The following is a 72089-nucleotide window of genomic DNA, read 5'->3' as shown; positions in this document are numbered from 1 at the left end:
TGGCATCTAGTGTGTGATCGTACTAGACCTGAAACTGGATCAAGGTTCCTCTCACACCCTTGTGTGGGAGAAAGGGGATCTCTGCTAGCTTCCAAAAGGCTAGTCTGCAGCTGCCTAATGCCATTGTTTAACTGAATGTGCCAGATGTCAACCCAGAAATTTCAAGCGAAGCAGCTTCAACACAAGGAGCCACCTTACAGGCACCATTAAAGAGCCTGAATTTGCCATGTCATGATACGGCCTAAAATCTTATATACCAGTTTGAACATACCTACCAAAATGAGGAAGAGAAGCTATCCAATTACATGAGGCGCCTTGTCAAGATAATGTTTCAGATTTTGCTAAAGAAAGGCATAGATCCCAGATCAGTACATGAGGTCTGGGTGCAACTGGTTTTAAGGGGGGTTCAGCCCTTAGTTCCTATTGTAATCCAGTTAAAAGCTTAAGGATATAGTGGAAGCTTGAAGTACTCTGAACTTATCTGGATGGTGGGAGAGGAAGAAACCATATTGGAAAGTAAAAATAAAACCCTGAGATTAGTAAATCACGGGTGCAATGCCTGGATCCTTCAGACACTAAGCACACTACCTGCCTGTACCTCACCAGCATCCTTGAAGTTCATTAGGAACTACAAGCCATGGACCGCAGAGGCCAATTGTAGATGTAGTGCATTCATTCACAGAACTCTATGAATGAATGATGTGGCCATGTGGGCAAAGCTCCACATGGCCGCGTTGTTTTTAAATTCTCACAGAAGGTTTAAGCAGAAGATCCCCTACCTGCTATCACAGGGAGGGGGGTTGGGGAGAGAGGAGGCAGGAGCTGGAGCATGTTACATATGGATAGAACATGTAGCATGTTCCAAAGGTGAACTTATCCTTTGTGTAGAAGGCCCTTCTGGAAACAGGAACAACAGTGACATTGCTATACCGTGACAAACACCTCAAACACCTACCTCTACAGAAGTTGGAAGACCTAGAGATTTGGCAGATTGAGACCCAGAAGTTCTCTACGATTGGTACCTGACAATGAAGCTGACATTTGATTCTTCTGTAGTTGGGTAATTTAAGATGTTTGATACCCTAGCTGTCCTCCTGGGGTAAAATCAAACTGCTTGTTAGTGTAGACAAACACAGATATTTTGAGAAGACTACTCACCACCTTGCAGCAAGAAATTACTTAACAGCTGAAGGCATCCACTTCATGCTATGACAAGCATACAAGTGCATGGTATAGGAACATAACGTCTCAAAGAAAGGATTGGGGAAGTTGTAGTGACTAGACCCAAGGAAGTATATACTGTAGCAAGTGAAAGTGGCATGTCTACGAGCTCCAGTCAAGTTATTTCGGATCAACACGCCACTTTGGAAAGGACACAGGGGTGGGGCTGATTCCAGAAGTAGTGTTGATCAAGTCATGGGAAGTTTCCTGCTAGTGTTCACAACATTACTGATTCCCACCTAAACGCTCAAAGGACAAGTGAATCCAGATACTCCTGTCTCCTCATCTGATTTGGTGGGTGGAATCCAAGGCAAGATGCCAGTAGAGAGGTTCTACCCACCCTTTACTCTTTCCTGAATGGAAAGAAAGAGCCTAATCCCTTATGCCTTGTAAGACGGAAAATGTCAGATCGGACACTTGGAACTGCGTAAGGGCAATTTGTGCACTGCGCATGTGCAAGTAGCACTTGCGCACGTTCAAGTGCTTTGGTTCACTGTTCACAAAATCTTATTAAATGTCAAGCCATGTAGATGCATTCGCATAAGTTGAACAGGTGCACCTCTCAACTTGACAAGGATCGGAGGAAGAAGATGGAGGAAGAAGAAGATGCAGGAAGAAACCGAAGGATGAAGGACAGAAGAAGGAAGAAGACCTGAAGAAGATGGAAAGAAGAAGACTTTGATAAAGGAATTGTCAAAAACTGGCTCTTGTAATTTTTAACACTTTTGTCACTTTTTTGGTGAAATGGTAGGAGTACTTTTGTACCCTCTTACCATTTCACACAGGGGTGGAGGCCGGGATCTGGGGGTCCCCTTGTTAAAGGGGGCTTCCAGATTCCGATAAGCCCACTGCCGCAGACACAACCACCGGCCAGGGTTGTGGGGATGAGGCCCTTGTCCTCATCAACATGGGGACAAGGTGCTTTGGGGGGTACCCCAAAGTACCCTTCCAATGTTGAGGGCATGTGGCATGTGGCCTGATACGGTTCAGGAGGGGGCACGCTCTCTTGCCCCCCCTTTTCCTGCGGCCTATCAGTTTGCTTGTTCGGATAAGGGTCTGATATGGATTTTGAGGGGGACCCCACGCCATTTTTTTTCTTTGGTGTTGGGAACCCACAGCGTTTTTTTTTTTTAATGAAAGTCTCCTGGCCTGGGGGCAATTTAATGTTGTGTTGTAAGTCACCCCAAGTCGCACTGTGATTCATGCTCAAGTTGTGTCCAAGTTGCCTCCCAAAGTCACGCTGGAAGTTGTGTAGCCCCTGTGTGAATGGACTGTTAATGATACGGCGTGCGCTATTATCAATGGCATATTATTATCGAGTGCGCCGGCATATTATCTGTTGCACTTATGCATGTGCCGGTTCATACGCTCAATTAATAATTAATCTGGCACACAAATTAAGGTATGAACTGGCGCAGCGCATTCATCTTAGTAAATTACCCCCAGTGTGTCAACATGTGCTATCTCCAGTCAAGGGGGATCAATGTATGCGTATGTGGGTCCAACCCCTTCCTTGCTACTAAAGTGGCTGAGATGAAGGGGTTGCACCCCCAAAACACGTACATTGATCCCCCATGATGGGAGATAGCACATGTTGACATTAGGCATGGGATCAGAAGGAAAATGCCCAGTTTGATTCACAATTTGTTTGCATCTTCCAAATTTGGCTTTTACAGGGGTGACACTCCATGTGATGAAGGCAATATCAACACAGTTTTGACATACTAATGTCTGATATTGTCTTTACTTTTCAAAGTTGAACTTTGCAAGTTCCTTTGTTCTGTATGTTATGTTTTTTGATACAAGCCTGGGTCCACAAAACGGCAAGTTAATATAATGTTAATAAAAATAATGTTATATATACCAAATATGTTGGTTTGTTGTAAAACCCTTTTATAAACGCACATGTGAATGTGCTTTGAGTAAAAATTTTAATTATGAACAATGTGTGGCTTCCTTTTTCAATGCGCAAAAGCAGTATTTGTAGTAAAGTTGTTGTTTTCTGTGGCAATGGGTGTTATTTACTAAAGGCAAATCCACTTTGCACTCTAAGTGCAGTTTCAGGTGCACTTTTGCAGTGCACTTGTAGTGTATAGTGGATTTGTCTTTAGTAAATAACACCCACGGTGCTTTTTAATTTGCCCCAATCACGCTATTTTCATGACTCCACACATTTCTGTCTTGGTGCTGAAAATGAGTAATATTTTTGTCAGTAATGCACTACATACATTAACCCCCCTGACGGTATTCCCGAGTCTGACTCGGGGTGGATTTTTCATACCAAAAGCGGTATCCCCGAGTCAGACTCGGGACTGCATCGCTGGATCCAGGAGGAGGTTTACTTACCTTCTCCCTCGGATCCAGCGTTGTCTCCCCGCTGTACGAGCGAGCCGTGTCTCGCTCGATGCATTACATCGCCGATCTCCGTGCCCTGCGAGCGTTGCGACGCACGGGCACGGAGATCGGCGCCAAATTCAAAAAGTAAACAAACAGTAAACATACAGTATAATGTAATCTTACAGATTACATTGCTGTATGTAAATATTTCACATCCCCGTTGTCCCTAGTGGTCTGCCCAGTGTCCTGCATGCAGTTTTATATAATAAAAACTGTTCTTTATGCCTGGAAACTGGAGATTGCCCATAGCAACCAAAACTGTCACTGTACATCAAAAATGATTTTAGACCAGCTAGAAAACAGCGATAATAAATTAGAATCACTCGCAGAATTGAGCGATAGCGATTTGTGGGGAGATCCGTCATCAAATACTGAAAAGTAATGACAGTGACAATTCTGCAACTGAGCAAATTTCAGTGTTTTTGATTTGATACAATTATTGAATCATTTTTATTATTGTTATATTATTATTTGGTACAATTATTTATAGTTATTTATTATATTATAATTTATGATTTCATTTTTCAAACTTTATCATACCCGGGATGTCTGCTAGACTCTGGTTTGGACAGATTTAAGAGAGTTATTCCTAAGAATTACAGGACTACAATATAAAACGCCAAATTTTCATGCAAAATAATGGTACCGCTTTTAGCACCTAAAATCCGAAATAATCGTACCGCCAGGGAGGTTAACAACAAAAACAAGGTGTGTGTGTAGCAGACCCACGCCATAATAATAATATTATCTGAAGAAGAGACTGCCACCTCATCTCGCACAGAGACGCCAGTAGAACTCTGTCTGCGTGATCACTCCATCATCCAATGTCCGGCCATTTTTCCCCATGTCCACATACAGGAATTCGTATGTCGCTGACACCACCGCCAACATCACAATACTATTATACCCCTTGTAATTATAATAGTAGGACCCAAAGTTGGGGGGTGGGATGATGCGGACGTGTTTCCCATCAACTGCACCTCCCCAATTGGGAAAGTCCCAATGAGTGGCAAAATGGGAGGCCACAGTCTGCCATTCTTGTGGCGTTGAAGGAAATTGTGGACTCAAACAAGAAAAAAAAAAATTGTAATTTTGCACACCAACATTGCAAGCAGTTTAGACATAAACATTTTTGGCCAAGATCAGTATGACATTTTTGGAAATGAGTATTTAAAGCCAAAAGTATAAGGTCCCCTTATCAGATTTCTCACCCCATCTGATGGCCCATTGCAAAAATTAGGGGGGGGGGGTGAGTGTTTTGGACAGGTAACCCTCTCCACTTTATTGGGAGCTGAATGCATAAATAATGTGTGATACTTTGGCCAGCCCCTCCTTACTTACACTATTGGCAGCCCACTGGCCAGGTTATAAGTGTCTTAATACAAAAAAATAACTAAAACACTGAACAAGTGGAAGCACATTTTTACATTCTGCGTATGTAGGCAACACCAGTTCCAGACAAAATCCATTGGAAAAAATCTGACGGATTTTGTGATGGGAATGTCTGACCATGTGTACAAGGGCTAAGAGTGATTTTAATGTGGGGTGTGCAAAAAGTGCCTAGCACCATATTCACCTTCAGGAAGACAAGCCATTCAGGGAAAGAGGCCAAATGGATCCCACTGGCTGATCAAGAAGACCTCCATGAGCAACTGACTTGTATAGTGCTACCTATATGAACTGAATCGCCTCAGGATGCTTTCTTGCCACCAGAGTCAATCTGCGGCTTTTGCATGGTCCTTTACCCTGTAAGGTCCTGACACACTTACAAACACATACACATACACAAATTAAGGACAATTTTTTTTAGACAAGGTCTAATTAACCTACCAGCATGTCTTTTGAGTGTGAGAGGAAACCGGAGTACCCGGAGGAAACCCACACAGGCACAGGGAGAACATGTAAACTCCAGGCAGATGGTGTTGTGGTCAGGATTTGAACAAGCAACCCTATTGCTGCTAGGTGAAAGTGCAAACCACTACACCACTGTGCTGCCCACTACCTGGCAGATGTCAGGGGGCATCATTCAAGAATCGCAGATTCTTTATGTCTCCCCTATAAAGGTAGTTCAGAAGTAAAACAGTTCCCTGATGATGTGCATCACCTGCCGAAGGTTCAACAGGAGAACTATTACTGATCAGTACACTACTCCAAGAACACATAAACCTTACTGATCCTGTCAGGGTTGAAGTGGTTCAGCATGCTAAACCTAAATCGTGAGTACTAACAGATCCCTAAATCGTGGGTACTATCAGATCCTTTTCTCCTTAAGCACTTTGAACCAGGCTGTGAATATAATAGGTATGTTACCACAAATAAAGCAACAGTCTTGAAACATCTGTACACACCAGAATCAGTAATTGTATATGTACCAGTTTATTGTGCATACTATCAGATCCCTATGCACCCTGAAGATAGATAGAAGACAGTGTTTATCCCTCCACTGGGGTTCTTCAGATTCCACAGATGGAGAAGACAGTGGGGGGGGCATGAATCTGACTGAAGTAGTGGTGTATCAGGTCGATATCATTGTCTGTGGCAGAACCCTTGAAGAGCAGCTATTGAAGATCTTGAGAAGACTCCATGATGAGGGGTTGAAGCTCTCTCTAGAGAAGTTTCACTTATGCTAGCTTTCTGTCACCTATCTGGGGCATGTGGTTTCCACTGAGGGAGTGGCCCCCAACAACAAGAAGCTAGAAGCTGTCACCTCCTTGCCAAGACCTAGCAATGTGATTGAATTGAGGTCATTCCTAGGGTTCTACTCATACTATCAAATATTTTGTAGAGGTATTTGCTAAGATAGCCTTGCCCCTCACTAACTTGTTGAACAGTGAAGGTGAAGAAGATGCCATACTCTTACCAAAGCCAGTGTTGCCTTATGAGTTTATGTGAAATCTCCATTAATAGATATAAAATATTGTAATTATGAATATTTTTCATTTACCTTGTATCCATGTAGGGCGTGTAACATAGCTTCATAGCTGTGTATACAAACAATGGGACTCAAACCTCTACACATACTCACAAGGATCCAATGTTTAGATATGCAATGAGGGTCAACCATCATCAATACTTAACTTTCCTGAAGGTCGTGTACCTACAAGTTAAGTCTCCCACTCAAAATAGTCGGTGCCAAAGATTTGCATTAAAGGGGGCTGATTTATGCAAAGTTTAGGGATTGGAGATGTAGCCAATCCTGAACCAGGAATCGGGAAGCCCACCAATCAGAGCCACACCATGCCAACCAATGAGGTATCAGCCTGTAATGATATACACAGACTAGATGGGAGGGAAACACACACTATGGCAGAGCAGTCACGTGAATGGAATCTCTATGGGAATGGTAAATATGGGAAATCTCCCTTGTTCTTGTATCTAAATATGTTGGTCTTATGTATTTTCTGTCCTACTGTTTGTAGATTAATGTTTTAAGGAATATACTCTGTATTCCTTCATGTAATCCATGATTTTTAACCTTTTCCTGTACAATTAGATAGATTGTTGTGTATTAGTCTACATACCAATACATTTTTGTTATTGTGTTAAAGCTTTCACTCATGGTCAAAGAAGCCTCATTTAACCCAAACCATATCTGAGCGATATTAAATCTCAAATATATTATATGGGTAACACCAGCCAAACAACCTAAAGGGCCCAGGAATTCTTGAGAGTTCATTCAGGATTAATAGACTGATCACTGTGAGCAAGTTTTCTGCCAGATGAAGAGGAGCCTCACGAATGCCCCAGTACTGATCCAGCCAAGCCTTGTGAACCACATATTGATATTAACCAAGATGGGCAAGGTGGGGTGTTATACCAGGTGCATGAAGCACATCTATGACCTGTTGCCTATGTGAGCTGAAGCCTCACGCCTCCTGAGAAGAACTACCACCCCAAGCTTGAGTTCCTTACCTTTAAGTGGGTTGTAGTGAACAAGTTGAATGTCTACCTGTATGGTGAAGACTTTGTGGTCAAAATTGATAACAACTCATTCATATATATCCACACCACAGCCACAGCCAAGTTGGATGCAACAGGGCACAAATGGTTGGCCATTCTATCTGGCTTAAGGACTAGCTGAAAGACCTACTCTGCAGTCTGACTCTGAACACTTCAAAAGAATCACATTTGGTTCATAAAGAATGGAATCGGTTACAGCTACAGGATGTTGTGGCCTACTAAAGGGCATACCCTTAGGCAACCCCTAAAGCACTGATGAAGCTGCAGTGATGGGCAGTAATAGGCAGTAGGCTTGTGCAATTCGTTTCGTAACGAATCGAAATTCGGCCGAATTTTGCATCTTTCGGACATTCGGATGCATCCAAATGTCCGAATAAAAAAATAACAAATTACAATGAATACGAAAGAAATATAACGAATGAATTCGAATGAATTCGACATGATTCAACATTATTTCAACTGCATTCGAAATGATTTCAACATGATTCAACATTATTTCAACCGCATTCGAAAATATTTTGTGACCCGACTTTAGGGCCATGTATCTCAGGGTCACTTAGTGCTAGACACTTCAAATTTGGATATGTTGTAGTGCTAGTATTATTGTGTTTGCATACCAAATTTGGGGTTTCTAGCTATAAGTGACCCCGAGATATGTGGCCCCAAAATCGGGTCGCAAAATGTTATTAGTTATTAGAGCAGAGAATAACATTTTGGGACCCGATTTTGGGGCCACATATCTCGGGGTCACTTATAGCTAAAAAACCCAAATTTGGGATGCAAACACAATAGTACTAGCACTAAAACATATTCAAATTTGGAGTTTCTAGTACCAAGTGACCCCGAGATACAGGGCCCTAAAGTCGGGTCACAAAATATTTTCGAATGTGGTTGAAATAATGTTGAATCATGTTGAAATAATTTCGAATGCATTCGAAATTATTTCAACATGATTCGACATTATTTCAACTGCATTCGAAATGATTTCAACATGATTCAACATTATTTCAACCGCATTCGAAGATATTTTGTGACCCGACTTTAGGGCCATGTATCTCGGGGTCACTTGGTGCTAGACACTTATTGGATATGTTGTAGTGCTAGTATTATTGTGTTTGCATACCAAATTTGGGGTTTCTAGCTATAAGTGACCCCGAGATATGTGGCCCCAAAATTGGGTCGCAAAATATTATTCTCTGCTCTAATAACTAATAACATTTTGTGACCCGATTTTGGGGCCACATATCTCGGGGTCACTTATAGCTAGAAACCCCAAATTTGGAATGCAAACACAATAATACTAGCACTACAACATATCCAAATTTGGAGTTTCTAGCACCAAGTGACCCCGAGATACATGGCCCTAAAGTCGGGTCACAAAATATTTTCGAATGTGGTTGAAATAATGTCGAATCATGTTGAAATCATTTCGAATCCGGTAGAAATATTTTCGAATTTGGTTGAAATATTTTCGAATGTGGCCGATTTTTCGAATTCGGTAGAAAACTAAACGAAATCCGAAAACGAATTTAAGGAAGTTAACGAATATAACTAAACGAAATTAATGAATTAACGAATTAAAACGAAACGAAACTAAACACATTTTTTCCTTTTGCACATGTCTAATAGGCAGCACTGATAGCCTGCACTGATGGTCACTGATGAGGCAGCATTGATGGACACTAATGAGGCGACACTGATGAGGCTGCACTGATTTGAAGCACTGAATGGCACCGATAGACAGCACTGGTGGGCAGTAATAGGCAGCACTGAAGGGCACAGAGAGGCAGAACTGATGAGCGGCATTGATGGGCACTAATAGGCAGCACTGATGGGCATCAATAGGTGGCACTGATTGGCAGCACTGATCAGCACTGATTGGCACTGATAGGCAGCACTGATGGACACTGTTGAGGCTGTACTGATTATCAGGACACTGATGATCAGTACCCTGATCATCAGTATAGATGTCCGCTTTCACACTTGCTGGTTACTGAATCTCCTCTCCTCATGCTGTCACAGTGTGATGAAAGGAATACCAATAACCCGGCAAGTGTGTTTACACTGTGATCAGCTGTGATTGACCCTTTACCCTGTTCTGTGATCAGCTGTGTCCAAGGGACACAGCGATCACAGAACTCACCAGGTGTGCACCGCAGTGGGCTTGGTTCTGGATGACTGCGCTGTAGCAAAAACGCCACAGCAAACTTCATCACAAAGCTGTATCCTTTGTGCGGAGTCACACAATAATAATTGCTATATAAAAAAACCTTCTTTGAGTAAAATGTCTTAATATATTTCTAATCAAATTAAGTGTTTATATTTGTTTAGTCATTCACAGTGCTTGCAGAAGTGAATTTGATTAGGTTTGCCTATTAGATTTACAGCACCAGCTGATCAGAAGCTCAATACAGCTGTATGGAAAAGCAGTTGTAAATGGTCTTGTGTCCATTTGCCCCCTTTACCTCCAAGTGCATCCTTTTTAATTTTTCCAGATCTAAACGTGATGGATTGGAGACACTGGAGTCTGTTTACATGTAGCTGCACATAGAGCTACCTTGCACAAATACAGGAAATCGTGCCGGGACTTTAAATGAGGTGAATGCATTAAGCCAACAATTGACAGAGTAAATGCAGTCTCAAAATTTATTAAAATAGTCATGCAAACATAAACATGAATCATAGCCAAGCCACTGAAATGATACATACAGAAGAAAATGTCATTACACGTATAAAGGTATAAAGTGTAAATTGCAGAGTACACATGCATAAAAAGTATAAAAAAAAAAGTGCACAGAGTACACATGCATAAAAAGTATACATTTCATAAGAACGTGCTCGCTTCATCAGGGGTAGATGCGTGTGTGGTACATCTGTAGGGAGTATAATGAACCAAATAAGTATCAACACAGACATGCTATCATGACAATTAGTCAAGAGGGTCCGAAAAGGCATGGCCCTATACTCACCAAAGGCTGGATCAGACTACCAATTGCTTGATACCTAGAGGCGGTAGTAATGAGCGTGGATATTTAGGGGGAACCCCACGTCAATTTTTTTTTAAATTTGCCGCGGGGTTCCCCTTAATATCAATACCAGACCTGAAGGACCTGGTAATTGAATTTGAGGGAACCCCACGCTTTTTTTTTTAATCAATGACTTTCAATGAGTGTTCTCTGTATTACAGGAGCCGACAATTCATTATAGCCGCGAGTGATTTTAAATTACTTTTTTTCCTGCAGAAATGACACTTTGTGCAGGGAAAGTTCTAAGCATGGGAAACATGCGCCCCTTCACAGGCATACTGTAGACACCAAGTATATACAAGTATATGGCGCTAAGAAAAACACAACAATCTACCGCAATTTTCACAGTGAAAACCGATAAAAATACAGTGCTCCAAATGTGGACATACAAGCATAAAGATATGCTATTGACAAATTACATATACACATCAGAGAAAAATAAAAAAATAAAAATTAATCAATAAATAATAAATAAATGGCAATACTGTGAGTATAGCCAAAAACCACTTGGAAGCTGGACAACAGGGCAAAGAAAGGAAGGGGGGGACGGGGCGGGAAGGGGAAGAAAAAAAATTAAAATAATTTTTTTCTTCTTTAAACACTACACACAGTCCAAGCCCGGCAGCCGTCTGGTGGAAACTGAAACCAGGTTCCCGGTGGCACTGTAGAGGATAAAAAAGAGAGCATGAGGCACCTCTGGGTGTAGGCTGTATAAACTTTCTTTAACCACTTAAGGACCGCCGTATTGCCATTGTACGTCATCACAATGGCACAGGCAGGCACAAGCACGTACATGTACGTGCCTGCCTTCCAGCGGGTGGGGGGTCCTATCGGACCCCCTCCCGCTGGATTCGGCGGTCCGATTCGCTCCAGGAGCGATCTGTGATGAGGGGATGGCCGTTGGTTTCTGGCCACCCCCTCTGGATCGCTCCTGGCCAATGAGAAGCTTCCTCCCACTGTGTATTGTTTACACAGGAAGGAGGAAGTGATGTCATTCTCCTCGGGCGGTCTTTTTGACCGGACTACAAGGAGAAGACTAAAAGTAAGTGTGCACCAACACTACACTGACATGTAGGTACACACAGGCACACAAACCCCCCCTGATCCCGCCCGATCACCCCCCGATCCCCCCCGCCCCCCTCCCCCCCCCAGTCACAGTGTCACTGATTGCATTGATCATTTCTTTACTGATCACTGCATTCAGTGTCAGTTATAACAGTTAAAACTGTCAGGGCAGTTAGTGTTAGGTCCAGGGTAGCGCCCTATCACCCCCCAATAAAGATTTAACCCCCTGATTGCCCCTAGAGTTAACCCTTTCACCCCCTTTTGCCAGTGTCACTAAGCGATCATTTTTCTGATCGCTGCATTAGTGTCGCTACTGTCGCTAGGTAGCTAGTTATTTTTTTAGGTTCACCGCCTGGTTTTTATAGCGCTAGGTACCCCGATATACTACCCAATAATGGTTTTAACCCCCTGATTGCCCCTAGTTAACCCTTTCAGCCCCCTTTTGCCAGTGTCACTAAGCAATCATTTTTCTGATCGCTGCATTAGTGTCGCTAGGTAGCTAGTTATTTCTTTAGGTTCACCGCCAGGTTTTTATAGTGCTAGGTACCCCGATATACTACCCAATAATGGTTTTAACCCCCTGATTGCCCCTAGTTAACCCTTTCACCCCCCTTTTGCCAGTGTCACTAAGCGATCATTTTTCTGATCGCTGCATTAGTGTCGCTACTGTCGCTAGGTAGCTAGTTATTTTTTTAGGTTCACCGCCTGGTTTTTATAGCGCTAGGTACCCCGATACACTACCCAATAATGGTTTTAACCCCCTGGTTGCCCCTAGTTAACCCTTTCACCCCCCTTTTGCCAGTGTCACTAAGCAATCATTTTTCTGATCGCTGCATTAGTGTCGCTAGGTAGCTAGTTATTTTTTTAGGTTCACCGCCAGGTTTTTATAGTGCTAGGTACCCCGATATACTACCCAATAATGGTTTTAACCCCCTGATTGCCCCTAGTTAACCCTTTCACCCCCCTTTTGCCAGTGTCACTAAGCGATCATTTTTCTGATCGCTGCATTAATGTCGCTAGTGTCGCTAGGTAGCTAGTTATTTTTTTAGGTTCACCGCCAGGTTTTTATAGCGCTAGGTACCCCAATATACTACCCAATAATGGTTTTAACCCCCTGATTGCCCCTAGTTAACCCTTTCACCCCCTTTTGCCAGTGTCACTAAGCGATCATTTTTATGATCGCTGCATTAGTGTCACTAGTGTCGTTAGGTAGCTAGTTATTTTTTTAGGTTCACCGCCAGGTTTTTATAGCGCTAGGTACCCCGATATACTACCCAATAATGGTTTTAACCCCCTGATTGCCCCTAGTTAACCCTGTCACCCCCTTTTGCCAGTGTCACTAAGCGATCGTTTTTCTGATCGCTGCATTAGTGTCACTAGTGCCGCTAGGTAGCTAGTTATTTTTTTAGGTTCACCGCCAGGTTTTTATAGCGCTAGGTACCCCGATATACTACCCAATAATGGTTTTAACCCCCTGATTGCCGCTAGTTAACCCTTTCACCCCCTTTTGCCAGTGTCACTAGGCGATCGTTTTTATGATCGCTGCATTAGTGTCACTAGTGTCGTTAGGTAGCTAGTTATTTTTTTAGGTTCACCGCCAGGTTTTTATAGCGTTAGGTACCCCCATATACTACCCAATAATGGTTTTAACCCCCTGATTGCCCCTAGTTAACCCTTTCACCAGCGATCACAGTATAAGTGTCACTGGTGACGCTGGTTAGCCAGTTAGTTATTTAGGTTCCCCGTCAGGTTTTTATATAGCGCCAGGGACCCCCATATACTACCTAATAAAAATTTGAACCCCCTAATTGCCCCTAGTTAACCCTTTCACCAGTGATCACCGTATAAGTGTTACGGGTGACTCTGGTTAGTTTGCTTTTTATAGCATCAGGGCACCCACCATTTATTACCCAATAAAGGTTTAACCCCCTGATCACCCGGCGGGTGATATCAATTAGGTTTTAGGGTCAGGGTCTGCGTTGCCCCAGGCAGCGCTAGGTTAGTGCCAGTACCGCTAACACCCACACGCAAAGCATAAACCTCCCGTAGTGGTATAGAATCTGAACAGATCAATATCTGATCTGATCAGATCTATACTAGCGTCCCCAGCAGTTCAGGGTTCCAAAAAGACGCATTGTTAGCGGGATCAGCCCAGATACCTGCTAGCACCTGCGTTTTGCCCCTCTGCCCAGCCCACCCAAGTGTAGTATCGATCGATCACTGTCACTTACAAAACACTAAACACATAACTGCAGCGATCGCAGAGTCAGGCCTGATCCCTGCCATCGCTAACAGTTTTTTGGTAGCATTTTATATTTAAATCCGGAAGGCAGTGCTTGGTTTTCGGGGTCCCGTACGTGGCTAGGCTCCCAAAAAGTCCCCCACATGTGGTATCCCCGTACTCGGGAGAAGCAGCAGAATTTATTTTGGGGTGTAATTTGACTTATGCCCATAGCATGTGTGAGCAATATATCATTTAGTGACAACTTTGTGCAAAAAAAAAAAAGTTTGTAATATTCCCGCAACTTGTGGCAAAATATAAAATATTTCATGGACTCAACATGCCTCTCAGTAAATAGCTTGGGGTGTCTACTTTCCAAAATGGGGTCATTTTGGGGGGTTTTGTGCTATTTTGGCATTTTATGGCCTTCGAAACTGTGATAGGTAGTGAGGAGTGAAATCAAAAATTCGCACCCTTAGAAATCCTGAAGGTGGTGATTGGTTTTCGGGGTGCCGTGCGCGACTAGACTCCCAAAAAGTCCCACACATGTGGTATCCCCATACTCGGGAGAAGTAGAGGAATATATTTTGGGGTGCAATTCCACATATAACCATGGCATGTGTGAGCAATATATCATTTAGTGACAACTTTTTGTAAAAAAAAAAATTTTTTTAATTTTTTGTCATTATTCAATCCCTTGGGACAAAAAAAAAAAAATATTCAATGGTCTCAACATGGCCCTCAGCAAATAGCTTGGGGTGTCTACTTTCCAAAATGGGGTCATTTGGGGGGGTTTTGTGCCATCTTGGCATTTTATGGCCTTCAAAACTGTGATAGGTAGTGATAGGTAGTGAGGAGTAAAATAAAAAATGTATGCCCTTAGAAATCCTGAAGGCGGTGCTTGGATTTCGGGGTCCCGTACGCGGCTAGGCTCCCAAAAAGTCCCACACATGTGGTATCCCTGTACTCAGGAGAAGCAGCAGAATGTATTTTGGGGTGTCATTTCACATATGCCCATAGCATGTGGGAGCAATATATCATTTAGTGACAACTTTGTGCAAAAAAAAAAAGTTTGTAATATTCCCGCAACTTGTGGCAAAATATAAAATATTCCATGGGCTCAACATGCCTCTCAGTAAATAGCTTGGGGTGTCTACTTTCCAAAATGGGGTCATTTTGGGGGGTTTTGTGCTATTTTGGCATTTTATGGCCTTCGAAACTGTGATAGGTAGTGAGGAGTGAAATCAAAAATTTGCACCCTTAGAAATCCTGAAGGTGGTGATTGGTTTTCGGGGTGCCGTGCGCGACTAGACTCCCAAAAAGTCCCACACATGTGGTATCCCCATACTCGGGAGAAGTAGCGGAATATATTTTGGGGTGCAATTCCACATATAACCATGGCATGTGTGAGCAATATATCATTTAGTGACAACTTTTTGTAAATTTTTATTTTTTTTTTGTCATTATTCAATCCCTTAGGACAAAAAAAATAAATATTCAATGGGCTCAACATACCCATCAGCAATTTCCTTGGGGTGTCTACTTTCCAAAATGGGGTCATTTGGGGGGGGGTTTGTACTGCCCTGCCATTTTAGCACCTCAAGAAATGAGATAGGCAGTCATAAATTAAAAGCTGTGTAAATTCCAGAAAATGTACTCTAGTTTGTAGACGCTATAACTTTTGCGCAAACCAAAAAATATACACTTATTGACATTTTTTTTACTAAAGACATGTGGCTGAATAAATTTTACCCTCAATGTATGACTAAAATTTAGTTTATTCGATTTTTCTTATAACAAAAAGAAGAAAATATCTTTTTTTTTCAAAATTTTCGCTCTTTTTCCATTTATATCGCAAAAAATAAAAATCGCAGAGGCAATCAAATACCATCAAAAGAAAGCTCTATTTATGGGAAGAAAAGGACGCAAATTTCGTTTGGGTACAATATTGCATGACCGCGCAATTACTAGTTAAAGCAGCGCAGTGCGAAATTGGAAAAAGACCTCTGGTCCTTAAGGTGTTTATTGGTCCGGGGCTGTAGTGGGTAATAAAATCCGTGATAAAAAACACTCACATTGTAGCAGTTATAATCAGGCAGTGTACTAATCCCATGTAACGGAGGGGAAGAGGAGCCTCAGTGTGGTCATTACAAAGCGCTGTGGAGTCTTGTCTGAATGTTTCCGCTCGTTGTGGCCGTGCAGATGTCCATACAAGCCGGCGTTAGCGATGCACGTCCATCCGAGGCATGGAACTCAAACAGAACTCCAGGCGAAGGGGGATGACATCACGAGGGATGCAACGTGTTTCCTGAGCCAGCAGAGCTGTGGATGATACGACGGCTGCACTCCTTTGTCAAGCTGGCCGTTCGGGATCAAGATGAAAGAATAAATAGCAGAAACGGGGAAAGGGGGGGGCGTGGGGCCAGTGAAGGAGGAAGATAAAAATATGAAAATGAGGTGGGGAAAATGAAAAACAGTAAATACTAAGCCAATACATAAAAACCATGAATCATAATAAGTTACAGTATATGGGAATACTTAAAAGTTGGTGGAGAAATATTAATAAAAAGAAAAAAAAATAATATATATATATATATATATATATATATATATATATATATATATATATATATATATATATATATATATATATAACAAAAAATTACATAAATAAAAAATGAAAAATAAATAATAAATAAAAAATATATAATAAATAATAAAAAATAATAATAAAAAAATAAAAAAATAAATAAATAAAAAAAGAGAACTACCAATAAATACTACATGTAAATAGTGAAAGGCAAAAAAATAACCAGTGGTATATATACACTGGAAAATTATTATCTCATATATTAAAAGCAAGCCAGTATAAAAACATATATATGTGGCTAAGTGGACCATATATGAAGAATTTTTACACATATAGGAATTAGATATTAAAGAATGGTGGAGATCTCTATACATTCATTAATTTCACCGGGCACTAAGGCTTCGAGACAATAAATCCAGTATGTTTCTCTAGCGCAGAGTTTTTTAAAACGTTCGGCCGGAGGGAGAAAACTAGAGATTTGTTCTATAATCCACACCTTGAGGCCGGAGGTGGACCCTTGATGGGTCGTAACAAAGTGTCTGGGGTCACTATGGGGGTCAGTTTTGCCTTCAATAGACCTCCTGTGCTCCCACTAATAAACTTCCAGAAAATAATAAAACAATAAAAATCTTTAATCTTTCTAAACAAATCCTATCCCCCGCAGATATTTCACTATTGAGTCGTGGTCTATCCTTTGCTCCTACCAATCGACCTAATCCCTTCCTATTGTTGAAGGATCTCAACAGCTATATCAGAAAACTAACATTAAAGAGACATTTTCATATCAAAATGAAAAAGCCAAATTGAATATTCCGGACACACAAATGACTCTTTCTTGTCTACCTCCTCATTGAATGAGTCTGAAATTATTTCTGAAAACCATGAATGCTTTGACCTTGACCTGTCCAACACAGAAGATGATCTACTAAAGTTGCTTTCACAACATTTAGCGACTTCTCCCCCTATCATACACTCCAGCCTTAACCCCAAATCTATATTCTTTCCCACTCACTCTAAGGGTCCATATCTGGAAAGTTTCTATAGAGTCGTATTTGCTGATATGACTAAACTTTGTAGTTCCACTTCCAACAATTCATACAATCTTACTGCTTTACAAACCAAGGCTCTGGGGCACCTTACTCAGGCCAGCGATATTGTAATAAGGTCCGCAGATAAAGGTGGAGCAATTGTACTCCAGAATAAGGACGATTACATTGCGGAAGCTGTAAAATTACTTTCTGATTAATCCACATACATCAAATTAAAGATTGATCCTACTAGTAGTTTTGCCAAGGAAGCTGACCAACTGATTAAAACTGCTTTATCGTATGGTATTATCACAAAAATTGAAAGTTCCTTCCTACACAAGGCTTTATACTCCATACCATACTTCTACCACCTTCCCAAAATTCATAAAAATCAGCAACATCCACCAGGTAGACCCATTGTAGCGTCCATGGACAGTGTCACCTCTGGTTTTAGTTCATATATAGATCAATTTTTACAGCCTTTAGTCCAATTACCCCCGTCGTACATCAGAGATGGAACACATCTCCTGGAACTCCTCTCATCATACACTTGGGAGCACACATATATGTGGCTATCATTGCATATCAGTTCATTATACACGTCCATCCCACATTCTTTTGGTATAATGGCCCTTGAATACTTCTTGTCTACTGACCCTCTAATGAATGCCCATCAGGCCTCCTTCATTATTATATAGAAGCCACACAATTTTGTCTGACCCATAACTACTTCACATTCAATGGAGATTTTTATTTGCAACAACAAGGTACAGCTATGGGAGCAAATTTTGCTCACTCCTATGCTAACCTAGCGATGGGATACTGGGAACATCATTTTATCCATAATAATAATCCATTTTCTCCTAATATTATCTTCTTCGGAAGATACATAGACGATCTGATAATTATCTGGGATGGTACTCCAGATTGTATCAATTCGTTTACTGAATACTGCAATAAGAACACATACGGTCTTACATTTACTCATGAAAGCCAACTGCTGGGAACTCTTATCTGCATTTTAAAAGTATGCCATTACCCAAAATGGGTTCAGAACATACCTAAAGGCCAATTCTGTCGCCTTAAACAGAATTGTACACGAGACAAAGATTATATTCAATCAAGTATTTCCTTGAAAACAAAATTCAAGGAAAAACAATATCCTGAAAGTCTCGTGGAGGAGGCGTACCAACTGTATCTACATGGTAAACCCGAAAAAGTCCACTCATCACATAGGGACTATTCTAGTAATTTTATTACAACCTTCCATTCAAAACATAAAAAATGGAGAAAATCCTGGAAAATCACTGGGATATCTTACAACAAGATCCGCATCTAAAATCCATTCTTCCTCCTCATCCAAAGGTAACTTATGGCAGAGCCCCTAATCTAAAAAGTAAAATTGCTCAGAGCAAATGAAAAACCGTTCCTATTTCCGTTTCAGTACCCACCCTTATCCCTCTTGTTGGGAAAAAAAATTGTGTAAAATGTGTGCTTTTGTTGAACATGGCCAGAGGTCTTTTAGTACAAGAGGTACTACCTATTGTTTAAAGGACTTCTACAATTGTTCTTCAGATTATGTTGTATATGGCCACACCTGCCCCTGTGGCCTCGTCTATGTTGGCCAAACTATTCAGCCAGCCAGACAGAGGTTTGGGGAGCACAGGAGGTCTATTGAAGGCAAAACTGACCCCCATAGTGTCCCCAGACACTTTGTTACGACCCATCAAGGGTCCACCTCCGGCCTCAAGGTGTGGATTATAGAAAAAATCTCTAGTTCTCTCCCTCTGGCCGAACATTTTAAAAAACTCTGCGCTAGAGAAACATACTGGATTTATTGTCTTGATGCCTTAGCGCCCGGTGGAATTAATGAATGTATAGAGATCTCCACCATTCTTTAATATCTAATTCCTATATGTGTAAAAATTCTTCATATATGGTCCTCTTAGCCACATATATATGCTTTTATACTGGCTTGCTGATTTTATATGAGATAATAATTTTCCAGTGTATATATAACACTGGTTATTTTTTTGCCTTTCACTATTTACATGTAGTATTTATTGGTAGTGCTCTTTATTTATTTATTTATTTATTTATTTATTTATTTATTTTTTACTTATAATTTTTTATTATTATATATTTTTTATTTATTATTTATTTTTCATTTTTTATTTATGTAATTTTTTGTTATATATATATTTTTTTTCTTTTTATTAATATTTCTCCACCAAGCTTTTAAGTATTCCCATATACTGTAACTTATTATGATTCATGGTTTTTATGTATCGGCTTAGTATTTACTGTTTTTCATTTTCCCCGCCCCATTTTCATATTTTTATCTTCCTCCTTCACTGGCCCTGCGCCGCTCCCCCCCCCCCCCTTTCCCCGTCTCCGCTATTTATTCTTTAATCTTGATCCCGAACGGACAGCTTGACAAAGGAGTGCAGCCGTCGTATCATCCACGGCTCTGCTGGCTCAGGAAACGCGTTGCATCCCTCGTGACGTCATCCCCCTTCGCCTGGAGTTCTGTTTGCGTTCCATGCCTCGGATGGACGCGCCTCGCTAACGCCGGCTTTTATGAACATCTGCACGGCCACAATGAGCGGAAACATTCTGACAAGACTCCACAGTGCTTTGGAATGACCACACCGAGGCTTCTCTTCCCCTCCGTTACATGGGATTAGTACACCGCCTGATTATAACTGCTACAATGTGAGTGTTTTTTATCACAGATTTTATTAAAGAAAGTTTATACAGTCTACACCCAGAGGCGCCTCTTGTTCTCTTTTTTATACTATAGACACCCCCCAGGTACGAAATTTAAAGGAATATTACACTTTCATTGTTTCACTTTAATCATTATTAAAATCACTGCTCCCGAAAAAACTGCAGTTTTTAAAACTTTTTTTTGCATTGATACATGTCCCCTGGGGACCCAGGTCCCCAAACACTTGATAGGACAGTAACTTGCATATAATCTGCTACAGTTCTATATAAACTGCTTTCAGGTAAAGTGCCTAAACATAATTCCTGCATTATGACAGCAGACACAAGAGCTCCAAGCAACAGCTACCGTAGATATGTATTTTCCCTTAAAGTTGTAGTAAAGGATTTTTATACTGATACCTACAGGTAAGCCTATAATAAAACGTACCTGTAGGTAAAGTAAATATCTCCTAAACATGCACTGTTTAGGGGATAATTAAATTAGCAACCCCAGTGATGCCACTGGCACAATGCTCACTGCACTCTCAAATATGGCTTGCTATCCATGCCGTGGCCATGACTCCGACGTGCATGCACGGGAGTGACATTATCTCAGCTCAGCCAGTCAAACAACGCCTGTCCGCGATCCCGGATGATATATATTTAGCCTGTCCCTGTAATAGTGACTGCAGCAGATTGGAGGACACCACAGCTGCTGCCTGTAGTTCACACATTGGAGTGGACAGCCACCATGAAGCACTGAGAGTTGGTGATCACTTTATTAAAGAAGGAATGTGAGAAACTGCGCTAAGGTAAAAGAAAAAGTGTAAATTATATGTACTCTAAAGTAATACCTGTGGGAATGAACGTTTAGCTGCGGCTTTGCTGTGTCACATAAATACAGAAAAAATTAAAGAATATACTACTAAGCCGCGCTTAACTTATGCAAACAACTGATTGTGCACAAAAAAATAAACTGAAAACACAGTATGATAACCATATAGAAATTAGTGAACATGTGTGCATAGTGTAAAGCACATATAGAAAACTTTAAACATAAAAATTGACCCTTACAACATAAATTTCCATTAGGTGGGCCTCTATCGGCATATAAGAAAAACAAAACAAAAACACTCAATATTTAAGCAGTGAGTCCGTATATATAAACCACAAACACGATTATTATAAAATGTGAAATGAAGAACACTATGCACACATGTTCACTAATTTCTATATGGTTATCATACTATGTTTTCAGTTTATTTTTTTGTGCACAATCAGTTGTTTGCATAACTTAAGCGCGGCTTAGTAGTATATTCTTTTATTAAAGAAGGACCTAGAGAGAGCAGACACTAGCAGGATGAACAGATATTTATTAAAAAACCTGCACAGCTACATTTGCAAGACAGAAAGAGAATACTTAACATATGTTTAACCACTTTCATACTGGGCACCTTTACCCCCTTCCTGCCCCGGCCAGATTTCCACACTGTCACACGCATTTTTTTTTGTAACAAAGGACTTTGTCACCAGCATTTTTGTTCTTTCCAAAAAATGTTTTTTATAAGGTGTGTGTTTTTTACTTTTCATTTTTTTTAAATGAGTAATTAAGGGTACTATATATTCCTTGCTCATTCACTTGGGGGTTGGGGGTAGTATCTGGGACCCCTTTATTTTAAAAGGGGCCTCCAAACTATGGTAAGCCCTGCCAAATCCCCCCACAACCAGCAGGCTAGTGTTGTGTGGAGAAGGCCTTTGTTCCGACAAAGTGCTTTGGCATGTCATTTATAGGCTCCCATTTCTTTTTAAATGTCACTTTTGCTCTAGTAGATCATACAATGATGGCCCTTCACAGGGAAGTTTAAGGCATCCCCAAGCATATTAGTTAAAGAAATTATGTATTTTTAGTATAACATGTTAAACCTTATTAAAAAGAGCTTGTCCTGGCTTATAGCATCTCCAAAGCATGTTATTTCAAGGGATTTCTAGATTTTCATTTTAAGCCCTTTTAAAAGAGTTGCTCCCTGCTGAAAATGTTTGCATTGGTACATGTCCCTCCCTGGCAGTGCCCAGTTTTCCATGCCCTTTTGAGAACCCCTTGCCTATTACACTTAAAAATGGAGAGAAATTATTTTTGATTGACTTTAATGGAATTTACAGTTTAAAATTAACAGATTTTTGGACATGTTCTTTGTGGATCTTAGCCTAGCAGATTTGCTAATGACTAGTTGTAATATGTTTGTGTAATGCTATCCACTCCAGAGAATACTTTATAGATTGAAGAAGAATGCTCGGTGCTTGATTTCTCACTTTAAATTATTTTGTGATGCCTGAGGGGTTTGTTTTATTTACCTGAAAACTTGTTTTATTTACCCGAAACTTCTGTGGACCCTGAAGGTGAATTTTAATGGGCTGATATACTAGGAATATTCTAAAAATCCATGTGAGTAAAGGTTCAGCAGTCAAGCAGAAAGTAGGTTGATTTGTGGTTGGAAGATCGCCTACTGGATTACAAACTTCAATCAAGGGCAGGGTCTGTTTTCAGCTTACTGCTGTGCATAAAGCACCACAGATCATGTAGTCTCTATGTAAATGGAAAACACATATCACTGGCAGTGTCCAAGATAGTACCCTCACAAACACTATAGTGAATGTGGTACGTTTAAGAAATACCTAAATCCCTTTATCCGTAAACATGCTGTTAAGTTATTATTTTATGTAAGTAGTGTATGATGCTAAACAAATAAAGCTACATTTCAGATCTCCGATCACTTACAGCAGAATAAAAAATGTAGATACTGTATCTTTCATATATTTGAATGTTTGAAGTAAACAAATTTGCTTCAGTTCACTCCCCTATACCTCACCTAGCTTCAAATAACATCAAGTACACATAGTAAAAGAATAAAGCAAGGAAATAATTTATAATATGAACATCGGTTTATTATAAGTTTATTATGCTCGTAGTAATCAATATTTTGCAATTTTTAAAGAATATGATGCTGTGTAATAACTCTCGGATCTGTTGATTTCGTTTTAAAACTGGTACCTGAAAGATGAAATTACGTTTATTATAAAGTTGATAGTGCAGTATAATATAACAGTAAAAAAACATGATTAGATTTACTTAATTAAAAGTAAAATAAACCAATTACTCACATTGAGAACATCAGTCTTTATCCCAAAACAGGAATTGGCAAAAGTCCACCAGATTTTCCTCCTTGATCTTTACCACCACCCTAAAGCAATCATCATAACACATGTTGGTATATATAAAACCTTTCATAGTGTGTGTGTATATATATATATATATATATATATATATATATATATATATATATATATATATATATATATATATATATATATATATATATATATAAATATAGAAAATAAAGATTTACTATGGTATGAGGAACATCAAGAAAATGCTGATTATGCCTATGTTCAACATGTAACCTGAAAAATCAAAAATTTGTCTTGAATTCCTCCTGAACAGTAGTAGTGTACTTCCTCTCTCTAGGCACCCGTGTGCCTGCATCTTTATAGCTGTATATACAGTATGTAGTGTGAGACATTGTGCCTCTGACTGCTAGTCTGAGGAGATCTGAAGTGGGATCTGGTGAGGTCACTGTGCTTCTCACAGTCCTCCTTGATGGAGCTGCATCAAGATCTTCCTGCTTTTTAAGCCTGGTACACACTATCCATTTGTTTTCATTCAACCCAGGGGGCTGAATGAAAAAAAACTGAAGAGCTCAGAAAGAGACGCTGTACTAACAATCCAATGTTAATACATCAATCTCCCCCGCTGAGCTATTGTGTTCTGACAAGGGGAAGTCCCCCCCCCCCCAGAGCACTCCGGTCAAACCTCCCAGCCATTGGCTAAGATCGCTGATTGGTTGCCGATCTGCAGATCTTTTTCAGACATGCCCCTTCGACAGAAGCAGGCATACAATATTATCCAGTTTCTATTGAACCGGCCGATGCCCCCCAATATTCAGCCCATGTGTACGACCCTTTACATTTTGTGGCTCTGTGCTTCTTCCATATTCCCCTACCAGTCAGCAAATCACCACTCAACAGGAATGCAGTAAAAACAGGGCATGGCATGTCAGTTATTGTGTAAAACCAGCTGTGGGGACCTACAGGAATATTGATTGCAAGTCATCTGCCCCATATTTGCCTTTTTTGCACAAAGATTTCACAATTTAAGACATCTTTAAATGCAATAATTCAAAACATTGATCAGTTACTCTTACCAGTGCCTTCACCAGATTTCCAAGAGGTTCATCCTGCAAAAATGATTAAAAACAAATTATTCACTATGCAGAGTACACAATAGATAATATAACAAAAAAACTATAATATGTTTTATTTATAGATAATTGTTCTAACTCTACTCTGTCCCCCAAACTCAGTATACTTTATATCCTACCAGCAAGCTGCATAGGAGGCCATTCACTGTAGTAAGAATTTGCAGTTCATCCTAGAAAACAGATAAGGTCATTAGAGAAGTTCTCTATTGCTTTTGTTTTATGAAAAACATTCCTTTCATATACTGTATCTTTGTACAGAACTACTTACCAATAATTTAAAAATTTCATAGACAAGCTGCTTGGCCACTTCACCAACTTGGTCACCAACTTTTTCCTAAAAAATCAACGACAACATTTGACTTTGACTGAAAATATAAATAGAATTCTAAATAGCTGCACCTACAGTTTTTTGAACCTTCCATCACTAAATTTCCAATTTTTTTTCAGAATAACATTGCTTTTTCATATATTGTACACATTTGATTTACCAGGAATTCTTCTAGGCTCAGGATTTGATCAACTGTGCATCCTGCATCTTTCTGTAAAGATAGAGAACAACGAATTATTAATGTAAAGTGTATTTCTTTATTAGTCAGAGTCATCCATTGGCTATCTGTGCCTCCATGCCCATGGGCTAATTGTGCCTCCAGAACCACAGAGCACAATACAACTTAGGATGAGTCATTTATTCTAAAGAACATGGCTGGTTCCAGTTTGCTGGGCTTCATCAGTGCAGAGTATGGACTTTCGTGAATGTTGAGAGCCAACAAAATTGTTGGGGATCTAAACATTTGGTTCCTTTCCCCAAACATCAATTAGATAACTGTAGTGAAGCTGGCCATAAATCTACCAGAATCTAGCTGGTTCAACAGGGACAAACTGAATTTCAATTAGTGGGTGGCTGTCTCTTTTCGATAGAAGGCAATTGTTTCACCAATCAGCTGCAGCCACTGATCATTGTATTCTAACAGCTCTGGGTGAATACAATGTTCCACTGAGAGGAAGGGGGGATTACTCATCTACTTCACTTATGAGAATGGAGTAATCTCTGTGTTGAAAAATGAAAAAAAAACTAACCATTTATAGCCAGCTTAAGTTACTCTTCCCCAAACTTAGACCATTAGACTTAGACTAAATTTAGTTTCACCAGTCATGGCATTTCCACAGCTCCACCAGACAGCACAGCCATTCTGGAAACCTGATTTTTTTTAACAGTTAAGCAACACTTACAGATCCTGTGAGTAGACAGTGGAATCTGAAGAAGCACACTGAAGAGTTCACCTCTCTGTCAATATGCTCCATCCTGCTATCAGAATTCCTTTTTCACTGCAACATAACTGACTAGCTTCTAATGCTGCTTCTTCCACTGCCGATCTGAGTACAGAGACTACAAAAGGCTGATATCGGATCAAAATGATGTACTAACACATCTTACAGTGAAAAAGATACATTTAAGGATGTAAGACAAGTTTGTGTTTTTATATCTGCCGGGAGATTAGCTTTATGCAAGCCCTACTGTGGGCTACTAGAACTACTAGATCTGCACTAGACATGAGCTTTTCCTTTAAAGGAGATCACAGGTGTGCAGAACAAACTGCACTCCTGTGATCTACTGATATATTGATATAATATTTGAAGAAGCTCCTAACTTAAAGATAATAGATTCATACACAGGTTTGATAACGCTGTGTAAAACTTTAGGACCCATAGACAAGAGAAGGCAACCTGATGCTTGGAATTAACCCACTCTCCAGTAGATCCCCCTATTGACATACAGTACACACATGCACAATTCTTTGCTAATGTGGTAAACAATATCCAAGCATACAAACTGTTCCAATCTAGCACACAGTGTTACTTTTGTTGAGGTCTTTTATGTTTTCTTTTAAATTTTAAACTGAAAAATGTAACTGTTTTTATACCTATTAATACATAGCTGCCTTATTGTTGGCTGCAGTACATTTATGATATAAAATATAAATTGCAATCATTGAAACTGATCACGCATTATTAACTATTATGTAAGTGATAAATATAAGGCAACCAAAAATGTAGGTGATTCAACATGCTTACAAATGTAATGCAATAGTGTATGAAAACATATTGAAAAAATTTGTAAAATGCGTTACCAAAGTCTCATGCAGTTCTACTAAGAAGTCCATGAACAGCTTGTGATTATTTTCTTTCTGTGACAAAAAAGAAAAATAAGTGTTTTACTACATATTAGCTTGTATAAAGAGCATTTTTAGATAGAGGCATTAGGTCTAAATTTCATTATAGCAACATAATGGAAAATCCAAACAAACATACCTGTCCTTGCTTGTACAAACAGAGCAATTTCCTTAGTGTTTCAAGACTGTTTTTCAGATCAGTCTGTAAATGAAAAAATGTTGAAATCATATACCCTTATTATAATATATAATATTATATAATATATAATATAAGATTGCAAGATGAGCTTCAGTCTCCCCCCAAAAAATGTAGTCATCAACTACAAATATTGTTGACCTTCAATATAAGGACACCTACCTGTCCAGGTCCTTGCTTGAGGGCATTCTTCACTGGGTTTATGGTCCCTACCCTAGTGCTGGAATCTTAACTAAGGGAAACTGGCTGTGGAGCCTTACAGCTTCACAGCAGCCTTCACATTGCCCATGCACAAACCTTGTGAATGGTCCCGCAATCCTCTGGGATCTGTGATTTGAAGTGGTAAAGTGATGTGCTAAGAGGAAGGAGGGAAAACTCCTGATTGGATAGCCGCAGGGATCCAGGTGAAAGGTGGAGCAGGTACCCATCAAAACCATGTAACTAGTAACTGCTGCGTCAAATGGTAAAGAGTAGGGGTGGAGGAAGCAAACTAGCAGAACTTTCACTTTTGAGTGAAGTCCTACTTTAACCACTTTGAGACTAGGCCTATTTTTCAAACTTAACTTAACTTTCTGTCACACTGTATTAGCGCAGCAGTCTTACAAGCGCACTTTTTTTGAAAAAGATACATGTTATTGAATTAAAAATCTTAAAAATCTCCATATGCGATGTTTACAAAATTCCACATGTTGCATGTGAGTTCGGTGGGACATAGAGCGTTAAAAAATATTTGTTTTTTCTTATTTATTTTACTTTTTATTTTTACACTGTTCTTTAAAAGAAAACAATTGTAGCACTTTTATTCCTATTACAAGGAATGTAAACATTCCTTGTAATAAAAAAAAAGCATGACAGGACCTCCTAAATATGAGATCTGGTGTCAAAAAGACCTCAGATCTCATACTTACACTACAATGCAATTAAAAATAAAAATAAAAAAAAGTTGTTTGGAAAAAAAAAGTTCCTTTAAGAGCTATGGGCGGAAGTGACGTTTTGATGTCATTTCCGCCCTGCAATTGTATCGAGCCAAGCCAGGGCCATCTTCCCCTCACTCATCTCCATGGCAAGCAGGGGAGAGGACGCAATCACCTCCGCCGCTGCCAGTGGCTCTGGTAATCGGCGGAGGGCACCAGAGACCTGCGGGAAGGGAGGCCCTCTCCTGCCACCGATAAAAGTGATCTTGCGGCGAATCCACTTCAAAGTGCCGCTGTATAATGACGGCGGGTGGTCCATAAGTGGTTAAGTATCATGTTTATATATAAATAGGGCTACTATAAATATTCTAAATATAGATTCTTCTTCCCAAGGACAGTACACTGTCACATGAACATGAACATGAAAGAAAAAAGATTTACTATGAGTTTAGGAAGGAGTACTTTAAAGTAAGAGTGCTAAGCTGTGTCTTTCTTTACCACCTAAGGTAGTAATAACAAAAACAGCATTGGAATTCAACAAAGGCCTAAATATATTTCTTATCACCATTAATACAGTGTTTAGAGTTTTAACTACCAAAGGCTAAGATAGCAATAGTTTGATTCAGGGACATATGCTTATTAGGAAAGGGAGGGGCGGGTATTGAAAAGATTTTTTCAAGTGGCACCTTAGTGAAAAGGCTAAGTGACCAAGAACCCAATTAAGAATGCACCTAAAGGATGGCTAAACCCAATAAAAAATGTACCAGCCCTTAAAATGTGGTGACTGCATGCATTTTCTTTTTTCAGGTAAGAACATTTTCAGCAAGTGCAGAAAATACCTATTGATTTTGCCAGAAATGCAGTCCTTGTCACTTCTTGCGATATGAACTGAATGCATATCAGCCTTCTGTAAACTACTAATCTCTTCATCCCCCATGTAATGGAGCTGGAAAAAGGCAGACATGCTGGAAGTACAGCCGTTGATATTTACCATTGTAAATATCCAATTCAATGTATCAAAATGCACCATCCATTTTTCTAGAGTGGATTTCCATGAAGATATACATCCTTACCTAGGAACTAAAATATACCACTAGTTCCTTTTCTTGCCCTCTAGGCTACATTTAAGAAAAAATGTGTCTAAAGGTATACCTGAATTAACTTCAGTAGGCAATCTTTGGGGATGGTAGGTAGATCTTTCTTGGGCCCAGGTGCTGCATAAAGAGATACATTTATTAAAGTTTATTACAAATAGCACATCAATGATGATTAGGAATAGAAATATGTTTGAGCAAAGTTAAAAAAAAAAATGAAACAACAAAAATGATAATTATCTATGTTTGTTGTTTGAGGTAAGGTGTCACTGCTAGGAGATAGGATACATCTATTACTGAGTGATTTTGCACTTTTAAAAATGATTTATCTTGTGCATCTTCACCTTGGTTATGAACCTGGCCAAACCTGTTGTTGGAAGGTGAAACAGAAGCAGCTCACTGTAAAGGTCATCACTGTTCCATTGCCTTCTATTAGCAAGGTCCACACACGTTACCTTGACAGTCATGGACAATGCAGCATACTCCTCCTTCCTCTTCCTGCTGTATTATTATTTTTTTTATATAAAGACAAACATATATTTTTAGGGTTTTTGTTTTAATTAATGTATACTGTAAATGGATTAAATATGAGTTTGTATCTCTTCCTGAAGTTCCACATTAGGTGCTGAGCAGAAAGACATTAAAGTAATATATGCATAGCCTAAACTTTTTTTCCTTAGCTTGCATAGAATTGGGAACGATTAAAACACCTGTAAGTTTAGTTTTTTATGTATTAACAAGATATTCTTCAATTTCCTGTCCTGAAAATGCAACAGAATATGAAAGGGAATCTCTACCAAATGAGGGTTACTCTCCTATTGTCACTGGAGGCAGTGGAGAGTTGTTCCCACCGAAGGGTTTCCCTGCCCCTTTTCTTTTGGTGGCAACTGTGACATTTTGGCTGTTCCATAATTCTTTGTCTCAAAGACAATCATCACGAGGACAAAAGGTGAGGCTGAAATCTACCCTAATCCAGCCAGGAAACATACAGAAATAAGATATTGATAAGGGTTCTATTTCTCACCCTCTATATACCTAAAATGAGTAATAAAACTTGGCTTAACATTTTGTCCTTTTGTTGAAACTCACTTAATTTTCAGCATATTGAATTGTGTTGCAAAGGGACATATGTTTAAATGAGCAGCATTTTTCCTTGTGGCTTGGCCCTATGATGTGTACTGGCCTCATTAGGGGAGACACTTTATTTAAGATCTTTAGAGAACTGATTTTTACATGCTTGCAAAGTAGATATCATTTTATTTCCAAAGGTAGCGTACCATCTCCCTGCCTCTTTTGATCAATTTAGTTCATTTATGAATTTATTTTGTTACGATCTTGAGATGCTAGATGCTTTTTATAATCTCAATGCTAAAATGCTTTACTATAACATACCACAATCTCAGCATACATAGGATTATAACATATACAGATGCATCCACTTACCGGCCTCATGTCCTCCAAGGGCAGTAAAGCCATTAAGGCTAGAAGCTGCACAAGTAAACATAAATATGAAGGTTATACATTGACAAATCAAACATTAATAAAGACATGACCTACCAATATACAGTATATTGTTTCTTTGAAAAGACATCTAGGCAGCTAATTAGTCATCGCACTACATTATTACCATTTATTTGACAGATTTTAGCTAATACTCAAATCTAAATGAATACTACATTACAAAAAAGTGACTGAAAAAGAAAATAAACTTACCAAAGCAGTAGGTTACTGCTACAAATAGAAATGCAACTGCAGTCTTCATGATGGCTGACAATAAATTTTTCAGACCAAAGATGATAGATAGATGGAGAAAATGTCATAGATCAGTGACCACTTACCACTGTATTTATACCCTACAAAACAGATCTGTCATCACCTTATGAGGTGTCATTGCTTCATGACATTTAATATGATCTTATTGTCAACAAGGATTGTGAAATGTCCTCAAATCTCAAACTTTTGCAATTGTTCTTAGGTTACATATTATTTCGAAATAAAGACACAAGTTATATTAATTTTCAACTTCTGATCCCTCAAACATGGTTGGGAGTTGGATTTCATACACCTAGGATGAAGTATATTTTTTAGAATTTTAACAAAGTAAATGAACATTGCAAAATGTCAAGAAGCTATACATCTGAAATGTAATTAGAAAAAACTTGAACTTTCATTTAATTTGATGCTTCTATATATACATTATCTCACAAAAGTGAGTATATCCCTCGCATTTTTGTAAATATTTTATTTGTTTTCATGTGACAACACTGAAGAAATTACACTTTGCTACAATGTAAAGTAGTGAGTGTACAGCTTGTATAACAGTGTACATTTGCTGTCCCCTTACAATGACTCAATGTCCAGCCATTAATGTCTAAACCGCTGACAACAAAAGTGAGTACACGCCTAAGTGAAAATGTCCAAACTGGGCCCAAAGTGTCAATATTTTGTGTGGCCACCATTATTTTCCAGCAATGCCTTAACCCTCTTGGGGTTCACCAGAGCTTCAGGTTGCCACTGCTCGATAGGGTTTAGGTCTGGAGACATGCTTGGCCAGTCCATCACCTTTGCCTTGCTAAAGAAGCCGAAGGTAATGTTCATCTTGGAGGTGTGTTTGGGGTCATTATCATGTTGGAATACGGCCCCAGGAGGGGATCATGTTCGGCTTCAGTATGTCACAGTACATGTTGGCATTCATGGTTCCCTCAATGAACTGTAGTTCTCCAGTGCCGGCAGCACTCATGCAGCCCCTGACCATGACACACCCACCACCATGCTTGACTGTAGGCAAGACACACTTGTTTTTGTACTCCTCACCTGGTTGCCGCCACCCATCTGAACCAATTAAGTTTATCTTGGTCTCATCAGACCACAGGACATGGTTCCAGTAATCCATGTCCTTAGTCTGCCTGTCTTCAGCAAACTGTTTGCAGGCTTTCTTGTGCATCATCTTTAGAAGAGGATTCCTTCTGGGATGACAGCCATGCAGACCAATTTGATGCAGTGTGCGGTTTATGGTCTAAGTACTGCCAGGCTGACCCCCCACCCCATAAACCTCTGCAGCAATGCTGGCAGCACTCATATGTCTATTTCCCAAAGATAACCTCTGGATATGACGTTGAGTATGTGCACTCAACTTCTTTGGTCGACCATAGCTAGGCCGGTTTTGAGTGGAACTTGTCCTGGTAAACCATTGTATGGTCTTGGCCACTGTGCTGCAGCTCAGTTTCAGGGTCTTGTATTGTTGCTCTACATAAAGATGGCCTAGCCTATAACGTTTACATTCCTTGTAATAGGAATAAAAGTGATACTTTTTTCTAAAAGAACAGTGTAAAAAAAAGAAACAAATAAAAAAATAAGAAAAATATATTTTTTTTAAACGTGCCCTGTCCCGCCGACCTTGCGTGCAGAAGCAAACGCATATGTGAGTAGTGCCCGCATATGTTCAAACCACACATGTGAGGTATCACCATGATTGGTAGAGTGAGAGCAATAATTCTAGCCCTAGACCTCCTCTGTAACTCAAAACATGCAAGCTGTAAAAAAATGTAAACGTCGCCTATGGAGATTTTTAAGGGTAAATGTTTGTTGTCATTCCACAAGCGGGAACACTTTTGAAGTGTGACATGTTAGGTATCAATTTACTTAACATTATCTTTCACAAAATTCAAAAAAGGGCTAACTTTACTGTTGTCTTATATTTTAATTAAAAACAGTGTATTTTTTCCAAAAAAAGTGCGCTTGTAAGACCGCTGTGCAAATACGGTGTGACAGAAAGTATTGCAACGACCACCATTTTATTCTTTAGGGTGTTAGAAAAAAATGTATAATGTTTGGGGGTTATATAAACTTGCCATGGGGCCCCACACAGTAAGGGTCAAATACTTGTTAAGTGTAGGGGTAGATGAATAAAGCCCTATACACACTATAAGTTTTTCTGCTGAGTTTTTCCTTCAGTTTTACCAGAACCATATACAGTAATATGAGGTCAAACCTTAGGAGTTTCAATTTGTATGCAATCAGGCAGGCCCTTGCACTACACGGTTTTGGTAAATCTGAAGGAAAAACTGATAGTGTGTATGGGACTTAAGTCTTATTCCTTGCTTTGGGGCTCTCCTCTTCTTTCAATGCTCTGGGTTTTAGATGGCCCCTTACTATTCTAATTTACAATAAAAGAGTATTGGCCCTGCATTATGCTTGATGACATCAGCGTACCAGCTGCTGGATAGTACATCCTAGATAAAAGGCTTCAGGAAACCAGTCACACATATGGAGAAAGCCTGCCTGTGGGAGGAATAAGGTAATTATTATTATTACATATCCCTCTATTCCTACACTTAACAAATATTTAAGAAGAAAAAATTGGGGTTCTGAATCACATGCCCCCCTCCCTATTGGAACATTCATATAACCGCTCAACCCGCTCCACGGCATTAAACCTTCTCTCCAGTTAAATTCCATTTAAGTTCACATACCAAATCAACCGCACAACCCTCAAGACTGGAGTGACCCTCACCTAAAGCATTATAATGAAACCTGTTTCACACCCAGAAGGAATTAACACTGTGAACCCACTAACATATTATACCTACTCCCTACATGGAAGAAGAGCCAGCCTCCAGCCAACCAACTCCTGAGATACTGCCCAGTGACTACCAAACAACACCAAGATCTGCTGCATCTACAACATGTATTAGTGGTAAGATACTCTTTGCAGTGACAATAAGTCACCCCCCCCCCCCATTAATAATATCTGACTTTACCAAAACACTGCTCCATACCCTTTCTAGGCCTTATATGGGAACTGTGATACTCGATATGGACTTTCAAGTATAATCACGCCTAGATAACCCCCTTCTGTCCACCCACCCTCCCCCGAAACCCACCAGGAAAGCTTTTGCACCCAACTCCTAGATAGGATAAATAGATATATCAATATATCACCAACTACTAATGTCCAGTTACCTGTAATGTTAAATGCTTTTTTGTTTTTTGTACTTTCCCCTTTATATGATAAAGGTTGACCCCACCTTACTGACAAACCCAAATATGTAGTCTAAAATTCCTATGAGACAATCTTCCCTTGAAGCGAACAAACACGTCATTGAGCAATGTCCCCCCCAGCATCTCCAGTGCAAAATATATATGATACCCTCGCAAAACAAAGAAATCATTCGAAATTACACCCTTGGAACATGGCAACTCACAAACATTCGAGAGCGGAACACTCCCCCTAATGCATCCTCCACGTGGGATACATCCTGTAACAATAGGAGGCTAGTTCTCTACAGCTATATATGGCTATAAAAACTGGCGCGTACACACGACCAAACTTCCCGACGGACTAGGTCCAACAGTCTTCCTGACAGACTTTCGGCGGAGTTCCGACTGACTTTCCGAACGAACGGACTTGGCCACACTCAAGCACACCAAAGTCCGACATATTCTAATGTGATGAAGTACGACTGGACTAGCATACAGACGAACAGATTTTTCGGCCGTATTCGAGTCCGTCGGAAAGATTTAAAAAATTTGATATACCTCCAAACCAGACATTTTCTGCAGGGCATTGAATGAGACTCTGCAGTTTCTCGAGCATTTGAAAATCTCTGCTCCCAATCTGAGCCTCATCAGCACGTAATTTCTACCATTCACAACATGCTTTAGATATGACCCTTAACTCAGGGAAGATGTGCCCAAGCTGGGAAATGGATCTACAGTTAGAACTAACAGAAGAGCAATGGGAGCGAATATTTGCATTAGCATACAAAGGTTCACTCAATGTTTCGATCCAAGAAAATAACTACAAAACCCTGACACGATGGTACCGCACTCCGGTATTACTTAACAAATACTATCCTAACATTTCTGACACATGCTGGAGGTGCTCCAGACAACCGTGCTCTCTACTACACATTTTGTGGTCATGCCCCCTTTTACAAAACTTCTGGTCATAAGTCCATAAACTAACTATGCAAATCTCCACACATGCTCTGGAGCAGCCCCCTGCTCAATTCCTCCTCCATTGTTCCACTATAGCTGCTCATACTTACCGCAATTTCCTGGTAATACATTTAATTAACACTGCCAAAATGTGCATTCCAATACACTGGGGTTCATCTCATATCCCAGCCATCTCAGAATGGTTCAATCGCATCAATAGAATTGCAAAAATGGAAGATTAATCCATATAGCTAGAGATGCCCCATCAAAATTCGCACACACATGGGCATGCTGGATCCATTTCCGAACCACCGATAACTACACAACAATGATGGGTCACACACACAATGATGTCACAAACTAATGGGATACAATGAATGGAACTATGGAGTACCCAAGCTATACCCCTTAAACAGACACAGAGCCCCCCGCCCCTAAATAAGGGACGAGCACAGGGGGAAATAAGTTGAGGACCCAAACCATGAGCATACCAACAACATGAGCACCACATTCGCCCCTCCACATACAACAGTAGGTTGTCATATAGATAAAATACGGCTTCTGGTAGAGATCAAGGAGGCAGTTCCCCTGCCTGTCCTTACCCCTTCCCTATCCTCCCCCCTTTCCACCCTTCCCTGACCCTTACATTCATACAATACCTTAGCGTCACTCTCCAAAGTAAGTCCTAATATATAACACCACCAAGCTGCTTCTCATGAAACAATTCCTCAACGCAAGAGAACCACACTTAAATCTATACCCCACACAACCACATAATGAATTAACCAAACAGAAGAACCCATCTCCATTCCTATCGACACCATAAGTGGAAAGGGGTTCCCAAATACACAATGCGTCACCCATTAGGAACCCAACAGTATAGGAACTTTTTTCTTTCCTTTCCATTTTTTGCTTTTTTCATGTTTAAATTTAATAGTGATAAGTGGTTATTAGATATTAATACAGAGAATAATTCATGTTGAGCTTGTTATATATGCATACGTTTCATATCACAGATCTAATCCTAATACTGTTTTCACACATGTTTTGCTCACATGATGACAATGTAACCTGACTTTATTTTCTTCAATAAAAATGTATTGAAAAAAAAATATATATATTTTTAAATTTAACATCACGCCATATAGAACATTGGCCACAATTGATACTCAATCCATATAAAAACTGGAAAGGTGCTTGTGCATACAGTAAACCTACTAGTTTCGCAGAATCAAATTTCTTCTTCTGGGCAGCTCTAAATGCATTAAATTACAAAATATTGATTACTTGCTACCTGCAGCATCACAGAGAAAGGACAGACCGTCACCTGGTGATGATCAATGATTTCAGGGTCATTAATTTGTTCTGGGGGGCATTGAATCATATCCAAGGCCATGCGGTCATCAACCAATGATTATCCGAATATAGCAAAGATGACAGGCCTAATAGTGCATTGATCTAGGGTGAAAGTACCCCTCCAAGGAGAATCCTTTATGCTGTGCACTATTAGGCCTGTTATCTTTGCTATATTTGGATAATCATTAGTTGATGACCTCATGACCTTGAATGTGATCCAATGCCCACCAGACCAGATCAATGACCCATGTTGATGGGGACAAGGGCCTCGTCACCACCATCCTTGCCCAGTGGTTGTGGGGGTCTGTGGGCGGGGGGGGCTTATCAGAATCTGGAAGCCCCATTTAACAAGGGGACCCCCAGGTTCTGGCTCCCCTACGTGAATGGGTATACATTGTACCCCTACCCATTCACTAAAAAAAGTGTCAAAAATAGTAAAAATGACAGGAGAAACTTTGAGACAAGTCCTTTATTAAAAAAAAAAAAAAAACTCCACCTCCATGGGAGGCTCCTGCTTACTGCAGCTTCTTCGCGATGACAGCTATTATATAGCTGAGGGCCGGGCCACCTGGTGATGTAAAAGGAGGACCCCACCCTCTCTGATGCCACGTGATTTCAGAGGAAGGTGGTACCACCCGGATTCCGATAAGCCCCCTGCCCACAGACCCCCACAACCACCGGGCAAGGGTTGTGGGGATGAGACCCTTAACCCCAAAACATCCTTCCTAGGTTGAGGGCATGTGGCCTTGTATGGCTCAGAAAGGGAGGGCTCTCTATCATCTCCATTCTTTTCCTGCAGCCTGCCAGATTGCATGCTTGGATAAGGGTCTGGCTTGGATTTTGGGGGGACCCCTACAACATTTTTTATTAACTTTGGTGCAAGGTTCCCCTTAAAATCCATACCAGGCCTGAGACCCCCACACATTTTTTTTTTTTTTTTACTCAGGATTCAATGATGCAAAATAACATTTTTTAATAGTGTATAGAATTTAATACTTTGTGTTTAAATGTGACCATACAAGAAACTTAGAGTGCCACTCTAGGTGCCAAGTCAGAGAACTATCCGGTGACTCATTGCTGTCGTGTGCCGTTGTTCAAGAAGCTCACCCAAACCCTCTCAATTATACAAACAACAACAGGTAGGACAACACACACCAAGGAACAGCCTGGTTGTGAGATAAAAAAGCAGCTTCAGCCTAATTCCTTGTAAGCCACATACCTCTGATGCACTTCATCCTGCCCACCGGCCTTAGTCATAGAGGCCTCATAATGCATCAAAGGGGTATGGCTTTTTGAAGAGTTAGGCTGAAGATTGCACTGTTCCATGGTGTGTGGCATCCTACTTTTTTTTTCTTCCATAAAAGATTTTATTGAAAGAAACAAAAAGAATATGGGTACAAAACAGTTGACATGTAAATCAATGAAGGCTTCCATGGCAAATACATCAGAGCAGGGTGATACAGCTTAAATCATGGAAAATCGTACAACTGGGTTCTTTTACAATCAAGTACATCTTGTTATCAAATAAACCTTGTATGTACAACCATTATAATAACCTCTTAAGTATGGGCACCCTTATTGTGTCAAGTTATATCGTAACTGAAAGCAATACCACTTAGACCACTTTTAACAGGTTTTCTCGTGGTAATGAAAAAGGGTGAGAAATTCAACTTGACTTCACTGAGGCAAGGGAATACGTGAGTGTTATAAACAGATTGCTTAATGATATCATTGTATGGATATCTATAGTTTGATAATTGCCTTGGGTGAATAAAGAGAGAGATTTTTAAGAGGGGGAAAGTTGAGGGGGATAGAAGGGGTAAGAGGAGAGAGGAGGAGGGGAGGAGGTGGGGCCCGCTCTTCAACCATATGTCCTCCCCTCTGCCCCAAGTATGGGGGGAAGGGAGAGGGGGGGCAGGAGTTTTATAGAAGGTTCTGTGTTGTCAGAAGTTATGAGGGAAAGTAGGATTTATAACGATCTGATGTTTTGAAGTGAGTCCAACATGTGCAAGTGGTTGTAAATTTTTCTATGCGTTCCTGGGCGGAATATATCAATTCCTCCATTTCCTCTATTTTGGATACTCTGAGTAACCATTCTTTAATGGTTAGTATGTCAGTTGATCGCCAGTGTATTGGGATACAAAGTCTCATCGTGTTGACCGTACGCATGGCTAAGGATTTGTGGTAGTCGTGTTTTGGTAAGGTAGTGTGATGTAGGAGGGTTATAATTCAAGGTGTAAGTGGTAACGTGTTTTATGATGGAGTGCACCTCCCTCCAAAATATTTGGATGGAGTTGCACCCTCATGAAATGTGTATCGTGGAGCCTACTGCCTTTTTTGCAGTCATGAGGGGTTCCTGTACCATTTGGTTATAATTTTCTATCAGTTTTCTTGGTTCGCTACATTCATTGATCCCTTATGGGCAATTGTGTAGATGGCATCCCAATCGTCTTCCATCAGTGTCATTTGTAATCCTTTTTCCCATGGATTACGTGGATTCTCCATCGCTGAGACGAGAGTGTCACCTTAAAATAGGGCATAAAAATGTAAGAAATTAGGTGTCTTTGAGGTGTGTTGCTTGAGCACAGGGTTTCAAATGGAGTAAATTGCCTGGACAATGTTGTGGTTGGTGTTGCAGAGTTTAGAAAATGTCACTTGTCTGTATGACCAGAAAGGAAATGTGTTTGTGCATGACTCTGACATCATGTCTTGGTATGTTCGTATGGTGCCCTTATGGAAGAACTGGCATGCCCTTATATCATCGTGTGGCCACTCCTTTTGGAGGAATGTAGTGGAATCTCCAGGAGGGAACTGTCAATGGCCCTGAATGTGAGGACAATTTATATAGAGAGATGGCTTTACTAAAGGCCGATAGTGAAGGATATATGAGTGGGTGCATCTTAAGGGTCTGGGGCCATAGTCAGGGTGGTAGCCAGGGGAGAACAGCCTGCCTGAATTGTGTGCGCCAGCAATCTCCCACTCTTATTGCTGTGTTCGTAGAACACTTTCTGTTGGAGTACATTCCGCCTCCTCGTGCACTTCCTTTTCCTTAATTCATCTAGTAATGTAGATGGAGTTTGTAGTAGTTCCTGTAGTTTATTTTGTGAGGTCGTTAGTTTGTGGGCAGTCTCAAGTTGGTTTATGGTTTGGATAAATGATTTGATCTGTTCTTTGTGCTCTGTGTGAGAAGGGGTAAATCATTCTGTGATAGAAATAGATAGTCTGTTCTGGAGTATTTTTTTGTGTGGCAGGGAATAAAAGGTGTAATCTTCGTCTGTTGGGAACATGGTACGCCATGTGTCATGGAGTGTTAGGTTTTGGAGTTGGAGTTTGATTTGGCGGAGAGCTTGGTAGGAGAGAGTGGAAGTGCTTGTGGAGGTGTCAAGATTAGGATTTAGTGGCACACTGAAGTCTCCTCCTAGGATTTCCACCCCTTTCTGAGAATTGGATAGGAGGTCACAGATTTTTTTGAATAAAGATACTTAGTGTTCGTTTGAGCAGTACACATTAGCTAGAGTAAATGGCTTGGATGCATATGTGCTCCTAATAAAGACATATGTGCCTCCAGGATCAGTGATTGTGCCCATCATCTGGAAGTCAGCAGTCTGGGTTTGTGGAGTGTATAGCCTGTTTGTATACATGGTTTGCCAATTTGGGAATGGCATTCGATCTAAAATGTGTTTCTTGGAGTAGCAGGAAATGTGCTTGGTGCTTCATTAGGTCAGAGAGAACCTGTGATCTCTTTTATGGCAAATTTAAGCCTTTAACATTTAGTGAGATGCATTTCAGTGATACTTGTGTTTTTTTTGGTCATCAGTTCTGGATGCATTCTGAATATTGTTGGGAAATACCACCTCGATATAGGAGGTTCAGGGGGATTGTTTTGTAGTCTCACTATTGTCCGCGGGTGATAAGAAGGGGGCAAGAGGGGGAGAGAGGAAGAGTGCCCCCCACCAGGAAATAAGGGGTTAGAGAAAGGAGAGAAGATAAAGAAAGAGAGAAAGAGAGAGAGAGTTACAGGGTATGACTTAGGGCGGTTAAGTCTCTGGGGGAGGTGGGATGGGGTGAAATGGTTAAGAGGGTTCACACAGTAGTGGGATATCCATGTTCCGTGTATGGGAAGTCACCAGGGATGGTTTTACTATCACCCAACTATCTAGTGAAAAGTATTCCGGGGTGTTAGCTAAGATCTAATAGGACAGCTGTGGCGGGACAGTAAACTGGGAGAGGATCAAATGTGTTGGCACTACTGAGGATGAAGAAGATATGTATATGTGTCGTCAGATGTGATATTGTATGGTAAGGGTAGGTGTAGGATTTAGTATGGGTGGTTCACCTATTGTTGAGAAGAAATCCATTATATGTATAACATATAATCAAGTAGTTTGTTTGAATGTCATTGTTAGTTGAGTACTGAGTGGGGTCTAATGTTCCCTACATGCAATTATTAAGTAGAGTAATTCCTCATTGAAAACTCAAGTCAACTTGTTTAACAAGTAAGCCTTACTCTTGTAAAATGCACTTTCAGGCTAGATACTTTAAATTTCCTCTTTCCCCTATTCCCTTTCTCCTCTATTTGGGTCTTGGAGCCTACATCTTTACAGTAAAGAAGCAAAATCCTTGCTAAAGCTGAGTAATATGCCTTAGTAGGTTGAGACCTGTGCGATGGGTTTCCTCTTGAGGAGAAAAAAATCCATAAACAAATTTTGGTTTTGTGGTTCTGGGATAGCGATGTGCCTGATGCCCAAGCTCAGCAACATCTTATTTAAATTGTAGCGTGGTGCACCTATACTTTAAACAAGTGTTTTGAATAAGTGTTCCACTTCTGGTTTTCAGTGTAAAACCTGGTTGAATAAGGCTCAGGTCTCTCATCCACTATTGTGCAGTGAGTAAATGGTTAAAGTATCATTTATGATCAAGATATATTACCAAAAGAACATAATAACAAACGCAACCCTATTCACTTGATGCCATTGGAAAACGGTTGAGAAAACACACAAATATGTAAGTATTACCTGCCCTGTTCACTTTAGTAAGGAGTCTCTGGGTTAAACACTAAGCAAGTGGTCTCTCTGGGGAGGTTCTGGGTTGATATGGGGAGGGGATAGGGGGAGTAGTCCCGGGTCGCGCTCTGATCCAAGCGTGGGTCTTCATTGGGGAAATTTGTGACTTTAAGCACAAAGTACCTGAAAAGGGGAGTTAGTCCTGGAGAGGGCCACTTGTCCTTGGCATGCAATTTTTTCATGGTGCGCCGAAAGTTCTTAGGCGGTCATTGTAGTGATGGCAATAGGGAAAGAGGTAAACAACCAGTTTAAGGGAGTAGCGGTTTGTGTGGGAACATCTCAACTTACTGCTATGAAGGTCTGGAGTGCATTAAGAAGGAAGTTAGTTGTCTCGATGACCCCTATGTGGGGTTTTTGTGTGTTCTGGAGCATGTGAGAGGAGAACTCGATGTGAGATACGTTCTCCGGGTGATGTAGGATCCAATCTGCGGCGTCTGGATCTATGTCGCTGGGCTTTAAGTGATGTGTTTTAGGACACCGGTTTCCATGGTTCCGTTGGGAAATAGAAAGAGTACCAGTCAGGCAGGTCCACTGGCGGCAAGCCAAGCTGCTCACTCGAAGGAGTGCAGTGCGCCCTCTGGTGGTTGCAGGAACTCGGAAAGGAAACGTCCTTCTATATTGGATGTTGTGCGCATGTAATAAAAGAAAAAATGGTGGTGCTGCGCTTCCAAAAAAAATGGGACCTTACACGAAAATGTTATAGAGCTAATTGTTCAGATGGAGATATGTCAGATGGTATATATTCAAACTAGTATGGTAAAGTAGGAAGGGAGAACTCTTATCCTAATGTAGAAATTCTTCTATCAATAGTGCCTGTAACAGTGTGTACACAATAATAACTGTCACAATCCCAAGTGCAAGTTATATCTCTATGATATAAAAATAGTGCTAAGTGCAAAACCACATACAGTGGTCTAACTATAAATCAGACTTCTATGACAGAAAGTGCTGAGTGCATCATAGCAAAACCAAAGTGACTGAAATATAAACAGTTACTGGCTACGTAAGCGCAAACTAGTGACAATAATAAAGTGCAAAAAATGCAAAACTACAGTGCAAAAAATGCAAGCAAGCAAAAATAAAGTGCAAAAAAAATGCAAACAAAGTGCTTAGTGTAACACAAAATATTAATAAAAAACATATAATAAGCGAACTATAGAACAAAACTCCATAAACAGAAAGTGCTGAGTGCAGAAAATTGGACTATATCCAGCTGTTAATGACGTGAACACAGTCCTGTGATGATGTCACATAAACATCTAAAGTGATTCTGCGCTGGGAAATATCTCAGAGGTTCTTCCTCCACATAAGTGATTCCACGCATAAATGTGCACACTGGGTAATTACCTTCCCGCTATATAAAATATAGCGTATATGCAGCCTCCTCTTGGATATACCAGGAGTCCCAGGAAAGGGGGTGGAAGGGGGGGCCTCAGGGGGTCACTCTCAGATCTCAGTTATCCCAGTTGAAGTCACTGGAAGTGATGTAACGCGTAGGATACGGAGACCAGAAGTGACGCTCGCACCAGAGCGGTCGATCTGAACTGTTTTGCTGCTAATGCTGTCTATTTACCCCATTTCGTTTGTGAGTAATTTTAACCTTTTAATAAAGTAGTGATTTTTAAAAACATACTACACTATGGTTGCTCTTATACTTATTCTCTGAGCTATATTGGAACATCTTGCTGGAGTATACTGTGACGGAGATCTGAGAGTGACCCCCTGAGGCCCCCCCTTCCACCCCCTTTCCTGGGACTCCTGGTATATCCAAGAGGAGGCTGCATATACGCTATATTTTATATAGCGGGAAGGTAATTACCCAGTGTGCACACTTATGCGTGGAATCACTTATGTGGAGGAAGAACCTCTGAGATATTTCCCAGCACAGAATCACTTTAGATGTTTATGTGACATCACCACGGGAGTGTGTTCACGTCATTAACAGCTGGATATAGTCAAATTTTTTGCACTCAGCACTTTCTGTTTATGGAGTTTTGTTCTATAGTTCGATTATTATATGTTTTTATTAATATTTTGTGTTACACTAAGCACTTTGTTTGCATTTTTTTGCACTTTATTTTTGCTTGCTTGCATTTTTTGCACTGTAGTTTTGCATTTTTTGCACTTTATTATTGTCACTAGTTTGCGCATACGTAGCCAGTAAATGTTTATATTTCAGTCACTTTAGTTTTGCTATGATGCACTCAGCACTTTCTGTCATAGAAGTCTGATTTATAGTTAGACCACTGTATGTGGTTTTGCACTTAGCACTATTTTTATATCATAGAGATATAAGTTGCACTTGGGATTGTGACAGTTATTATTGTGTACACACTGTTGCAGGCACTATTGATAGAAGAATTTCTACATTAGGATAAGAGTTCTCCCTTACTACTTTACCATACTAGTTTGAATATATACCATCTGACATATCTCCATCTGAACAATTAGCTCTATAACATTTTCGTGTAAGGTCCCATTTTTTTTGGAAGTGCAGCACCACCATTTTTTCTTTTAGTCTATGTACATGTGGAGTTCGAAGATGTGTGGGAGATGGAGGTCATGTGCTTTCTGTACTTGCCTGATAGCTGCTGCCTGGAGTTGGAAAGATTCTTCCACTTCTGTGAGGGGGTTATTCATCAAATGAATGTCCGATTTTAGATCTGCTATGGCAGTCGTCAGGGTATTTTTGATATCCAAGGCAAGCTTTTGGAGGTCTCTTTGCAGGTCTAGAAGTCTTGGATTTTTGACTGCAGGGCCGTGATCTTCCACCCCCGGGTTCCTGTTATTTCTAGGCCGAGGCCCGGGGATGAGGCCTATGACGCCTGTAAGACAATCATCTCCTCGTGGTGAGTTGAGGTCCGGGTCCGGAACATCTCCGGAATGTTATTACTGAGCTGCGTTCCAGATTCCTTCATGGAGCGGGGTGTCAAGGTGCTTCTGTTCGACCTAGCCATAGTTGAAGGAGCGTGTATATTTTCTAAAATAAGCTTTTGTCATCCTCAGTGTCGGAGCTCTTGTCTCATGCGGCCCTTGCTGGTCCCATCCAAGCCACGCCCCCCGGCATCCAACCTTTTTATTTACTGTTTCATTGATCGTGCGCGAGGTTCAGTTTGCATATGATGTCAGTCAAAGTGATCTTACAGGTAAAAAAAAAAATGTATAAAACTTGTTGCCATTTGACCCTTAGTTAACCCTAATTGATAAATAATCAATTTATTTTTGTATTGCTATTTTTAAAGCCATTACTGTTTTAACTTTTTTTATCATTTTGTGAAGTTTGATCACTTTTTTTGTGTTGTATTAAGAATTGCAAAATTGAAACAAATAAAAAATGTAAATATCTTTGTAGTGCTTTCTACCAGAAATAAAGTTTGGTGCCATTATAAATGTGAAAATTAATTTATACTTTTTAATTACAACAACACAAATAAAATAAAACTGCCAACTGTGGTCAAAGTAGAAAAAATGCTTTTTTAAAACACTTTTCCGTCCAGTTTGTGTATAGATTGCATAGAAAATATAATAATTTTTGTAAGACAATATTACTAAAGGAAAACTATGTTTGTCCTGAAAAAAATATGAATTATTTTGTTAGTAAGTAATAACAAAGTTATTGCTGGATACATAGGCCTTTAGCAGAGATGTAACAATTGCTATGGTCCACAAAGAGTATATAGATTTGAGGACAGAAGTGGTTAAGTGCATGCACCCCATAGTGATTACTGCACTCCTCCTAACAGGGAGGTCTCCCTGTTAACTACAGATTAAAAAAAATATATATTGAAAATTACATTAGCATGTTAAACCCTGTATGGTAATTTAATTATTTGATTTACGTGTACTTTAAGTAGATGGAGAATATTATAGAATATAACAGCTGTGGAGAAAAAAATGGAATGCATCTGAATTTTGATTTTCTGACTGAATCATAACTTTTCCAACTGAATTCCGACAGTAAATATAAAAGGTATTAGTTATTACAGCCTACTCCAATAGATCTTTTTGTCTCTTATGGTTTTAATAATAATGTGAAAATGTAAAACTTGCCTGAAAAAAGCCTTTGCTCATTTTGATTTTCTTACATGGCTTAACATGTCCCTGGAATAACTCCAAAACCACATGTATTTCAACAGAAATTTAAACAAGTTCTGGCAGAACATTTCAGAATTAAAAATAGCAAATCAAATATATTTAGAAGAAGGCTTATGGCTTGGAATCTAAACTATGAATCATGAATGGAAGTAGATATATTTACTAGACAGATGTCAAGTGAGGTTCATCAAATGCAGGAAACATTCAATCAGAAAATGACTAAGGTACCATACAGTGGTCAGCACCTAAATTAAAAAAAGGTTGAGAATTAAAAACAAAAGAGAATGGCAGAAAGGTATTCAAGGCATCTATGCTCATTGGCATTGCTAAGCTTAGGCACATGTTTTGTGTCCCAGGTGTTGAGGCTAAGAATATAATTCTGCTTGTTGTATGATATCTTGTTTTGCCTCTGTCACAGCTACATACACACAATAGCCACCTAATTTCTACCTCTACCAAGTGGGATTTACATGTGTGTAATAGCAGGCCTGCAGAGAACTCCAATTTACCACCACAGTCAGCACTACAGTCTACACCACACTGTGCATGTAGAGTAGCACTGCAGCCGACCAATGCGACCGTGACAGTAACTTACAAGTGAGTAGAGTGAAGGGAGGTGACTATAAATCGGGGAGTTGAATTTGTGGCTGCCATATGAGGAGTTCTAGCTGCCATCCAGTTTTTATATGGACAAAGGGGGTTATTTACTTTTTTGGTTGTAGAAGGTAGTATTTGTAGCTAACTGTTCACGCTTGTATATGCAGTTGATAGGTTAGCTGTTATATAAGCACATTCTCGAAAACATCTCCTGTTTTTCCACTTTGGTCCTGTCCTCATTTTGCCACAGAATGTCTTTGGGTGCTTTCTAAAGTTTAAATACATGCATGGCTCTTCTGCATGCTGGGAGGAACAGTGCTTACAACATCCACATGACAGCTTAGCTTGCTGAGGAAATTTTGAATGCTATGCTTAAAAAGATTATGCATAGGTCTTGAGATCTAATTGGCGCTGATGTATTACAGTTATCACAAATATGTTAAAACTGGGCCATGGCGCTAACGCACTAATCTGCACTTCCCTACATTTATGACTTGACAGAGGCATTGAGCACTGTAATCCCTAATTTTAGAAGCTGGTTCAACGTATACAGGAGACAAGTGCACCTACATCAGCTCTGCCGTAATGCAGCATGTTTTAAAATCAATTTAGCATGCAGGTACATCAGTTTTTTAGCACATTTGATGCCTATATAAAGTGCAAGTTGAGCAAACATGGAAAATCCTAAAATAAATCACTGTAAGTGAAGAAAATATTAAAAATTACCTAGACAAAACAAAGCATTTGCGGAAAGGATGAGTGTCTATTAGCTACTTGAGGGCACTGTACATGGCTAACACCTATGGCTCACCATTACAACGCATGATGGATTTTTTGGCAAATGCTGATATTTCAGTGTGCTAGATCAATATCCTGCCTCACAGACTTTCGCTTATGGCATTTGTTAGAAACAACCTTTCGCAACAGCAATGGCAGGATATTTTATTGTTTTATGAATCAAAACTTTTTTTTAGCACTGAAAACAATTCTGTAATATTCAAGATATCTACCATATATTCAGGCAACTTAGGGAGACAATTGATGTCTCTTTTTTAATTTCCCCCAATTCATTTTTAATAATTCAGATATCATAATTGTATGCACACTACTATCACACTACATTGCATTAGTGGCATATACGCTTCATTACACATATTGTCTTAAGGCTTGTTTACATGTGTTGTGCCCTCTGAAGTGTTATTGTTGTTGGATCACTCTTCAGAGGTCATTTGATAGGACAGCGAGGAGTGGTTATATCCATTGCCTCCTCAATGCCTGAATTAACCCTGTAAATGCCACATTACTGCACCATAATCACATGTATTGCATGTTGTAACACAACCCCATAGAATTGCTGTTTAATTTTTGCCATGACCATGAAGAACAGCATTGTGGCTGTGGCATGTGTACAGCCATAAGTGACGGCATGCATAGGTTCAGGCAGGCAGCTGGGGGGCAGTGAAACCACAGTCTTACCTTCTCCTAGCCCCATTTGTAAACAGAGCCTTAAATATATAATATAAAGAACAGTACTAGTTTATATTTCTTTAGGACAATCTATTACAGTTTGTTCTCTACCTGATTTACACGTACATGTGGCTTCATAGTGCTTTAATATTAGTTGAATACTGCTCTAAAATGCTGTGAAATTTGCATCTGTAACTTATTTATCTGATCTCCAGACTGTAATTTCAATAGTATGCACTTTGTGGATTCAAATTGCTCCTTGTGGATTGTGTTTAAAGAGCTGAAGTTTTTTTTACCCTAGTGCATTCTATGAGGATCACCCCAGCCCCACCTTATCCTTACCTGAGCATACCAATCCCAATCCAGTGATGTACATGAGAGCAACAGCTTTGCACAGAACAGGTAAGTATTATGCCGCATATACACGTATCAGACTATACGGCGGACTTAGTGTGGCGGACAAACCACCGGACTGTCCGCCGAACTTTCAGAACGAGCTACCTGCCCACACACGATACTTTTGCGGCAGACTATTTACGTTGCACTGAATCCGCCGGACTATCTGCCGTACTTTTGAAATGAACGGACTCGCACACACATGGAGGAAAGTCCACTCATTTTGAGCGTGGCTCCAGGTACGAAGGAAGCGTCGCTGGCCCATTCACCTGGTATGGATTTAAAGGGGAATCCCTACGCAAAAAAAACGGCGTGGGGGTCCCCCCCTAGGTCCATATCAGACCCTTATCGGAGCACGCTACCCGGTCAGCCAGGAAAGGGGGTGGGGACGAGCGAGCACCCCCCCTCCTGAGCCATACCAGGCTGCGTGCCCTCAACATAGGGAGGTGCCTTGGGGAAGGGGGGGCCTGTTCGGCCCCCCACCCCAAAGCACCTTGTCCCCATGTTGATGAGAACAAGGGCCTCTTCCCGACAACCCTGGCCGTTGGTTGTCGGGGTCTGCGGGCGGGGGGCTTATCGGCTTATCGGAATCCGTGAGCCCCCTTTAATAAGGGGGCCCCCGGATCTCGCCCCCCCACCCTATGTGAATGAGTATGGGGTACAATGTACCCCTACCCATTCACCTGTGAAAAAAAGGTAAAAAAAACACAACACACAAGGGTTAAAATAGTTTATTGCACAGCTCCGGGGGTCTTCTTCCATCTTCGGGGGTCTTCTCGCCGGACTCCTCTGCTATCTTCTGCTAACTCTTTTACTAGCGGAGGAGCCGGCTGTCAGGTCACCTAGAGCCCAGGTGACAGATGCACACCATAGGGTTAGGGGTGCACCGCAAGGTTGTGGACCCTACAGCTGAGTGCTGCAGACGGGGGACAGATCCCACTGGGGTTAGAGCATAAGATTCCCCGGGGCGCAGAGTCTAAGAGCCAGCAGGTGTTCACCAGAGCCTCGAGTGGTGAGGATGTACTTGGCTGCAACTGGCTCCAGGTCACAACCCCCGGGGTCCCCCAGCTCACACCCACAGTAGGCAACAGAAGGATAGGGATGGTGAGGGACAAAGCCAAGGTCGGGGCCACAAGCAGAACAGAATAGTCGGGTACACGCCAAAAGGTCAGGGTAACAGGCAAGCAGGGATAGTCAGAACACGCCAAAGTCGGTAACGGAAAACAGTAGCAGAGCACACGGCAGGAAACAGGAAGCTAACACACAAAGGTTGATCAGCAGGATAAGCTAGCAGTGCACAGGTTAATATAGAGTTGTCTGATAGGAGCTAGGGTGGAGCCATGCCAGAGGAAGGAAATAAAAGCAGTCAGGTGAAGCTCGGCTGGTCTCTAGAAATGAACACATGCAGACAGGTAAGCAGAACAACTCTATTGTATAACCATGACACCGGCTTTCTTCTTTGCCGCCACCCTCTTCTTCCGACTTCGGGAGTCTTGTCCCCCTCTTCGGTTCTTCTTGCCAGGCCACCGCGCCTTCTTCTAGCTCTTTTACACCCCCCTATGTTGAGGGCACGTGGCCTGGTACGGCTCAGGAGGGGGGGCACTCGCTCGTCCCCACCCCCTTTCCTGACCGGCCGGGTAGCGTGCTTGGATAAGGGTCTGATATGGACCTAGGGGGGGACCCCCACACCGTTTTTTCGGCGTAGGGATTCCCCTTTAAGTCCATACCAGGTGACGGGGCCAGCGACGCTTCCTTCGCTGGTCCCGGCTACCTGGAGCCGCGCTCAAAATGAGCGGACTTTTCTCTGGACGGGAAAAGTCTGTTCATTTCAAAAGTATGGCGGATTGGCACACACACGGCTGTACTGTCCGCCAAAATGTGAGTCCGGCGGACAGATTGATGTGCAGAACTCCAATCTTAGTCCACCGGACTTTTGGGTAAAAAAAAGTCCGCCGGCGCCTACACACAGGCGGATTGTTTGATCATGTGTACGCGGCATTAGATGTTTATAATTTAAAAACATTTTTTTTAGAATTGTTTGACCATTGAATGTACCTTCCAAGTAAAAGTTCAGCCAACACCTCACTAACTCTAAACCTACTTACAGCCACATTCTACAACAAAGTCGCGGTAAGCCCAACACACACCTAGGGACGACCGCCTTAAGAAGGCACATGAGCTGCCATCATCGAGCCCAGTGGGAGCAACGGAACCCATAAAGCCATACTCCAGGCTCCCACCATCCAGCCTCGTCTTCTACTTCTCCTTCTCCTCTCTCCCCACAATTGTCCTCCACTCCACCTTCCATCATGCCGTCCTCACATTTTTCTGGAAAAAGGCAGGCTTCCGTGGGCCAAATGTTCGAGCGTTGATGGTTGATGGCTGGCTTGTCAGAACTGATAGCCCGCCAACTACTGCCATATAATCTGGTGGACTCTGAGGTCTTTCAAAAATTTGTGGCCATTGGAACACCACAATTGAAGGTCCCAGGAAGGAAGTATTTCTCACAGAAGGGCATCCCAGAGCTATATGGCCATGTTCAAGTGAATGCATCTCTGGCACACAGTGTAGATTTGGTTTTACCGCCACGGATTGCATGCAGGCCTGCCTCTTCTTCTCCTCCTCCTACTCCATCCTCCTCCCTCTTCTCCTCGGCTGGCTCCTCCTTTTCCGCTGCTAGCATCTCTTCCGCTGCGCCGCCCAAGATCCCCAGAACCTATTCGAACCTATGCATCATTTTTTTAACCCCTTCAGATCCGCACTATAGTCAAATGATCAGCTGATCACGTGATGTAAATAAAAGATCAGTAATTGTGTTTATTTCGATCACCAACTTCTGTGCAAGGGACATCGGTCCCGAAGAGAAAGAGGCAAAGCTGCCTCATCTATGCCCACCAGTACTGCCTGCCAGTGGCACCTGCCAGTGCTCACAGCGCAACAAATCAGTGCCCACCAGTGCATAAGTGCCAGCAATCAGTGCCACCTGTCAATGCCCACGAGTGCCACCTATCAATGCCCACCGGTGGTGCCAATCAGTGCATCATCAGTATCACCTAGCAGTGCTGCCTATCAGTGTCACCGACCAGTGCCGATCAGTGCCCATCATTGCCATCCATCAGTGCCCATCAGTGCCAGCTATCAGTGCCACCTATCAGTGCCACCTATTAGTACCCTTCAGTGCCACCTATCAATGCCTTTCAGTGCTGCCCATCAGTGACACCCATCAGTGCCACCTCTCAGTGCCCACCAATGCCACCTATTAGTGCCCAACAGTGCCACCTTATCAGTGCCCATCAATGCAGCCTATCAGTGCCCATCAGTGCAGCCTATAAGTGCCCATCAGCGTACATCAACGAAGGAGAAAAATTACCTATTTGCCAAATTTATTAACAAACTATAAAACGGTTTTGGATTTTTTTTTTCATTATTTCGGTCTTTTTTTTTTAGCAAAAAAAATAATAAACCCAGAGGTGATCAAATACCACCAAAAGAAAGCTTTATTTGTGGGAAAAATTTGGGTACAGTGTTGTATGACCGCGCAATTGTCGTTCAAAGGGTGACAGCTCTAAAAGCTGAAAATTGGTCTGGGCAGGAGGGGGGTTTAGGTGCCCAGTAAGCAAGTGGTTATTTATAATAAAGTAAAATATACTTGTATTGTGAATTTTCTGTGATTTAGTATTTTCTATTGGTGTTGTCTGGCCATTGAAATGTATTGCTTCAGTTTGAAAAACAAAGTGCACCACAGCTGTCCATACACTATTCAATATGATTGTGCAATCTCTGTACATTCTTTTGTACACTTGCACAAACTTTAGAATATTACAACAGATGTAAACAATTCTATGCATGTATATGAAGATCAGCAGGCCTTTGTACTTCATAATTGTTGGTAGATTGTACAATCAGAATAAATGGTCACCCTAGTTTTACTAGGCGTGATGATATAAGCATAGTGTGCCAGACATAGAGCACTAAATTGAAGAAATCACATTTCCTGCTAGACATGGTTAGGTTTTCAAAATGGCTCTTTTTTGTCAATCTAGCTAGTCAGTCCCATGGTGTCCAGAGTCTATGATTATAGGATTGCATGTCCCTGCTCCTTCCTGCTCTCTGGTTGGCTGTTGTGGTGGCCCGAGGCATTTTGGGATAGGTTGCCAAATCTCCCCTGCAAATATTGCAGTTCTTTGGTTCCAGCCCCCCTGGAGAAAGGTCATGTTATCTGGAGAGAATTTCACTTTTAATAGAACAAACACAGCAACACTAACCCTTTTGTGTTTGTGTTAAGGCTTTTTCAAATAAATAATATAGTTGTGAGGTTTACGCCTATGTTAAGACTAGACATGTGCATGACGAAAAAATTTATTTTGTTTCTTTTCGTTTTGATTTGTTAATCTAGTAATTTTGTTTAATTCAATTCGGTTGATTCGTTCAATTCGTATTCGGAATTCATATTCGGAATTCGTATTCTTAATTTTCGGATTTTCTTCGAACGTACAGATTTTTTCGATTCTAAATGTTTAAAATCAATAAATTTTCGATTTGAATGCAGCAAAGTGAACAAACAAAAGGAAAATCTTCATTAAATGATTACAATGACTCTTTAAATCACCTTTGGTTTAACAAAAACAGCATTATTTCAAAATGGTACTCTAATAACACATACAGTCTTTGATTTCAGAAATATGTGTAGTTAGAATTCGACTGGAGTTCAGAATAAAATTAGTATCGAATTTCAGTCCGATTTTCTGCAATTCGGAGGAATTTCATTACGTTATTCGGAGCATTCAGTAAAATTTGTTTATGTTCTAATTTGGATACTCGGATGTATCCGAATCTCCAAATAACGAAAAATGTGTCCGAATATTAATGAAACGAACTGTGGTACACATCACCCTGTAGTAGGCAACCTTTTTAGAAAGACTTATGGGCATACACTGGCACTTGGGGCCCCCATGAACTTAGGCACTGGGTAATATTTTATTTTAATCACTTGAGTTCCTTCTAAATCCCCTTGAGAACCAGCGTTTTTTATTTATTTTTTTGGCAATGTTCCAGATCAGCACCTTATAACTTTTAGCATTTGTAATCTACCCTAATATATTTAACACTATTTTTTAGGGGACATACAGGGCATATCACATTAATGTGACTTTTATTTATCATACTGGAATGGTACTGGAATGGTAAAGTGATTGAATGTGTTCTATTTTAGGAGAGCTTGTTTTCCCCTTTCCAAAACTACATAGTGACATACACAGGGGAAAAAAATCGTTTGTGTAAATTGTTACATTACATTAAGGTAAGATTAGGTGAGATTGATGAAGGAACCAACAAGTACAATGACTTTTTTCACAGGTTTGTGATGCTAAAAATTTGAATAACATTGTATACTTATGTACACATTTGACGCTTGAGCAGTAAACACAAATGTCAATCAGATCATCCAATTATGTGAGGCCTGGCTCTTGAACGCTGCAACTGTACAAAAACATTAAAATGAATAGTAATTTATTGCTGGCTGAAATCAGTATTGAGGAGGATAGTATCAGCCAAGCAACTGATCAGCAATGGTAGCCTCCATATTGATCTTAGCTCAAGTTTCCTTTAGAGCTAGTATCCAGATAGATGTAAAAGCAAATTATTGCAGCTCTGTATTAAAAAAATGCATAATTAAATGTATTTATTTTTTATAATAAAACAATGTAATGACCTTAACCTGATTCTGTATCTGCCTCTTGCAATCCCCCATTGAGCAGAGCACATATCAGGTTTCTGTGGTAGTGAGCCCTTGAAGAACACCAACCCAAGGTTTCCCAGAGTGCAGAGTCTAAGCGCTAGCCTGCTTCTTCATCAGGTCCCAAGATGGTGGGGATAGACTTGCAGCAAACTGTAACCAGGTTGTAGCCCCCAGGTACGCCCAGCTGGTAATTTGAAGACCACTCACGTATGCAAAATATGGATGGCAGGAGACCGAAGAAGATCCAGGAAATTAGCTAAGGTCAGGGTGAGTGGCAGACAAACACAAACAGAAAATGAAGCCACGTTGTTACATGGGAAGTCAGACACTGACTACATAAAATACTAGGCAAGCAGGAGCTCAGAAAACTACGAAGTTGTCTTATATAGGGAAGCACACTAAGAGGCCAGGAAGTGATAGAAGGAAAGAAAATAAAAACCTACAGTATAGCAGGCAATGCCCACAGGTGGGCACAGATGCCGAACAACACACGTGAATAGAATCACAGGTCTAGCAGCACCACTGCAGGTAAGAAATAAATGGGCAGGAAACCATAGGCTAAACCATGAAAGCACAGACTGGTAGAGAGAGCAAAACAAAAAGTCAAGCAGTTTATGTACTAAAAGAAGCATTATAGTCAGGAAAAGTGAATTTACCCAGTTTTGACCCACAGGGATTTTATTGAATCCTGTGTGATGTTTGCAAATTTGTATTACATGCTTGGGAGATGCCTTTAACCGCTTGCTGACCAGCCACCATCATTTTTCTGTGGCAGGTCGACATGATCCCGTGAGCCGTTGTAGCTATACATTGGCTCGTGGGATTGGAATAGCAGGCCTGCACATGCACCCGCTGCACTGCGGGGGTTCTGATGCTCGTGGCCGATGGTCGTGATGACCGCAGGCCACGAGCGATTGCGGGTACGAGAGGCAGAACACAGGAGTGTGTGTGTAAACACATAAATCCCTGTTCTGCTCTGTGAGTGACAGATTGTGTGTTCCTAATAGCTAGGAACCACGATCTGTATTTTCCTCTAGGGCAGTCCCCTCCCCCTTCAGTTAGAAACACGTAGCAGGGAACACAGTAAACCCCTAGATCGCCCCCTAGTGTTAACCCCTTCCCTGCCAGTGACATTTTTACAGTAATCAGTGCATTTTTATAGCACTGATCGCTGCATAAATTCCAGTGGTCCCAAAAATGTGGCCAAGTGTCTAATGTGTCCGCCGTAATGATCGCCGCCATTACTGGTAAAAAAATAATAATAAAAATGCTGTAAATTTATCCCCTGTTTTGTAGATGCTATAACTTTTGCGCAACCCAATCAATATACGCTTATTGCATTTTTTTTACCAATAATATATAGAAGAATACATTTTGGCCTAAATTGAGAAAAAAATAGCGTTAAAAAAAATTGAGATATTTATTATAGCAAAAATGACAAAATATTGTGTTAAAAAATGTACGCTTTTTTTGTTTGTAGCGCAAATACCACCCGGTGGGTGGGACGAAATGCATCAGGATTTTCAGTTCAGTGGGACATGTAGGCTGAGGATGCTTCTCATCGTTTATTCACCTAGGCTGGTCAGAAGCAGTGATGTAAGTAACTCAGTTAAAATAAACGGAGTTACTTAACGCAGTTACTTTAGAGGGTAACGAGTAATCTAACTGGTTACTCTTCCCCTCATGGTAACTCAGTTCCCATCACTTGGGCGGCGTTATCCGCAATTGCATTTACTGCCCGGGAGGCCCGCCGTGGCTGCGCATTCCACAGTGAGGAGGGGGGCTTTCGACCCGCTAAGATGAGAAGAGGCCGAGACCCAGAGAGACTGTCTGGACCGCCCATCCCACCCGCCTATCCAGAGACAGAGAATGTAGGGAGGCAGGGCGGACACTGAAAAATGAAGTCAGCTGACCAGCTGACACCAATCGAGTGAAGGGGAGGGTCTCTCTCTCTCCCTATGAGGAAAGGCATCCCTGGAGGAATTCAAGTAAATGACTGTCTGACGATTAGTATTGCAGTGCAATCGATCCATTCTAAGTCCTCCACCACCTCTGCTTCTTACTGATCCCATCCCTACCCACCCACCATCACTTCTACAACAGAGGTGATGGGGGATACAGTAGGGATGAGATCAGTGGTGGTGGGGGATGGGATCAGTAAGAGGCAGAGGAGGTGGTGGGAGAGGATGGCACCACCACCGCTGCCACCCCCCCAAGTACCACCACTGCATGCCACCCCCCAGTACACCACTGCTGCCACCCCCCCCCCAAGTACCACCACTGCTACACCCCCAAGTACTGTACACCACCACCACTGCCACCCCCCCAAGTACACTGCCACCCCCTCAAGTACCACCGCTGCCACCCCTGTCCCAGTTACTTGCTGAGTAACTAATTACTTTTCCAATATGGTAACTGAGTTACTAAAGCAATTACTTTTTGGGAGAAGTAATTTGTAACTTAACTAATTACTTTTTTAAAGTAAGATGACCAACACTGGTCAGGATACAAGTTACATTTAATAGCCCTCTGGATTGGTATCAGGACAAGCCTGCACCCCAAGCTCTGGGACACATGGATCCACTTTCACCTCCACTTTGAGCGGTGTCAATAGCAATATAATAGGTCACATATAGTAAAGAATGGTATTAAATGGTAGCTATTTAGTAGCCAATCTTCACGCTCAACATATTAACAAACACTTATATGACTTCTAGAACAGCTAAAAATTTGATATATAGATTCCAGAAAGAATTTTAAAGAAGTATTAAGGAGTCCAAAAGAGTGAAGAGAAAATAGGGAAGAGAGAAAGAAAGAAACCAAAGGTGGGGGGGGGGTGCTGGGGGAAAGAAAGAAAGGATGGAAACCGCCACAGTAGAAAGGAGAGTGGTGAATAAAAATAAGGAATTTTAATCTCTCAAAAGCGCTGCAGTTTTCTGTGAAGTTGAATGCAGTTGGCAACCATGAGAACTTCCATACACGGTTGGAGTACGGAACACCTAAAATGCCAGACCGCTTATAAACAAATATGGGTGATTTTCTTGCTGGTGGGTCCTGACTCCTGAATATAGCATTTGGCGAAAGGTGAGCTACAATTTTTTTTTTTATAGCATTTATTTATTTTTGAATATGCTATGTGAATAAGAAAATGTAACAAATATAAAGTAGATATTATGCCAATTTGGCTTCAAACGTGAAAATACACTTTAAAGTACTTTCAAATTTTAAACCCACTTGGTAAAAGTTCATACTCTAGCCCTTATACTATAGCCCTTATACTATAGCCCTTGTACACATGGTCGGAGATTCAGAAGGAATGTTTCCTATCGGACCGTTTTGTCGGATATTCCGACTGTGTGTGGTCTGCATCGGACTGTTTCCGTCGGAATATCCAACGGACCAAGTTTTCCAACTTGCCGGTAAAATTTTCAGACAAAATGCTCCTATCAGACATACTCCGATCATCTGTAGCCTACTCCGACGGACAAAGGGCCATGCATGCTCAGATCAAATTCCTAGACCAAGAGGGGCGTGGCTTGACGCTGTTCCGGGATGGCCGCTTGACTCCTGAGCTCCCATCTACGAGGCCCGGCATCATAAGCAAAGCCAAGTGATTTAGCTGCCCTATCGCCCATACTAAGACCCGCTCGTCCACCATGTCGGCGGCGAGACCCCGGTCCCCGTCGGAGCCGGATTCTCACCCAAACAGACAAATCCCGGACATGTTCAGGTCCCGGCCTACAGGCGGCTCTCAAGCCGCGGCCTCGAGTAGGTTGCGGTCACACAGTAGGAGCCCACTGCGCTCGAGAGCGGACCCAGAACCCCGGGAGCAGCCTGCAATCTGCCTTGATGATCTCCGCAGTGTAGCGGCTGACATCAAGAACACTTTATCTGCCTCAATTTTGGACCTGAGAGCGGACATACAGTCCATGACACTAAGGGTGGAAGACATAGAAGCTGCACAAGCCCGCCATGATTCCTCCCTCTGTCAGATGCAACAACTCACTGAGTCTCATGCCATTCACTTACGAGACATAAACAGGCACATGGAGGACCTTGATAACAGGGGGAGACGTCGGAACCTGAGAGTGAGAGGGCTACCTGAAACAATAGACCCTAACCTTCTGACCCAGCGGGTCATCAACATCTTTAATGATCTGCTTGAAAGACCTCCTGATACTCCGGTCGTTTTTGAACGTATTCACAGGGCATTGAGCCCCAGGGGCCGTGAGACTGATCCCCCAAGGGATGTAGTATGTTGTCTGACAGATTTCCTCCTGAAGGAGGAAATCCTGCGCAAGGCAAGGGAATGGAACCAAATAAACCACAGGGGGGCGAATGTAAAAACTTTCCAAGATTTGTCCAATATAAAGCTTCAGCGAAGGAGGGAGCTACGTCCGTTGCTAGAAGTCCTGCGGAACAGATCCATACCATATCGTTGGAAATATCCGTTCTGTCTATCTGTTTCCCACCAGGGGCACACAGAAAATCTGAGAGTCCCAGAGGACCTTGAGCATTTTTGCACTGCGTTGGGCTTACCTTCTGTTGATCTACCAGACTGGAATAGCGACTATCCACAGAGCAACATCCATGGAAGGAGTGGACGAAGCAGGAAACTACGCCGTCGGCAGACACCACAGACCTGGTCATCAGCCTCCTCTCCCCCGCTCACCACAAAGGAACGCCACTCCACCAAGAAATGGCAGCCCTACTGCGTCGCCTGCCCATCGCAGACCCCGCCATAAGTAGAGCAACCGGTTCTCAAGTTTGGACTTTATGAGTGGCACCAGTTGTTATAAATATAACCCATTGCAAGTTACCCAGCCTGCTGACTTATACATCTGAGACCCAGTGCCTTCAAACATGCTGAGGGAGCCTTTGGACCCTGATCACATATTGGCAGCTCTATACCATTCTGAACCGACACCTCTCCTCACCAACCTGACGGCCACGCCTACATTGTAAACCCGGAGACCCCCCATCTTGGACCAAATGCGACCGACAATGTCTTCCAATATGACACCTGAGAACATGGTTTACGGCAATCCCCCCTGAAATTACCCCCCCCCCCTTTTTTTTTTCTCCCACACGGTGACACCTAATGGACACTAAAAAAATCAGAAGAGATAGGAATCTAACGTGTAAATCCCACCTTATTTGCACGTGCGCATGATGATCCCTTTACACGCACACCCGCCATATGCCTGCCTGGAACGATAAACGCTGGCTATGACTGATCGCATTTGTCTCCGACCAGTCATCCGAGGACATAGCCCAGCCACTAGACTTTTTTGCCATTTCCCCACTCCCCCCCTATGTTTTCCCTATGTTCAAACGAAATTGTTTTCCCCTCTGTGTCTTTTTTTTTTTTTCCCACAATGTTGGCTTTGTAGACCATTCCTTTACTGCTTTGTATATCGTTCAGGTCTCCGGAAAAGTCGGGAGGAAGGCGCCTGGTAAGCATACTTTCTGCCCTATTGGGCAGTAACACATGACATGAGATTATGGGATCAGGTCAGACATGATCACATGATAGGCCGCACCTACTCCCAGCCTCGCGAATTCGGTGAGGAATACTGAGGGTCTCCCCAAATGTTTATGAAGGGACTAGGGGACCTAGCTAAGGGACCGAGAAGGGGTAAGCATGGGTTAGGGGAAGAGAAGGAATAAGTTGACCTGAGGAAACGAGAGTGGTAGAAAGATATGGGCGAGTAGGACAAGATGGAGGAGGCTGCAGTTTGACAGTAAGGTTATGGGATTATGAGGATACATAGTAGAGAACCTGACAGCATGAGAAAGGACAGATTTCCCCATCAGAGGTATACTATTTTTCACTGGGAAAACGGTCCCCTCCCTCCCGACTCTCACCGTGGTACAAACTATCAGACTATGTACCAGAGCTACATCGTGCCTCTCAGACATATATGTTAAGATCTCTGTTGCTGTTTACAAATAACTGTTTCCTGGGGTTGCATATCTGTTTGTGCCATTCAGACCCTCTCTTGTTAAAGTTGTTTTCTTTGAATTAACTGTTGATTGGTTTTCCAGTTGATTTTGAACCTTACCTCCACATATTGAAATGTTTGTTCTTCCTCTTGTGTACATGACACTCATGACTGTGGCCAAATACATGAATCCTAACACTTTTCTCATGTTATAGCCCCCCACCAGGATACTGCCTGCCCACACTATTTAATCCCTGGCCTGAGATATTGCTAAACATGGTAACACACTCTATGCAGTTATACCCCAGACCCCGACGTACTCTACGGCCATACCACCCTTCATAATCCTCAGCAGATCGTTAAAGTTCCTTGCCCCAGTCCCCATAGGGGTGCACTCTCAATCATCAACTACAAATGCCACCCACCTTCACGTGTGCTCTCCAACTCGCCACTAAATCCTGACCCCGAAACACAGAGACTGGAAGCTGACCTACGAATTACCATACCTCCCTAATCACATATTTTTATTTTTTTTATTATTCTTTCAATCATTCTATGTTCGATACGCCGAACCCATACGCCTTCAGGCCTCACACAGACGAGGATCTCGCACATCTCGCGAAACTCCGTCCGCCACACCCACACAACGGATGCTGGTAGTCATCGTTGACCCGACCGGTACCCCTTTACGACCCATAGGACTGACAGGTGCAGCCCTATCTCCGGCCTTACTCTTCATGCCCAACTGAACCGCGCAATACCTATCTTCCCCAGGTAGAAGTTGCGCCTAGGGCACCCTCTTTCTCTTCCCCCCCCCCTTTTTTTTTTCTTCTTTTCCCCCCTTCCTCTCTCTTCCATACCCTCTCCCCTTTTGAGACCTCCTTTTTCTCGGGACAACCCCTCTTGGTAGCAGTGTAAGTAGTACTCGCGTACTTCCTCCAACAAAATGGGCCCTACGACAAACCGCCAGACGAACTTGTCCTTAAGACTTGTCTCATTGAAGGCTAAGGGCCTAAACACCCCTGAAAAGCGCTACCGAGTTCTATCCACCATGCGGAAGTTGAAAACTGATGTAGTTTTCCTTCAGGAAACACACTTCAGCTCCAAATCTACTCCCAAGTTGACCAACCACGTCTTCCCTATGGAATATCATGCAACATCCCCCACATCTAAAAGTAAAGGTGTTTCCATACTTCTCTCCAAACATTGCGATTTTCGAGTCTCCGACACTCTAATAGATGATAATGGGCGATTCTTGTTCATTAAAGGCTCACTCAATAATAGGAAGATTACTCTAGCAAATGTCTATAGAGCAAACTCTTCTCAAGTACCTTTCTTTAGGAAAGTGGTCAACCAGCTTTCCTCCTTCACGGAGGGGATGCTGATCCTAGGTGGCGATTTCAACGTCCCCTCTGCTTGACACCTCTTCAGGGACCTCCAGCTTGGCGTTTAGGGCGATTAAACAAATAAAGAAAAGCCTCCAAGACTTATTACTTCATGACACATGGCGAATGCTCCACCCCAGAGACAAAGATTTTACGTTTTTCTCCGTCCCCCATAATAAATATTCTCGTATTGACTACCTAATGACCTCCCAACAGGCTCTCCAATACTTAACCAAGGCTACCATTGAACCAATGACGATCTCTGACCACCACCCCATAACAGCCCAGTTTACCTTCCCCGAGACACTTGAATGTGCTCCCATCTGGAGACTAGACGCAAGCATCTTGACAGATAAATCCAGAGAAAAGGAAGTCTGTGACTGTCTAACCCATTACTTTAAAGACAACGACACACCTGATGTCCCTCAGCTTACACAGTGGGAAGCACACAAATGCGTGGTGCGAGGTAAATTCATTTCTCTAGCTGCTGCAGTTAAAAAAGAGAGAGCCATTAGATTAGTGGATTTATTTTTGAAACTCAGATCACTTGAAACAAAACACAAAAAAACTCTGGCGACAGACACTCAACCTGAATTAATGGACACCCGTACCCAAATTCGCGATGAATTAGGATACCACACGAGGAAGAGATTCGCCTTATCCCAGAAGCTCTTTTACGAGCACGGGAATAAATCGGGTCACCTCTTAGCACAAGCCTTGAGGTCAAAAAGAGCCAAACCGACTATCCACCAAATACACACCCCAACGGGCTCAATCCATGAAAAAAATACAGACATAGCCAGAGAATTTGAAAAGTACTACACCTCCCTCTATAACCTTGATCCAACAAATTTAGGCACACAAGACCCCCAAAAACGTCTAAAAGACATCCAAGCATATCTTGGAAAACTCCCACGCAAGCCAATCCCCTCTGACGCGATCCAAGCAATTGAAACACCAATATCACCAATCGAATGGCTACAAACCATAAAACAACTAAAGCCCAGCAAGAGTCCTGGCCCTGATGGACTGATCTCAGCTTACTATAAGACGTTTGCTGAAACGCGTCAAACGCCCTTCCTTAAAGCCTTTAACTCTATCTCTAGTGCAAAATCTCTCCCCCAAGGTCTGTTAGAGGCCCATATTGCAGTTATACCCAAACCAGATAAAGACCCCATGAACACGAGCAGCTATAGACCCATCTCCCTACTCAATGTAGACAATAAGATTTTCGCCAAGATTCTCGCAAATAGAATACTCCCCCTCATTCCAACCCTCATTACCCCAGACCAAGTGGGCTTTGTCATACACTAAAGTCCTTCAATATCCACCATCTAATAACACAATCCGAGCAGAAAGCCTTCTTCCTATCCCTAGACGTGGAGAAGGCATTTGACAGAGTAGCCTGGGACTATATGGAAATGGTGCTAACGAATTTAGGCCTCGGCCCTCACATGACGAACATGATCATGTCCCTATACTCTAACCCTACTGCGAGGGTGAGAGCTAACTGTACTCTGTCAAATGCCTTCTCCATTATAAATGGAACAAGGCAGGGCTGCCCCCTCTCCCCGATCCTATTTAATCTAACCTTAGAGCCCTTTCTACAGATGATCACCTTAAACGGAGACATCAAAGGTGTCAAATCCCCAATACGGGAATTCAAATATGCGGCGTTCGCCGATGATATACTGATGTTCCTTACAGAACCCATTACCACCATCCCAATTATTCTGTCGGAATTCCAACGATTTCAGGCCATATCCAATCTCAAAATAAACTTTTCAAAATCGTATGCCCTTAATGTTTCCCTTCCAGAAGAAATCCAAAAACAATGCGAAACTAATTTCCCGGTGCGTTGGAAAAACGACTCCATTACTTACCTGGGCACCCAAATCCCTCAGAAGATTACTGATCTGTACTCCAGGAATTATCTCTCCATCATACACAACTTAAAGGCCGACCTTGAGAAATGGAACAAACAAACTTTCTCTTGGTTTGGCAGAATCGCGGTCCTGAAGATGAATGTCCTACCACGCTTATTGTACATTCTTCAAACCGTCCCTATACAGGTTACCCAAACCTTTTTCAAAACGTACAATGGTATCTGCTCCCGGTTTCTCTGGGGTAACCGGAAACCTAGAATTGGCCTTAAGACCCTCGCACGTCCTAAACACTTAGGAGGCCTTGGCTTCCCAGATATACTCAATTATTATAGAGCTGTACATCTTACCAGAATTGTGGACTGGAATGTCCACAGTCCCTATAAAGATTGGGTCTCCTTAGAAGCATCCTTCTCACATCTCCCACTAGCATCCATGCCCTGGACACAATCAACTCACACCCCGATCACCGCCTCCCAACACCCCCTCATAAGCCCAACCCTAAGATGTTTCAAGCAGATCTGCTCTCGTACTCAGGTATCTTCAATACCAGGTCCTCTGACCCCGATTAAATGTAACCCGGACTTTCCGCCCGGCATGTCCCCCGAATTCCTATCAGACAGTTGGACACATGATAAGCTAAGAGCCTACAACTTTTATGAGTGAGGCAAACTCATGCCAGCCTTGACATTGGCAAGCAACACAGATAGACCTCCCATCCCCCCTGGACTTACTTGTTAATCGCCCACTACCTGAGATCGCTGGACAGAGACTCTCGATGCTCCAGACCACTAACCCCATTTGAGAAGTTGTGTACACAATCAGACCCCCAAAGACACCTCATAGCACTCACCCATAACCTACTCTTTGACGAAGAACATCCCAGCTCCATTAAAGCTTGCAAGCATTGGGAAGAAGACTTATCCCTCGCAATCAGTGACGAACAATGGGAATCCATCTTCCATACTATCCATAAGGGCTCACTTAATGTGAACACTCAAGAGAATGGCTACAAAATACAATTGAGTTGGTACCGTACTCCAACTCTCCTACACAAAATCACTCCGAGCACTGCAGATACTTGTTGGAGGTGCCATCAAGATAGGGGGATGCTACTACACATTTGGTGGTCCTTTATCCCACTGCAAGAGTATTGGAGAGAAGTATGCAGAATCCTCACCCTCGTAACCACATACAATGTAGATCCTACCCCATCTCAATGCCTTCTCCACCTCTCGCCTCTACCGAGAAAGGTCTACCATGGCTCATTGGCAATGCACATGATCAATGCAGCTAAGCAATGTATCCCCATTCACTGGGGCTCCCCCAGAACACCATCGATTAAAGAATGGTTCACCAGAATAAATAAAATAGCCTTTGAGGAGCTGATCCACATTTCTAGGGACACACCTTCGAAATTCAACATGAAATGGGCCTGCTGGAAACACTTCCAGACAACCAATGCATTCACAGAGGTAAACAAATGATGACCCATACATATATTTACCTATTGGCCATAACCAGCACATACCAGTATAAACCCGAGGTGGGGTAAAGAATTAGAAAGACGCTTACGACACATTCAGTAACTTACCAACTGGAATGCTCCGAGGGGGGGGGGGGGGGTCGCCGAGAAAGAGCCCTGCCATTTCTTACAGCCTAAAATCTGTCATGTATCTTAGTGCAGACTTTGGGGAAAATCAGTGAACCAATCACACAAGCAGGAAATTACATGTCTGAAGGCATTACATACCAACATACCAACTGTGTATGGAATGCCTCAAGGTTGCCATATTGCATTACATTTTACAGCAAATTACAGCTTTGCAGATTGAAAAGGAAAGGTAACTTTTAATGACATTAAAGTGGTTGTAAACCCTTACAAACCACTTTGACCTACAGGTAAGCCTAGATTAAGGCTTACCTGTAGGTCCAAGAAATATCTCCTAAACCTACACGGTTTAGGAGATATTTACAAAAAGACAGGCACCGCTGTCTACGGCACATGCAGCGCACTGAGCACGCCGCTTGTGTCGGCTCCGCAGGAGTGACGTCATCGCGGCTCCGGCGAACCACAGCGCCAGAGCAGCAAGACCCGGAAGTCACTCCAGGATACATGGCAGCGGTTAAGATAAAGGAGGAGGACCGCTTTGGGGGCTTCGTTCTCAGGTAAGTTATTCAAAATGAGCTAGTATGCTATGCATACTAGCTCATTATGCCTTTGCCTTGCAGGTTGCATTTAAAAAATAAATAAAAAAGTGCCTTTACTTCCTCTTTAAACGACCATAAGGCACGTGTTCAATTTAAGGCCCCTTTTACACATGCGGACCATTCAGGTCCACCTGTCAGTTTTTTAGGCGGACCTGAATGGAAGCTCCATGCAGGTCTATGGAGCGACGGATGTCAGCGGTGACATGTCCGCTGACATCCACACCGCTCTGCTCTTTTCTGATCTGCTGAATCCAGATCGATGGAAGCCCTATTTTCCATCTATCTGGCAGTTAGGATCTGATGAAAACAGACAGGCGGATCCATTTTCATCCAATTCCCCATAGATGAGAGCGGAGCTCTGACAGGTCCGTCCCTACACAGTGAGCAGAGATTGACTTGTCATTCGCTGGCTTAGTGGGGATCAACGGATCCCTACTAAGCAAGCAGAGTCCATCAAAAGAGACATGTGTGTGAAAGGGGCCTAATTGTATATGCTATATATTATTTTTCATTTGCTATATTTTTTATCCAATAAAGTGACATTAACTTAAGCAAACTAGTTGTATTTAAGGTTTGCATTTTCTTTAACTTCAGCAAAAAAACAACAAATATAAAATCACGTCTCCTGTTCTGATAGACAAGGCTGTGCTCTGGGGTAGAAATGTGTAAATTTTAGAACCATATAAATACAAACATATTGTTAAGCTGTTTGCCTATAGTTCAGCTTTTCATGCATAACATGAATTTCTCCTTCAATATCCTCCTATTATTTATAGAATTAAAAGAAGTCTATACTAGAAGTTTACCAGAAGATGTCAGCATAGCACTAGCAGATTATACTGCCTAATGGTTTTACAGATTCAGTGTTACTCATTCCTTGTTCTCAGCTTAGTTTAATTATGAATTTTTTCAACTGTTCTAATGTTTTTATCTTTTTAAAAAGAAAAAGAGAAAATGCTTGCATAGTGCTGCTCATTTGTAGCATACATTTCCCTGTCTCTGTAGGTTTCAGACAAATTTAAAGTAAGACGGAAGAATGCACAGTACTTTTTCTGGCCCTTTTTTTTTTCCAATATAAGTTTTTATTAATGACCAATAAGGGCGAATGTAATAAATACAACTTATGCAACAACGTACATCAAGATATAATGGGGGAAAGTAGGGGGAGGCCCTCTAGATCAACAAACATATGCAAGGGGGGCAACATACACCAAATAAGCATAACATTTCCACTCTACTTTGCATCGTCTGCCCCTGCCTCATCGGTTATTAATGCAGGGTTCAAGACCCTTCCCAGTTGCAAGATCCCATTCCGAGGCTGCTGGTCTCAAAATGATGACCCAACAACAGCTCTTACCCGCTCCCCACCCCACTGGGTAGGACTCAATAGGTGAAGGGGAGGAAGGGGACAATTATTCTCAACTGGTGGAGGTCTCCCATATAGAAAAAGGCAAAAACACAGAAGGGATAGGGTAGGGGGGCCCCCATCTGGTCACAGACAGCACTCATTTTCTGTATCCATCAGAAGGTCAGTTTCTCAGGTTACTCTAAGGGCCATACCCTCTGGGGATAAAATGAAGTGGAGCCACATTTCCCAAGTCACTTTGTATTTTTCTTCCTGCTGTCTTGCGGTATGCACCAGGTCCTCCATTCTCCTAATGTCTTCCACTTTCTAAATCCAGCTAGCTACTGTTGGTGGGGACGGATTTTTGCAGTTAATCGGGATGCACAATTTTGCAGCATTTAACAGATGACATATGACTGATTTTTTATATTTCTTAATCAAAATTTTGTTTATATGTAACAGAAAGAATGCCGGGTCATTTGGGATCATGTAGTTTGGGAATTTCTGTATAGTTGTTCTGATTACAGACCAGAAGTGTGACACATCCAAAATATGTGGAGCAACGTGCCCCTATCCCTCCAACACCTCCAACATAGTGTAGAGGTGTTCGGGTAGTAGGTATGTAAGACTTGTGGGGTCAGGTACCACCGTGTCATGAGTTTGTAATTGGTTTATTTTACTTTCGTACACAGAGGATTTGAGTGCTAGTGCTATCACACGTTGGGTCTGCCCCGGAGTGAATGTACAGTTCAGGTCTTTTTCCCATTTATTTATATATGATGGGGGTGTGTTTTCCGTCGGATAGATCAGGAGGTTGTGGATAGTGTTTTTAGAAGTCTGTCTTCTCCCACGCAGAGAATTTCCCAGGGGGTGAGGGATCTGTCAAACTCATGTGGATTAGATCTAAGGAAGTGTCTGAGACGTATTGCCGTCCAAAACGACAATTTAAAGGCACCCGTTTCACTTCAAAGTGTTTCCAAAGAGGGCCAGGATTTGTTATGAACAAAATGTTTGGCTTGCTTAAAGTTCAAGTGCTTCCTGGCAGCCTTGTGCAGAATATTCAGTACTCCCCTATCAATAACCTGACTAATGTAACGTGATAGTATGGTCCTTTGTGGTATTTTTTGTGCTTGCTCCCAAGAGACAGTACTTCTCTTTAAATGTAAACAAAGGCCTACAACTGTTTTTTTTTTTTGGTATAGTCAACTAAACCTAAAACCAAAAATAATACATTGCAGCTTATCAGACATTGGACGTTGTGGCTGCATTAGCTTTTGTTTCCAGGCTAACAGCATTTATAACAAGTTAAGAAAATACCTGTTGAGCTTACTAGAAGTTTAGTGTCCTCGCTAATTCTTGTAAGATTATAAGATAGCGTTATCTTTCTCGTGTAAGCTACTAATAGCATATAATGGAGCTCAATAAAGGCAGACATGTTTGAAGTCTATCCAGTGTGACAACCATGGCTTCTTTCATAAATAAGGTGGAGGAATGGGTGTGTCCCCAAAGGGGCAGAAAGTGTTATTTGCAAGATTATATATTATGTGTAGGGATGAGCTTCGTGTTCGAGTCGAACATACGTTCGACTCGAACATCGGCTGTTCGTCCGTTCGGCGAAGTCCGAACATTTTGGTCCGTTCGCACCAAATTCGTGTGGCGCTCATGGCCCACAATGCACTGTGATGGCGCAGTGCATTGCTGGCTCATGATTGGCCAAGCATGCACTGTGACCCCGCATGCTTGGCCAATCGCAGCGCCAGCAGCGAGGAGAGCCATGATTGGCCACAGGCAGGATGCCTGTGGCCAATCATAGCTCAGGCTGTGTAGTGCATGCCCCACACTATATAAGGCCGCCAGCGCGGCGGCCTTGTGTAGTGTGTTGGCGTCTGAAGCAGTGGATGTTCTGTGTACCTTCAACACAGTACACACCGATCGTTTTCGGCCGATTTTCGATCTTGCTGTTGTGTAGTGGTTATTGTCTGCGTGCCCTGACCGCAGTATACACCGCTATATTCACCTCACCTATATAGCTAGTGATCTATCTTTTATAATAGAGCTTGCAGTCAGTAGTGTTAGGAGATAGTGCGTGCTGTCTGCGTGCTCTGTACCCAGTACATACCGCTATATCCACCTACATAGCTGTTCTCTATTTGAGCCCACTTGCCATCTGCAGGAGTTATTGGAAGTTGTGTGTGCTTCCAGCACAGCACAGTATACATCTGTATATACCCCTTTATCTCTGGTGTTCTATAATAAAGGCATCTGCAGGAGTTAGTGGGTGTTCTGTGTACCTTCAACACAGTACACACCGATCGTTTTCAGACGATTTTCGATCTTGCTGTTGTGTAGCGGTTGTTGTCTGCGTGCCCTGACCGCAGTATACACCGCTATATCCACCTCACCTATATAGCTAGTGATCTATCTTTTATAATATAGCTTGCAGTCAGTAGTGTTAGGAGATAGTGCGTGCTGTCTGCGTGCTCTGTACCCAGTACATACCGCTATATCCACCTACATAGCTCTTCTCTATTTGAGACCACTTGCCATCTGCAGGAGTTATTGGAAGTTGTGTGTGCCTCCAGCACAGCACAGTATACATCTGTATATACCCCTTTATCTCTGGTGTTCTATAATAAAGGCATCTGCAGGAGTTAGTGGGTGTTGTGTGCCTCTAGCACAATATACACTACCCAACTGCTTTTTTACCCAACTCCCTTCAGGCCATTACCATGTCTGGAAGGCCAGCAAGGAGAGGCAGACAGGCGCGAGCCGATAAAAGAGGGCAAGCAGGCTCTGTGTCTAGAGACAACAGTGCTGGTCGTGGACGCGGTGCATTGTCATCAGCACGTGGCCATGGGACACGCTTGTCCTTCTTTTCGGCAGCTGGACATGTTGAACCGCAACATGCCAACGACTTGGTAGAGTGGATGACCAAGCCCTCTTCATCCTCCTCATCCTCTCTCACCCAGTCTCAGGGTACTAGCAAAGCAGCTGCCAACGCATCGTCTTCCCTCCTCTCAATGTCATCATCAGTGACTCCTTCCCTAGACCCACCACGTCCTCCTGAGGTGTCTCCTGAACTCTTTGAGCACAGTGTTTGGTACATGCTCCAGGAGGATGCCCAGTGTTTTGTGGGCTCTGATGATGACACTCAGCTAGAGGAAGGCAGTAGCGTGAGCGCAGAGAGAGGGGATGCTCAAGAAGGACAGCAATCTGGCAGTCATGTTCCACAAGCTGCAGCATACTGCCAGGTTTGCTACAGCGATGAAGAGGGAGGGGATGATGAGGGCACTGACTCCACGTGGGTGCCTGGAAGGAGAGAGGAGGAGGAGGAGGAGGAGGCACATGTCCAACGAGGCAGGATGCCCTCCGGGGGCCAGCTTAGGGGCAGCACACCGACTGAATCACACCGCAGAGCTCCGCCTGTGCAGGGCGCTTCCTCTGCGCGTTATTCTAAAAGTTCTTTGGTGTGGGCCTTTTTTGAGACGAGTGCATCAGATCGCACCACTGCTATTTGCAACATATGTCTCAAGCGTATCTCGTGTGGCCAAAACATCAGCCACTTGGGCACCACATGCTTGACCAGACATATGTTGACCTGCCATGCAGCTCATTGGCAAGCGTACCTCAAAGACCCACACCAAAGAACAAAGCGGACCTCTCCTTGCGCCTCATCAGCTGGCATCTCCAACCCCACTAGACCTTCAGTCCTCTCTGAAACCTGCTCTGAGAGGAATGAAGGTGTAGAATTAGGTGCGTCACAGCCAAGTGCTTCCGGGAACTCTGCTATCGGTACACCCACGTCCGATTATAGCAGGCAAATGTCCCTGCCCCAGCTGCTGGACCGGCGAAAGAAGTTCACTCCCAGCCATCCACATGCCCAGCGGTTGAATGCTAGCTTGGCTAAATTGCTAGCACTTCAACTGCTGCCTTTTCAGTTGGTAGACTGGGCCCCCTTCCGTGAGTTTGTACAATGTGCGGTTCCTCAGTGGCAGGTCCCCAAACGCCACTTTTTCTCACGGAAGGCGATTCCGGCTCTCTACCGGCATGTGGAAGGCAATGTCCTTGCCTCGCTGGACAGGGCGGTCAGCGGTAAGGTGCATATTACCGCTGACTTATGGTCCAGCAGGCATGGACAGGGATGTTACCTGTCTTTCACGCCCCATTGGGTCACTCTTCTGGCAGCTGGGAAGGATGCAGGACAAGGTGCAGTAGTGTTGGAGGTTGTTCCGCCACCACGCCTCCAAAATGCTACTACTGGTTGTGACACACCTCTCTCCTCCACCCCCTCCTCTTCTTCTTCCTCCATGGCCTCTTCCAGTGCTCTGTCCTCAGAACCAGCGGTGCTCCGTAGGCGTTCCAGGGGCTATGCAAGTACACAGGCAAAACGATGCCATGCCGTGCTTGCGCTGGTTTGTTTGGGGGACAGGAGCCACACTGGGGCGGATGTTTTGTCAGCTCTGCAGGGGCAGGCCGAGAGGTGGTTGACGCCACGCCAGCTTAAGCCAGGAATGGTGGTTTGCGACAATGGCACCAACCTCCTCTCCGCCCTCCGACAGGGACAACTGACCCATGTGCCCGGTGTAGCTCACGTCCTTAACCTGGTGGTGGAGCGGTTCTTGGGCAGGTACCCCGGCTTACAGGATGTCCTGAAGCAGGCCAGGAAAGTCTGTGTGCATTTCCGCTGATCATTTAATGCCTGTGCTCGGCTGGCTGAGCTCCAAAAGGAGTTGAACCTGCCCAAGAACCGCCTTATATGTGACATGCCCACCAGATGGAACTCAACATTGGCCATGCTGCAGCGGGTGCACACGCAGCAGAGGGCCATCAATGAGTACCTGTGCGACTACGGCACCAGGACAGGGTCAGGGGAGCTCGGTTTTTTCTCACCACACCAGTGGGGCATGATCAGGGATGCATGCACTGTCCTGTCACCATTTGAGGAGGCCACAAGGATGGTGAGCAGTGACAGTGCATGCATCAGTGACACTGTACCTCTTGTCCACCTCTTGAAGCATACGCTGCGTGGAATAATGGACAGGGCACTTGAGGCAGAACAGAGGCAGGAAGAGGAGGACTTCCTTGCCTCTCAAGGCCCCCTTTATCCAGACAGTGTTCCTGCTGTGCCACCCATCACACAGGAAGAGGATGAGGAGGAGGAGGATGATTGTGTCAGCATGGAGGTGGAGGCTGGCACTCAGCATCAGCATCAGCAGCAGCAGCAGTCTTGTAGGGATGATTTATAGTCCCAAGAAACACGTGGACTTGTACGTGGCTGGGAGGAGGTAGCTGCGGATCATGTTGTCCTTAGTGACCCAGAGGACTCCGGACAGAATGCCTCAGCTAACCTACGCTGCATGGCCTCCCTGATCCTGCAAAGCCTGCAGAAGGATCCTCGTATTCTTCTGATCAAGGAGAGGGACCATTACTGGCTGGCCACTCTCCTTGATCCACGGTACAAGGGTAAGGTTGCTGACCTTATCTTGCCATTGCATAGGGAGCAGAGGATGAGACATCTCCGTGAGGCCTTGCAGAAAGGTCTGTGCAACTTGTCTCCAGAGAACGGGAGGTTACAAACTCCTGGTCCTGGACAACGTGTTGCTGAGGCATCGGTCAGAAGGAGCGGTGGAGAAGGTGGCCGTCTGACTGATGCTTTCAGACAATTTTTTAGTCCGCAGCCCCAAGGTATGATCGGTTCCAGCACCCATCGCCAGCGTCTGATTTACATGGTGCAGGAATACCTAGGGGCAAGGTCAGACTT

General features: G+C 42.3%; 1 protein-coding gene across 1 annotated transcript; it reads right to left on the bottom strand.

Moving 5' to 3' along the window:
• Positions 1-23135: 23135 nt before the first annotated feature.
• Positions 23136-30771, bottom strand: LOC143963101 (ranaspumin-like). The gene is made up of 11 exons (XM_077472665.1): positions 30622-30771; positions 30352-30396; positions 28967-29028; positions 26844-26906; positions 26663-26719; positions 25022-25072; positions 24802-24867; positions 24653-24703; positions 24477-24509; positions 23377-23456; positions 23136-23266 (listed from the first exon to the last, which is right to left on the bottom strand). The coding sequence occupies exons 1-10, from the start codon at positions 30668-30670 to the stop codon at positions 23394-23396; spliced, it is 540 nt and encodes a 179-aa protein (XP_077328791.1). The 5' UTR covers positions 30671-30771; the 3' UTR covers positions 23136-23266; positions 23377-23393.
• Positions 30772-72089: the final 41318 nt, after the last annotated feature.

The sequence above is a fragment of the Lithobates pipiens genome, unplaced genomic scaffold, assembly GCF_037356315.1.
Source record: "Lithobates pipiens isolate NorthernLeopardFrog02 unplaced genomic scaffold, aLitPip1_a1.2 Scaffold_8, whole genome shotgun sequence".
NCBI lineage: Eukaryota > Metazoa > Chordata > Amphibia > Anura > Ranidae > Lithobates > Lithobates pipiens.
This window is presented reverse-complemented; position numbering and strand designations above follow the sequence as displayed.

What these genes read in the sequence shown, in the direction of transcription:
- LOC143963101 (XM_077472665.1), bottom strand. Translation starts at nt 30,670, where the DNA reads ATGAAGACTGCAGTTGCATTTCTATTTGTAGCAGTAACCTACTGCTTT. An exon ending in CCTTGGAGGACATGAGGCCG is followed by an intron (nt 29,029 to 30,351) that starts GTAAGTGGATGC and finishes CTCTTTATGCAG; the next exon opens with CACCTGGGCCCAAGAAAGAT. An exon ending in GCCTACTGAAGTTAATTCAG is followed by an intron (nt 26,907 to 28,966) that starts GTATACCTTTAG and finishes TTTCATTTACAG; the next exon opens with ACTGATCTGAAAAACAGTCT.